A 72,089-nucleotide genomic window follows, 5' to 3' on the forward strand; every position below is an offset into this window, starting at 1 on the left:
GCCACAGGGGGTACTGATGGTGCGCCGTCTTGGACCATGGTTGGTATATGATGTTGGCTGGTAGGTAGAGAGAAAGGTGTTGCAGATGGGTTTAATTTAGGTAAGGGTCTGTCGTCTGAAGGTCTCTGAGCATTTGAAGTCAAAGAGAGCTGTATCAAAGGGGGTATAGAGTTCATTCTGTAGTCTTCTGCTGTGCCCTTGTAATCTCTATGCACATAGGGTTGTGGTGGCACATGAGCTGCGTAGGTTGATTCACTTGATTTTGTGACGTGCGGTAGTTGTGGAGGGTCTCTGTTAGTAGGTGCGTCTAGTTGACCAGCTTGCTTTGGTGACACATTGCCTTCTGATCCACTTCCTGGATGATTATGAGAAGAATCTCCAACTGTAGGTGGGACTGTATTGTCGTGGTTCTGAGTTAGGACAAACTGTAGGGTCCTTTCAACAGGGTCTTGACAAGCAGCTAAGCTGGTACAAGCTGCTCCTTCTTCTTCCAATAGGGCTTGTTCCAAGACAGATAACTCTGCTAAAGCTACTTCCTTTTCTCTGTTCTTCTGAAGAATTTCTAGCTGAGCCTCTGTTTCTGCTTGTATTCGTTTAGCTTCTGCCTTGAAGGCTGCTTCTTTTTCAGAGCAGGCGGCTTGAACCTGGGCTACTGCAACCTTTTGGCGAGCTTTGAGTATTTGGTCGCTCAGTATTGACCTTATAGAGCAGGACCGCAATGACTTGGAAGAAGATTTATGATATGAGCGGGCAGACCTAGAAGATTTTCCTGAGTGTCTGGAAGAAGCAGAGTTACAGGATGTAGTCTCATGTAGCTGTGCCAATCTACCTTCTATCTGTGCCTTTACTTCAAGATATGTGCTATGCCTCTGCTGGTCATTAGAAGTAAAGTCCTTTAATTCCAATGCAGCTTCCTCTATGTTGGAATGTGACAATAGAGAATAGTACTTCTCAGAAAGTCTTTTATAATTCTCAAATGCCTTCTTAACCCTTGAGAGAGCAGTGTTCAATTGCTCAGAATTGTTGCTAGTTTCATTAGTGGCTGTTATACAACTTAAAGTCTTTTCCCATAATGCAGTCAGGTTACTAGATGTTTCTTCCTTACTTGCTTCATAAACCTCCCTTGCCTTCAAGGATGGGTGAGGGGCTCTGACAGGACGAGCAGAATGAAGTAAGGAGTCTGCTTTATCTTGACTAAATGCAGGTAACTCTGTGAGATCTCTGTCAGACATAATAAGTACTGTATTTCTGGTGTCTTGTTAGAAATCTGCCAGAGCTCAACTCTAAGTAGTGACTTCTGTTATTAAGCAGGCTGGGCTGAGGTATTTGTTGTTACAATAGTGGCTAGTGCTGGAACTAGTTCAAACTGGATCACCTCAGAAGGCTGTAACAGTAATGAAGCATTCAGTAGGTGGCTGGTTTCATATGCAGAGTAATGCTTCTGGTGACTCACAGACAAGTTTGGTACTCACAGTTCTGAAGCTGTATATTACCATGGACATTTACTTCAAGTACTTTTTGGAACTGTACTCTCTGAAGCTGTGTATTCCTGGAAATTTACTGTTCTGTCTCAGCATCGATTGTACCTGTGACCCTCTTGTAGACCTCCAGTCTGTAAGTGTGTGCAGCAGGTTGAATGATGGCTTTAACAGATAGTTTACTCAATGAATAAAGACTCCAGAGGTGTTCTCCAATGCTTCTTTATGCTTCGAGTTAGCAAAGACATAAACATAGAGGCTTTTCCATAGATAAATTTACAATGAAGTTACACAGCTTCCACACTCTGCAATCTCCTCATAACAACTAAACAAAATGGCAGTTACAGCAGGAAAATGGAGGATGGGAGAAACCATCTAGCCAGAAACAGCAGGGGTGCAAGGAAGATACCAATAACATAGCATAACATAACATGTAATAACAACTGCTAGACAGTTAAAGCTGCGTGTCAGCACAGGTACCTCAATAAATATCTGCAGGTAGAAAAAAGGCCAATATAAATTGTTACTAAAAACAACCATTTATTTAAAGCAAAACTCCAGACAGGTATACAGGACAAAAAAGTAATTAGCAAATCGAGCGATTAGCAATATGTTTTATTAATTAATAATTGATTAGTAAATTAGAAATTCATTTTATTAATTAATAATTAATTAATTAGTAAATTAGCAATTTATTTTATTAAATGCAATTAGTGTACTCAGTATCTGTCTATTGCAATCCCCTACGCAGCATCACTCGACACACCAGTGCAAGGAGGAGCAGGACTGGGAGACAATCAGGTTGCTGCATGCCAATGTGTTGGCAATGAATATACTGATAGGTGAGAGAAGAGTGAGCAGATTAATTATCTACCGTATTTTCCGGTGTATAAGACGACTGGGCGCATAAGACGACCCCCCTAATTTTCAAGTTAAAACATAGGTTTTGGGCTATACTCGCAGTATAAGACTACCCCCCTTCCGAAGCAAGGCAACACCATTGAAAAACATCAGATTTCTCATAGATCTCCAAGGTACCCCAAGTACTGTAATACATGTAATCTCTCATAATATCTCCAAGGTACCCTAAGTATAAGTATTACCAGTAGATGTAATCTCAAGACGCTGTGTGTGCGGGAATCCTGTACCGGTATACCATATGTACCGTAGCTTCGGCTACATACAGTATATCGTGCTGAGCCAATCACAGTGAGCGATGTATTCTATTATTAAATGCAAAGCCTGCTCGGATTGGCAGAGTCAGAGAGGCGGGCTGATGTTACTCCGCCAATCCGAGCAGGCTTTGCATTCAATAATAGAATACATCGCTCTCCGTGATTGGCTCAGCGCGGTATACTGTATGTAGCCGAAGCTACGGTACATACGGTATACCGGTACAGGATTTCCACACAGCCAGAGTCTTGAGAGATTGCATCTACCAGTAATACTTATACTTAGGGTACCTTGGAGATATTATACTCGGCGTTTAAGACGACCCCCCATTTTTGGGGGATTTTTTTGAGGTTCAAAAGTAGTCTTATACGCCAGAAAATACAGTATTTTCCTTTTTCTAGCCAGGTTTATGACAGAGAGAGGACACTACAGTATTTGTTACCTGTATGTGGGGTCACCTGGCAAGCTTTGGTAATCTCAGGGCTGGGGTGGGGTAAAATGTCTACCTTATATATATATATATATATATATATATATATTTAAGCTATGTATATAGCTGCTTGCCTGGAGTTCAGGTTTAAAAGCAAGCACGTTAGGTAAGTGGCTTGGCTCATAGAACACCTAACTGGTGGAAGGAGCATAGTCTCTACAGAAGGGCCCAGTAAGGTGAGGTAGGCATTGTGCACTCACTGTGAAAGTCAATATGCCATGTTGAAGGTAACAAAGGACATCTTTCACTCCGCTGTTGACTGGTTTTTGACATACTCCAAGCAGGTCATCATGTATATTATCCACGTCCCAAACCTCCACCTTCAAGCTAGACAATGGACTGAGTTCCTGAACTCCTAGGTCAAACCGTGAGCCCCAGTTTGGATTATCATTGTTCAATATGGTGTGTGTCTGAGCAGAAGCCAATCCAGCCTTTATTTTTACAAAGGCATCAGCCTCAGAGACATAGTCACCCCAAAGGTTTGAGGCACGTTGGACAGTGACCACCACTTCTGCAAATCCCCGTTTGGAAGGGCAACAGTTTATATTTTTGATCAAGCTAGCGAGACAAAAGCAGTTGCACTCTCTACCAGGAATCAGCTGTGAACCTTCTGGGCAAGAGCAGTTCTTACTCAATGCATTCTCCATGATGTAATCACTGATGGCTTTCCGTAGGCTCTCTCTCTGGGGCTCTCTGAATGGAACCAGGTTGTGTATGGGCTCCAGAGAGTAGGTTACGATATCAGGGTCAGTCTTCAGGCTTTCCATCCAGGTCTCGAAAGATGCTGCACCGTCTCCGTTCTTTATGTCAAAGGAGAGCTGCTCAAATGTGTTAATTCCTCCTCTTACCTAAAATACATGAAGACATGTTATTCTGCCTATTGTCAGAGATAAAACTTTAATCCTACCACTTTATAAAACTCTCGTCTGACCACATCTGGAGTACTCTGTCCAGTTCTGGTCACCAATCCTCAGAAAGCATGTGCTGGAACTTGAAAGAGTCCAAAGAAGGGCAACTAAGCTAATTTGGGCATTGGAGGACCTAAATTATGAGGAGCGTTTACAAGCACAGGAATTATTCTCCCTAGAGAAGAGACGCCAGAGAGGGGATATGATAGTGATTTACAAATACCTCAACGGTGATCTCAGCATAGAAAAAAAATATTCAGTCGCAAGGAGTGTAAGGGCACTTGTGCATACTTGATACTTGAATCACACATCAGACACACTGAACAGGGTTTTTTCGCGAGGGTTTTTTTACAGTAAAGGAAATAAGATTGTGGAACTCTCTTCCACAAATGGTGGTAACTGCGGGGAGTATGGCTACTTTTAAAAGACTCTTGGACATACATCTCCAAGAACAAAACATTCAGGGGTATGGGAAATGAATACGTCCACATACACCACACAGGTTGAACTGGATGGACTGTTGTCTTTTTTTAACCTCAACTACTATGAAACTATGTAACACATTCTCATGTATAACAAAGAGTTCCAGTCCCCCCCTTAGTGTGCAGCCTCATCTCTAATACTTACCCGAGCCTGATCCTAATTCAGCAATGTGCATGAGAGTAGCAGCTCTCCCGGGTCTCCCCCTCCTCATTGGCTGAGACACTGAGACCATTGGCTCCCGCTGCTGTTATTCACATTCAGTGAGGAGGGAGTAGGGGGCCGGGCTGAGCACCACTATGAGTGTCTTATGAACACACAGAGGTGGCTCAGTATCAAGTATGCACAAGTGCCCTTAGAACAAGCAGTTTACTTTGGGGGTACTCAGTAGGGGGGAGTGGCCAGGAGTGCAGGTAGGAGACCAGAGGAGAGGACGATAAGGGTTGCTCAGAGCAAAGGCATTGCACAGAGCAGGGAAGTATGACATGTTTGTCATTTTCTTTTTTTTAAAAGCTGAACCTTTAGTATCACTTTAAGGTAGCAGCACTCTATTCTACTAAAGAAGTACCTCAATAAATATCTGCAGGTATCCCAATATAGAGAGTCCCACCAAACAAGTGGTTTCCAGAAGTCACCAAAAGTTGCAGCATCCAATCAGACAACTGCAACCTCTGCGACAGTCTCTCAAGGAATGATTTTCCTTTAGAGATTCTTCTCTATCAGTACAGCAGAACAGCGCCACCTACTCAATGGAGGGCAAACTGCCCCTGCCTATAAGCTAGAGAGGTCAGTGGTAGGTAGTTTCAATGCTTGTTAGAAGATGTAGATATGTATTATTGTCCAGCCACAGTTATACTTCAACTGATCTGATTTACTTGCTTGTGTGTGTAAATTTCAACTTGAGCCACTGAACTTGGTAAAAATAAGTTTTTATTTTTTAGCAAAGGAGATGAGGATAAAGAAAAACAATATATGAAAGTCAAATTAGAACTGATCTGAATCTGATGTCTCATATATATCTGACCAGTTGCGGCTTGTCAATAGGGGGTGCAGGGGCGCTGCCCCCCCCCCCCAAAGGCTAGTCATCCGTACACCAAAAAAAAAAAAAAGTGTTCCTTTAAGTGTGCGCGGGGCGCCGGACACACTACTGTCTATGGAGAGGGGTGGGGGTTTTGGCATCATGTACTTTTTTATGGGAAGCTGATTGGCGTCCTTTAGAGTGTCCTCGGGGCGCAGAGTGATGCGCCCCGAACACTCCCACTGTATCATCGCCGTCCTGTGATTGGTCGGATGTCAAAAGATGGTGCTTGGGCGTCCTGTCTTCTTCCTTTGTCTCCCCACCCAAAGACACCCTGCCACATGTGTCCTTGGCTTTTATAGCATCACCCAGGATGCACCACTCGTCTGTGCCAACCCACTGAGACAGCCACAAAAGCCTGTGTGTCACTGGCTGGGTTTCCTCCACTATCTAACAGTCCTCCCTATTGGACACAGTGGGGACACTCCCTCAGTCCAGATGAATCACACATCAGACACACTGAACAGGCCTAACTAGGGATCATACTCCCCTGATAAGCAGAGTGCCGCTATATTTTGGATGCTGCTCTCCTCATAGGCAGGCAGAGCCCAAACTACTCTCCCTACCTAGCACCTATCCAGGAGGGTGCTACATATATAGATGACTACTTACCATTTAATTAAAGCAACATTCCAGACAGGTATAAATGACACAAAAGTAAATAGCAAATTCATTAAAAAAACTGTAAATTTGTATATGTATACAGTATCTACCAACAATACTTATTCCTGTTGTACAACTCACCTCCCAACTCTTCTCGTTGAACGTCTGATGGAAACTCTCCCCCTTGTTGAATTTTTGGCTTTGTTCCTTGCAGGCGCTAGCTTTGGCACTTGTTTCAGCTTTCCCGGTGACTGCAACTGAGGCCTCAAGTCTAAGGCAATCTTTCAGCTCTTCCATGGACATGCCATCCATGGAAACTTGGCAGGTCTTGATGGCGTTGATCTCCACCACTTGGCCTCCTACATCTGCTTGGCTGATATAATGAGTGCCGTAGATGTTAATTAGATTTCTGTAGTGAGCTTGAGTACTGTCATCATAAGTCGGTGGCAGAGACTTCAAGGCCTGGCTTAGGTCTTTGCTCAGTAGAGGGAGGTTTGAAAGTTGGAAGCTGGTAAAGGGACAAATTTAGAAAGAATTTCAAGAAAAAAAAAGCATGAGCTCATTTTTTCAACCATTTTAACACTCGTATCAGGAGCATCCTGTTGTAAAATTTGGGGAACATTTTGGAAGATGCCCACACCCATTTTTTATTTATTCAATACATACTAGGACAGTTAGTGCATTGCTGTACTGAGCGAAATGGCAGTTTTATTGGAAGAAAAATAATTTTGCAGCTGATGGACAGGTGAATGGTGAATGAAAGAAGTCCTAACTTTCACTAGTTTTATAATGATAATATATATTATTTCTGAAGACATACCTGTAATAGACACAACTCAGATGGTGCTTGATGAAGGTGTAACGGTCTATGCTGGTCTTATTTCTACCAAACTGTGCTGCTTGGGACTGAGAACCAGCCATCACTAGCTTGCCATCTGTCCCCTTGTACTGGAGCTCTAGACCAGTTCCCCAATCATTCTTCACCTCAAATGCAGCTTCCTCAGCCAGCGCTGTAGAAGATAGTAAGATTTCACTGTTGATCTTCCTAAAACGGTATTTCTGGGGCCTCCAGTCCAAAATTGCAAGGGGCAGCTTTTGCAAAGTCTTGTTCATATATGGGTTGTAACAGACAATGCAAGTGTTGTCCTTTGTGGAAAACGTCTGGATATCTAGCAGGTGAACCCTGGTCTGCGTCATAGTCACAATATCAAAACCTTGACCAAGAAGATTGTGACCGGGGACAAAATCGACTTTATTGCATTCTGGTTCCTTTGCAGTTCTGCAGGCGTAGTTGAATTCGAGGTGAGTTTGGCAGTGGGTAGAGGTGGCAAAGCTTAGAAGAACCAAGATGAGCCACATATTCAGACAATTGCATGGGTAATATACCCTGAAGAAAACAGGAACAAAAAGACCAAAATTTGAATCCTGATTGATATGCTGTGTATGATTTACTATATATTATATATAATTATATTACAGTTTTATATTTCCATACTGTATATTCCATATATTCTTTTCAAAAATCTACTAGAGTCTGAAAACAGGGGCTCTGGTCCCCTTAACTGTTTCTCCAAAGTAATACATTGAGAATCAACTTTGAAGGTAAAAATAAATACATGACAGCTTCCCACTGTCAATGGTTGTTAAGGACACCAGCAGGTGCAACCAGATTCCGAGCTCCCAAACTGCAGATCCCCACAACCACTTGGCAAGTATTGCCAGAAATAGGCTTGTTTCCTCATCAGCAATTCAGCATGGGTCTCCCTGACCAGTCAGGCTGTATTGGGGACTAATATAACATTTTAGGGGGGCCTCGTTAATTTTTTTTTTTGCATGAAGTCACCATTAAAATCAATACCAGACCCCAAGGGTCGGATATGGATTTCTTGGGGGAATCATCCATATCAGATTTAAAGGGGTTGATGTACTAAAACTGGCTCAATCAGAATCTGGTGCAGCTGTGCATGGTAGCCAATAAGCTTCTAACTTCAGCTTGTTTAACCATTCTTTAACAAAAAAAACCTGGAAGCTGATTGGTTTCTCTGCAGAGCTGCACTAGATTGTGCACTGTCCAGTTTTAATAAATCAGCCCCAAAGGGTCTGGTATGTATATATATATATATATATATATATTTTTTTTTTTTTTGGGGGGGGCTTGTATTATTTTTCATCCTTGCTATAGGATGTGCTGCAGCTAAAATTATATTTGCAACGTAACAGTTTAAATTTCCAGCAAATCACATTCCTTGCCAGCTTTTTCTTCTTAAAAAAACAAAATGCACATAGACCCCGCCAATTATTCCCCAAAATACAAAGCAGAATCTTGACGAGGAGGATCTGTGTGCTGTTTTTTTTTCTTTTTAAATTGCTTGAAAATTACTTAGTTAACCTTTTTCCCTTGTAAACATCAGTGCGGAAAATCCACAGGAGGAACACCAACGCTCCTAATGTTTTCTATATATATATATATATATATGTATGTGTATATATATATATATATATATATATATATATATATATATATATATATATATATATATAGTATATGCATATATAGGGCATTTTTTCAGCGGGAACGCGGGGGAACGGAGTTCCGGCACCTCCAGCACTAGATGTATGCAATGGCAAGAAGTGCTGGGGTGTGATGGAGGGTCTACTGATGCTGGCTGCTGGGGGATCTATTGTTGCTTGAGAGGATCTATTTTTGTGTGGTGGCCTATTGTTTCTAGGGAGGTCTATTGTTGCTGGTGGGGGATCTATATTTTCTGGGGAGAGGGCTTATGTTGCTAGGGGGGTCAATTGTTTCTGGAAGGGAATTACTGTTGGGGAAGGAGTCAATCGTTCCTCTCTGTTGAGCGTCTATTGATGCTGGCTTCTGAGAGATCTGTTCTTGCTGCCAGGGGGTCAGTTATTACTGGGGTGATAGTTTGTTGCAGGGGTCCCATGTTGCTGGGGGGGGGGGTGTCTAATGTTGCTGGGCTATATTTCTACTGGCTGTGGGGAATCTATTTTACTACTTTTTATTGTTATTACTACCAAATTCCATACAAATTACTTAGCATGATATAATGACACTTGGCTCTGTATACTCTAAATGAGGCGGTTCTGGGAGGTGGGTAGGGGGTGAAACCAAGGGTCGGTGCTTGGAGGTGAGTGGTGGGGGAGTTCCTGCACCTATTCTCTGAGAAAAAAAGTCCTGTATACAGTATATAAGGAGAACTGACTCAAAAAGAGAAAACAGATAGTTCATGGCAGTACTTTCACTTTTTAGTGAAGGTTCGGTTTAAGTAATGACAACATATTGAGAAATAAACAGGTCCATAGCAGAAATGTAAAAATTGCTCCGCTCCATTGGATGTGTATGGGTGTGAGAGTAGAAACTCCATGGACATTAAAACCCAAGATGTACAAGGTCTTACAGTTTGTTTTCTTTATAAGGAAGCCTCAGCCTGAATAGAAAAGCCTGCTTCCTGACGGCATGCTACAAAGAAGGACCTTTTGTGTGAAAGCAGTGGTCTTTCTGCAAAGGTCCAACACCTCCATGCTCTCTGCTGATTGGAAGAACTTTATCCCTGGCTCGGAAGGGGGTAAATGTGTGGCCATATTTATGCAATAATGTAAGGCTCCATTCCCAACTCATCATGCCAGTGAATGGGCCAGATGAGGTCAGTGATTGGAACGGATGCAGCAGGTGCAAGTAGCTGCTGCTTCCCTAACAACCATTGACAGCTGCGATAGTCGTGAGCTCATTGCCATGTGTGGCCATGTGTAACCTGCTCCATTCCCCGCTCATTTACTTACATGGCTGGAAATTCACAGCCATTTAAGTGAATGGACCGGGTGCCATCAGTGGTTGGTAAGGACATAGCGGTCACAACTTTTTTAGCAACCGCTGACAGCCTGAAGTTGTCACGTTCATCCATGCAGAACGGGCTAAATGTTCGGCAAAATCTTAACACTAAGCTCATCCCTAATCACAATTCTAATTTCTCAGAATGTTGTCCTCCCTCAATGTCTGTTGCCCAGATTGGTACCATGGTCATGTTTGGCGAGTTGGGTCTTAGTTCTTTCAAAAGAACCATTTATATTTACTTCTAAATTCATTGGTGTTAAACTCAACCTCAACTTATCCTTTGGATATAAATATCTGGAAACTGCTGGTTAGCAAGGTTGTACCCTTGTATAGGATAATGTGCGAGGCATGACTGTCCCACTGGTTTGATGAAACGTGAAGAGAATGGGTTAACTGTATTGGCTCATGTGAGTGTGAATGATACTTTTGGCACTTTTCCACTGCAAGTACCGGCTCAGCTCCACTCGGCACTGCTTGGCCCAGTTCGGCTCAGTTTGCTTTTCCACTGCGTGGTACGAGTCGGCACCTTTCAGCACTGTATAGGCTCTACTCGGCTCGGTTTGCTTTTCCACTGTTGTAGTACTTAGTAGTAAGTGGGTGGGATTACAACGATTCTCTGACCAATCAGTGGCTAGTAGTGACAAACAATCAATGCTGCATGCAAAGGATTGTGGGATATGGTATCGGTACGGCCCGCTTGGAACCCCAACCGAGGTGGTACTGTTTAAGCGAGCTGTACCGAACCGTACCATGTAGTGGAAAAGCGCCGCCGTACCAGACCGTACCGAACCGTTCTAACACGTACCATGCGGTACCATGCAGTGGAAAAGCGCACAAGCGAGCCGAACCGTTCGGTTACATGCAGAATAAAAAGCGCCATTACACTCTTAAAACCTCCTTGGCAATAGTACCTGATCAAATAATTGTACCTTTTATCCCATACTTGAAGCACCACACAGACTATAACATGAGATTTGGTTGAAAGAACGTTGGTTTCCTCTTTGATTTAAATGAATTACATTAAATTCACTAGTTAAATATACTTAACCACTTACCGCCCACCCACCGTCAAATGATGGCGGAGCAGTGTGGCTCTCGTTCTGGGATGACATGATATGACGGCGCCCAAGAACTGTCGCTGACACGCACCGCAGGGGCGCACAGTGCAGCTTTTGTGGCAGCGCCATGTTCCTAGGACACGGCGCGACCCCAAACTTGGTAAAGAGTCAATGACTTGGCTCTTTACCCATGTGATCGGCTGTGTCCAATCACAGCCAGTCACATGCACTTTTTAAATGAGGAAGTGCCGTTTACCGACTGTCCTCGCCTCACACTGTCAGAGTATGTGCCACCTCTCCATGTTGCCTATCAGTGACCATCAGTGCCATCTATCAGTGCTCATCAGTGCCGCCTCATCAGTGCTACCTATCAGTGTCCATCAGTGCTGACTCATCAGTGCCACCTATCAGTAACCATCATTGCTGCCTCATCAGTGCCCATCAGTGCAGCCTATAAGTGCCCATCAGTGCCACCTCATCAGTGCCTATCAGTGAAGGAGAAAAATTACCTGTTTGCAAAATTTTATAACAAAATATGAAAAACATTTTTGATTAAATACCAACAAAAGAAAGTTCTATTTGTGTGGAAAAAATGATAGAAATTCCATATGGGTACAGTGTGGTATTGTCGCGCAATTGTCATTCAAAGTGTGAGAGCGCTGAAAGCTGAAATTTGGGCTGGTCAGGAAGAGGGTATTAGTGTCCAGTAAGCAAGTGGTTAATATAAGGCCATTTACCTGTCCAGGGATCCTGCGATGTCCTCAACCGAGCCGATTCTTCAATTGGCTCAATTTCCACTGCACATGCGTGAGTCGCGCTGCGCTTTGCGAATTATCGCGCAGTTTTCTGAGGCCTGTGATGTGGGTGAAGGAGGAGGAGCTGAGCATCCCCACAACAATCTGACCAGAAGCTGGAACAGTCAGAACCAGGTATATGCTCCTCCCTCCCCCCAAAAAAGTGGCAAATGTGGCAGTGGGGGGGGGGGGGGATGTAAACAAGTGGAGCTTCCCCTTTTGGGGGAAGTTCTGCTTTAATATAATATAGAAGGTAAAATATTTTTCTGATATTTAAGAACAAAACATACAACAAACCTTATGAAGAAAAGCAAATGGATTATTATTATACAGGATTTATAGAGCACCAACTGTTTACGCAATGCTTTACAACTTGAGGTCAGTACAAATCCAATACACTTTAAAACAGTAGGAATCAGAGGGTCCTGCTCCTTAGAGCTTACAATCAAATATGAATTAATATTATTCCTTCTACATGGACATCATTTTATTTGTGTATTTGCTTTATTTTCTTAGTCTATAGTATTTCTGTACAATGTTGTATCCAACTTTGTAATACTATAAAAAAAAACATTGCAGTATGGCAATCAAATTATAGCCTTTCTCAATCTTTTTTTTACCCGCTCGGCTCATCTTCATGATAAAGTTCAATAACATGCAGTTAAGGCTCTAAAACTAAAATAAAGGCATATAACCACTGTAATATAAGTTGTAGAACCCATTATAACAAAGGAATAACATTTTAGCACATAAAACTAAAGTTTGTATATGGAGAATTTTGTCATAGAGTCCTACCTTCAGAAAAAACTCCTGTGCAATGAGGGGATGAAACCAAAAATCAGAGCATAGAGGTAAGTTGGTGAAGTCCATTATAGCATTTCCATCTGGCAAAACATTCTTAGATTTCGTTTAAAAAAAAAAAAAAAGGTTTATTCGGTGTGTGCAGAAGAAATTATAACCTGTTGTGAAGATATTAACGGAGATGTTAACACTGAAAGTGTATATTATTTTCGTTGAATGGCTTGGCACGGTTCCAAAGCTTTGCAATGACCGTATCATTTGACTCACTGCAGGCTAGAAATGTTTGGTGAATATTCATATGTGCACACCTTCCCACCAACTTCCAGAGAGAGAGATAACGTTTTTTCCCCCTGTACAAATCATTAGTAAGACCTCATCTGGAATATGCAGTTCAGTTTTCAGCACCAGTTCTCAAAAAGGATATCAGGGAACTGGAGAAAGTTCAGAGAAGGGCAACCAAACTGATAAGAGGAATGGAGGAGCTCAGCTATGAGAAAAGATTAGAGGAACTGGATTTATTCTCTCTTGAGAAGAGGAGATTAAGGGGGATATGATCACCATGCATAAATACATAAAGGGTCCAAATAGTGAACTTGGTGTTGAGTTGTTCACTTTAAGGTCAACACAGAGGACAAGGGGGCACTCTTTACTTCTAGAGGAAAACAGATTTTGTCTCCAAATACGGAAAGGTTTCTTCACCGTAAGAGCTGTGAAAATGTGGAATAGACTCCCTCCAGAGGTGGTTCTGGCCAGCTCACTAGAGTGCTTTAAAAAAGGCCTGGATTCTTTCCTAGGTGGATATATATACAAGACTCACCCAAGCTTTACCGCCATATAAATAATGTGAAGACAGGGTGCCGGTGCTCAGGCCAATCAGTCCACTGTAGATAAATCCAACACAAAGCTGGCAACTCGTTCCTTTTTTTTAAAAGATCCTTTAAAAAAAAGGAACGAGCAAATACAATGTCTCATAGCATGCTATAAGGAAGGCTGAGGCCGAAACACGTTAGCATCTATGGACATTGTATTTGCTGTTGTGCATCAATAAAGGATCTTTTAAGAAAAAGTACAGAGTTGCCAGCTTTTTGTTTGATTATTCTTTCCTGGGTGTACATAATATAACTTGGTACTAATATTTATAGGTAAAGTTGATCCAGGGAATATCTGATTGCCTCTTGGGGGATCAGGAAGAAATTCTTTTCCCCTGCTGTAGCAAATTGGATCATGCTTTGCTGATGTTTTTTCACCTTCCTCTGGATCAACTGCGGATATAGGATTGTGTATATGGGATTGTATGGTTGGGTTTTCTTTACTGTTTTTTGTTTTTTTATTGGTTGAGCCAGATGGACTTGTGTCTTTTTTCAACCTGACTAACTATGTAACTTTCTAAGATGATAAGGATGGACATCTTTTAGGACAAAGTATGTAGTCAAAGGACGCACCCCAAGATACACAGCTCATCAACAATTTTAGATGCCATTAGGACTTTTTATTTCACCACTATCTTTTGTACAGGATGCCAGGGATGGGTTCTGGGTAAGAGGTATCTCCATTATTTAAGTTGTGGTCCCTTTAAAGGGTACACAAGAAGAAATATAGATTACTCAGGGATCTCACCCATGCAGGATGAGTCTTCGTGGTGATCCGGCAAAGAGAGAAAACTGATTTGCAGTTTTCCCAATCCTGAATATGGGTCCTGGATTTTGGATGCTTGAAGAGATTTTGGCTTGTGTTCTGGACATTTTATAGACTCCTATCCTCATATTGATTAGTGGTTCCATATTAATAATCTTCAAACCATGGAAGGTGGCAAGGGGCATGGGGACACAGTATTGAAGTGGTTGAACATGTGTGCAAAAAAAAAAAAGAAGCACAAATGGCTCTGGTAGCAAAAGGGTTAAAGAAGTATGACTATACATACTCAGTACTTGGTAATCATGTCCTGTCATTTACAATGAAACAAAGATGGAGTATTTTATAGTGTGGTGGACATATGATAAGAGTTTCAGGTCCACTCCTAAGTTCCTTAACCACCTGCCAACCAGCCGCCGCGTATATACTGCGGCAATGTGTCGCTATTGCACGAAACAATGTACCTGTATGTCGTTTCATTAAATAGCCACTAGATTGGGTGATCGCAGCGCTAGAGGCGTGATTGCGCCGTGATTGGCTAGCGATGTCCGCCGGCCAGAATGCCGTTCTCCCTATGTAAACAAGGCAAATCACCATTCTGCAAGGGGACACGATGGGGAACTTGTGTACCTGCTAAGCAGGAATCCGGATCTCTGTCTTCCCCCAGTCAGACCATCCCCTACACAGTTAGAAAGCAATCCCTAGGGACACACTTAAACCTTTGGTCTCCCCTGATGTTAACCCCTTCCCTGCCAGTGTCAATAGTACAGTAACAGTGCATTTTATTTTTTTAACAATGATCACTATTGGTGTCACTGGTCCCTAAAAAGCGCCAGTTAGGGGTCCAATCTGTTAAATGTCGCAGTCTGGCTAAACATGGCTGATTGCCGACATTACTAGTAAAATAAATATTCATGGGGGGGGGGGGGGGAGTACCACGCTTCTGGGGTGATTATTGTAATAAAGTGTCTAATCTTGTAAATAAATATCAAAAAAGTGTAATATCCTCAATCAATATATCTGAAATAAACGAATTAATTTAAAAAATTGTAAAAATATATCTGTGCCATATAGATATTCATTTGTGTAATAACTTCCAGAATAAATAAATAAATACATATGTTAATAAATTCTTACTCCCCCCCCATGAATTTTCATTTAACTGTGTGGTCACCAGTAATAGTACAAGTAGCATCAAGGGTAGAATCACACAAGAATCTCCCAAGACAGCGCAAGAATCACACCCATACAAATAGTAAAATAAATAAATAAAAATTCCATAAAAATATTGCATCTTTTGTAGACGCGATACCTTTCGCGCAAACAAATCAATATACACTGATAGGGATTTTTTTTCACCAAAAATATGTAGCAGAATACATATTGGCCTAATTTAATGAGAAAATAATTTTTTTTTAAATGTTCTTTTGGCTGTGTTTTGTAGTAGAAAGTAAAAAAATAATGTTTTTTTTTTTTTATTTCAAAATTGTCGCTCTTTTTTTTTTCTTCTCGTTTATAGCACAATAAATAAATAAATAAATAATGCAGGAGTGATCAAATACCACCAAAAGAAAGCTCTATTTGTGGGGAAACGAAGGACATTAATTTTATTAGGGTACAGCGTCGCAATTGTCAGTTAACCACTTGCCGACTGCCTAACGCCGATCTACGTCGGCAGTCAGCCCCTCACAGGCAAAGTGACGTAGGGCTACGTCACTAGCTTGTGAGGGTCTAGGGAGCGAGCGCGCGCCCCCGGAGGCGCGCTCCCGCGTGGTCACGGACCCCCCCGCGCGTGTGACCAGCGGACCTTATGTCCGCCGGTCACTCGGCGATCGGCGGGGGAAAGGGAGAATGTCAGGCAGCTTGTGTAAACAAGCTGCCTGTCATTCTCCTCGCTGTAAAGACACTGATAAAACGGATCTAGTATGTAGATCCATTGATCAGTGTCCTTACAGCTCAAGCCACAGCCAATCACAGTAGAAAGCACGCCCCTAGGGACACACACAGCCCCTCCCTTCCAAATAAAGTTAACCCCTTCACAACCAGTGTATTTTTACAGTAACAGTGCATATGTATAGCACTGATTACTGTAGAAATGTCACTGGTAACCCCAAAAGTGTCACAAATGTCAGTCAAGGGTCCGATCTGTCCGCCCCAATGTCACAGTACCGCAAAAAAAATCGCAGATCGCCGCCATTACGCGTTAAAAAAAAAACAACAAAAATGACAAAAATCTTTCCCTTTGTTAGTAAACGCGATAACTTTTGCGCCAACCAATCAAAATACGCTTTTTGCGATTTTTTTTACCAAACATATGTAGCATAAAACAAATTGGCTGAAAATTTTAAAAAATTTTGATTTTTACTTTTTTTTGGGGGGGAATTTCATATAAAAAAAATGTGAAAAATATTGTTATTTTTGCAAAATTGACGCTCTTTTTTTGTTTATAGCGCGTGATCAAAAAATCGCACAGGTGATCAAATACCACCAAAAGAAAGCTCTGTTTGTGGGAAAAAAAGGACGTCAAATTCGTTTAGGCACAGCGTCGCACGACCGCGCAATTGTCCGTTAAAGTCACGCAGTGCCGAATCGCAAAATACCCCCTGGTCAGGAAGGGGGTAAAATCTTCCAGGGCTTAAGTGGTTAAAATAACGCAGTGCTGTATTGCAATCAATGACCTGCTCATGAAGAGAGGTAAACCTTCCGGGGCTGAAGGGGTTAAATACCGATACTTAGATACATGTGTTAGTAGCTACCTTCCATTGTTTGAAGATTGCGGTCACAAACAAAAAAGACACGTTGACCTACATAAGATAACTTAACACCTTGTACTCCGCCGTTTATACTTCACCTTTGCAAGTAGGTCATTTATTTATTTTTTAAACAGTTGACATTTTATTGAGAGCATAAACAAATAAGATAACAAAAGCGATGTAGTCTTTCTAAAGAAAGACAAATACAGGGTTAAAATGTAACAGAAAGTGGTACATAGGAAGTACAATTTTTGTGTGAATTATAACATATTGTGAAAACAGATAGTAATAATAATCATCATTATTTCTTTTCTTTTCTTTCTTTAATTTTGTTTTTTTTTTCTTTTGTGAAAAAATAGACTTTAAACAAATTTTGAACATGATACAAAAATAGAGTAAATTGATACAGTTGCAAACACACAATAGTTATCTTTATATATGATTGTTGTATTGTATTTTTTTTTTTTTAAACGTTTATTGAAAAAGTTTTTAAATACAACAATAGTGAAGTAGTAGTTAGCATTAGAATTTTACAATGCATTAAACACATGTATATCCATCACAACAGAAAAATATTTGACCAAAATAGGGTTTACCTATGGAACGTGTGTTTTTTTTTTTAACCACTTGCCGTCTGAGTACCGTAGTACTACTGCGGCAAAGTGGCTCGTTATCGTCTGACGACGTAGTACTACGTCGTCAGACACTCCCCCTTCCCGGCGGCGCGCGTGCGCCGCCGGAGGCTCGCTCCCACTGTATTCAGTCACAGCGGGAGTCGGGCCAGGGGAGGAGCAGCGGCGATCGCCGCCGCTCTTCCCCGATCGTCGGGGATCTAGTGTGGAGATCCGCCCGCTTCTGTAAACACAAGCGGGTGGATCTCCCAAGTGACAGGCAGGGTCAGATTGCTATGCTGAACCCTGGATCTGTCCTTGTGTCACTCAGTCACCTCCCCCCACACACGTCAGTAAGCACCAGGCATACATTAACCCCTCTCTCTCCAATAAATTTAACCCCTTCCCTGCCAGTGTCATTTTTACAGTAACAGTGCATATATATAGCACTGATTACTGCAGTAATGTCACTGGTACCCCCAAAAGTGTCAAAAATGTCAGTCAAGGGTCCGATCTGTCCGCCGCAATGTCGCAGTCCCACAAAAAAAAATCGCAGATCGCCGCCATTACGCGTTAAAAAAGAAACACCAAAAATGACAGAAATCTTTCCCTTTGTTAGTAAACGCAATAACTTTTGCGCAAACCAATCAAAATACGCTTATTGTGATTTTTTTTACGAAACATAGGTAGCAGAAAACAAATTGGCCAAAAATTTTAAAAAAAATTTGATTTTTACATTTTTTTGGGAATTTCATATAAAAAAATGTGAAAAATATTGTTGTTTTTTCAAAATTTACGCTCTTTTTTTGTTTATAGCGCAAAAAGTAAAAATCGCACAGGTGATAAAATACCACCAAAAGAAAGCTCTGTTTGTGGGGAAAAAAAGAACGTAAATTTCGTTTGGGTATGGCGTCGCACGACCGCGCAATTGTCAGTTAAAGTCGCACAGCGCCAAATCGCAAAAAGTGGCCCAGACGTAAGACAGCAAAATGCTCCGGTGGTAAAGTGGTTAAATAGAAAAAATAAATGTATCAGAAAAATATAAAATTATCAAAAGAATATTACAGATGGTACAAATCTCAAAGAACATCGAAGCCATTAACAGACCAAAGTAAGTCAATTGGTTTGCGCAGCCAAGCCAGCCTGCTGCAGTATATCTTGACACGGCAGGCGGTCGGCAACTGGTTAAAAAAAAAAAAAAACATTTAGAAGACTCATCTCAAAAAATACAAAATCTATTATTGATTGTTGTATTTTTTTGAGATGAGTCTTCTAAATGTTTTTTTTTTTTTTTTTAACCAGTTGCCGACCGCCCACCGTGTCAAGATATACTGCGGCAGGCTGGCTCGGCTGCGCAAACCGATTCACAGGGCCGGCGGGCGCGATCGCTCCCCATGCAGAGAGAACATCGGTTTGCTGTTGTAAACACAGCAGACCGTTGTTCTCTCTGCAATCAGCACAGAGCTCCTGTGATCCTCCTTTTTAGAAACAGAGGTCTCTGTGTTGATTCCACACGCCCATCCCCCTCACAGTTAGAAAGCACCCCCTAAGGACACACTTAACCCTTTGATCGCCCCTGAGTTAACCCCTTCCCTGCCAGTGTCATTATTATAGTAACAGTGCATATTTTTAGCACTGATTACTGTAGTAATGTCACTGGTCCCCCCAAAAGTGTCAAAAATGTCAGTTAGGGGTCCGATCTGTCCGCCTGCAATGTCGCAGTTCCGTTAAAAATCACAGATCGCCGCCATTACTAGTAAAAAAAAATAAATAAACAAAAATGACAAATCTTCGCCCTAGTTTGTAGATGCAAACCAAGTTTTGCACAAACCAATCAATCCTGTAGCAGGAGTAGCCAGTGTCTGTCACCTTGCACGGTCCGCACTGCAGGCGGCCGTGTTATTTTTACCCATTTCGCTTGAATTTTTTGAATTGATGTAAGTGCACTTATTTTAATAAACTTTTTGTTTAAATGGTAATGCACTCTTCCTTTCCCTGCATGTTTTTTCTGCTCATTGAGCTGACCAGGTGGTGCAGGAATCATCTCAGCTGTGAGTATCGTGAGAAGGATCCATCCAAAACTGAGCTTATAATTTTACTCAGGGGTGAACCTGCTCTCATCTGTGAAAAGCACAGGGCCAGTGATGGACCTGCCAATTCTGGCGTTCAATGGCAAATGCCAATCAAGCTCCACAATGCCAGGCAGTGAGCACAGGGCCCACTGGAGGGCATCTGGCCCACAGGCCACCCTCATGAGGTCTGTTTCTGAGGTTAGAGACATTCACATCAATGGCCTACTGGAGGTAATTTTGTAGGGCTCTGGCAGAGCTCATCATGTTCCTCCTTGCACAAAGGAGCAGATACCGGTCCTGCTGATGGGTGAAGGACCTTCTACAGCCCTGTACAGCTCTCCTAGAGTAACTGCCTGTCTCCTGGAATCTCCTCCATGCTCTTCAGACTGTGCTTGGAGACAGCAAACCTTCTGGCAATGGCCCGTATTGATGTGCCATCCTGGAGGAGTTGGCCTGCCTGTGCAATCTCTATAGGGTCCAGGTATCTCCTCATGCTACCAGTAGTGACACTGACCCTAGCCAAATGCAAAACTAGTGAAAAAAACTAGCCCCAGATAGCAGTAAACCTGACAATAGTTCTAAACAAAATTAAGCTTATTTTTTGGCTGTACGTCTCCTGTGGATCATGGGAGTGCAGTTCATTCTGCCCTCCTGCTGTGACCCATTTTCAAAAGACAGTGGGCTGAAGCCCAATGTCGGCTAATGTCACAGAGTCAGTCCAGGCTCGGGCAAAATCACCACAACGAAGTCAGGATTCGCCAACATGCCTGGACCGACACCCAGTCCAGCCTTTCAGAGAGCCTTTGCTGCCCATTCCCGCACACCCGCCAGCCTAGTTCTCCAGTGAGCGTGGAGGACAAAGTAGAGAGCTGTGAAAAATGAGCAATCAGCGGTGTTTGATCGCTCAGTTCTCAGTGTTAGAGGTGTCGGGGACAGATGCAGCATCGGACCAATGCTGCATCCACCTAGGTAAGTATGATTCTTTAAAAAACCAAAACCCCATACATCTCATTTAAGTGGTCACAGATATTTGGCAGCACAGTACCTCTCCTCTCTACGTGTTTCTATATAAAGACATCTGTAAGGGACAGTTAGTAATTGATATGATACAATTACATCAGACACACAGAAGGAATACGCCTTACATTGCACATGCAGTTTTATTTTTGGTTTACATGTTAAGTTATTTTTTTTTTCCTTTTTTAACTGCTTGCCGACCGCCGCAAGTAGATTTACTGCGGCGGTCAGCCCCTACCAGGCAGAGTGACGTTAATCAACGTCACTAGCCTGGGAGGGTCTGGGGAGCGAGCGCGCGCCCGCTCCCGCGCGCTCCCGCGCGGTCACGCACCCCCCCGCGCGTGTGACCAGCGGACCCGATGTCCGCCGGTCACTTGGCGATCGTCGGGGGAAGAGGGAGAATGTCAGGCAGCTTGTGTAAACAAGCTGCCTGTCATTCTCCTCGCTGTAAAGACACTGATTACACGGATCTAGTATGTAGATCCGTTGATCAGTGTCCTTACAGCTAGAGCCACAGCCAATCACAGTAAGAATCACGCCCCTAGGGACACACACAGCCCCTCCCTCCCAAATAAAGTTAACCCCTTCACTGCCAGTGTATTTTTACAGTAACAGTGCATATTTATAGCACTGATTACTGTAGAAATGTCACTGGTAACCCCAAAAGTGTCAAAAATGTCAGTCAAGGGTCCGATCTGTCCGCCGCAATGTCGCAGTATCGCAAAAAAAATCGCAGATCGCCGCCATTACGCGTTAAAAAAAAAAACAACAAAAATGACAAAAATCTTTCCCTTTGTTAGTAAACGCGATAACTTTTGCGCAAACCAATCAAAATACGCTTTTTGCGATTTTTTTTACCAAACATAGGTAGGATAAAACAAATTGGCCAAAAATGTTAAAAAATTTTGTTTTTTACATTTTTTTTTTGGGGAATTTCATATAAAAAAATGTGAAAAATATTGCAATTTTTGCAAAATTGTCGCTATTTTTTTGTTTATAGCGCGTGATCAAAAAATCGCACAGGTGATCAAATACCACCAAAAGAAAGCTCTGTTTGTGGGAAAAAAAGGACGTCAAATTCGTTTAGGTACAGCGTCGCACGACCGCGCAATTGTCCGTTAAAGTCGCGCAGTGCCGAATCGCAAAATACCCCCTGGTCTTTTAGCAGGAAAATCCTCCGGGGCTTAAGTGGTTAATAATTTTCATTGGCAAAACAAGAAAGAGACCATTCAAAACATTTTTTTTTCAAACAAATGTCATGTATTTCCAAATGTGATACAGGTACATGTGTATGGTGTTCACATACATTGATAACATCAGATTCAATTGGGAATTCTCATTATATAATTTTCATGTCATCATATAAAATCCTTGTTTTACAAATACATATTTAATGCAGGGTGATGATACAGAGTACTAAAGAGAGAACACAGCAGCTGTTTACCTTCAGACTCTCTCTCTTACTAAAACTTTATAAAGCCTATTTCTACAGAGCAGGAGAGAAGGGCAGAAGGAATAAAGTGTACACATGGTCAAGCTATGAATACAAATATTTACATGTTCTTAACAAGCCCTTAATAAGCTTTTAACCACCTCAATACCTCCTTATAATAAACAAACAGTAGAGAGGTAGACACTATTTTCTGGAGTGCTGTTTAACCACTTGCCGACTGCCTAACGCCGATCTACGTTGGCGGTCAGCCCATCACAGGCAAAGTGACGTAGGTCTACGTCACTAGCTTGTGAGGGTCTAGGGAGCGAGCGCGCGCCCCCGGAGGCGCGCTCCCGCTCCCGCGTGGTCACGGACCCCCCCGCGCATGTGACCGGCGGACCCGATGTCCGCCGGTCACTCAGCGATCGGCGGGGGAGAGGGAGAATGTCAGGCAGCTTGTGTAAACAAGCCACCTGTCATTCTCCTTGCTGTTAAGACACTGATCACTCGGATCTAGTATGTAGATCCGTTGATCAGTGTCCTTACAGCTGAAGCCCCAGCCAATCACAGTAGAAAGCACGCCCCTAGGGATACACACAGCCCCTCCCTCCCAAATAAAGTTAACCCCTTCACTACCAGTGTATTTTTACAGTAACAGTGCATATATATAGCACTGATTACTGTAGAAATGTCACTGGTAACCCCAAAAGTGTCAAAAATGTCAGTCAAGGGTCCGATCTGTCCGCCCCAATGTCGCAGTACCGCAAAAAAATCGCAGATCGCCGCCATTACACGTTAAAAAAAAAAACAACAAAAATTACAAAAATCTTTCCCTTTGTTAGTAAACGCGATAACTTTTGCGCAAACCAATCAAAATACGCTTTTTGCGATTTTTTTTACCAAATATAGGTAGCATAAAACAAATTGGCCGAAAAAGTTAAAAAATTTTGATTTTTACATTTTTTTTTTGGGGAATTTCATATAAAAAAATGTGAAAAATATAGCTATTTTTGCAAAATTGACGCTCTTTTTTTGTTTATAGCGCGTGATCAAAAAATCGCACAGGTGATCAAATACCACCAAAAGAAAGCTCTGTTTGTGGGAAAAAAAGGACGCCAAATTCGTTTAGGTGCAGCGCCGCACGACCACGCAATTGTCCGTTAAAGTCACGCAGTGCCGAATCGCAAAATACCCCCTGGTCGGAATGGGGGTAAAATCTTCCGGGGCTTAAGTGGTTAACACACATGGGCAGCAAAGACTCATTAATGGTTCCGAGCAAGCTGTCATTGGATAGCTCAGGTCACAATCCTAATGTACAGAGCCAAACAGAGTGGCTCTGCACATTGTGTTCACTTTGAACCAATCACGATAATCACAAGTGCAACAACTGCCAGCATTCAGCCAATGCACAATGGAGTAATGTGGGCTACATACAGGGAGGTTTTTTTTGTTCAACCCAACGGACTGAGCAGAAAAAAAACTGAGAGGATGCCGTACTAACTAAGCGATATTAGTGCGGCAATCTCCTCCACTAAAATATTGTGTTCTCACCGGGGGTTCACCCCCCCCCCCCGCCAGAACACACTGATCAGCGCTCACAACCATTGGCTAAAAGTGCAAAGTGCTGACCGGATGCTGGTTTTCCAGCATGCCTGTTTGATAAATGTTGGTCATTAGATCTGCTTCTGTTGGAAAGGCTGTTGTACACCCTACGGTCCATGTGTACCAGCCTTAACCACTTGCTGACCAGCCACCGTGTATTTACTGCAGCAAAGTAGCGCTATTGGATGAAATGACATACCTCTATGTCGTTTTTTTCAATAACCACTAGATGTCGCCATTGCGTCGCTGAAGGCACCTTCGCGCCATGATTGGCTAGCGGGGATGTCAATAAGTGGGTGCATTGGAGCTGATGTTCGCTGGCCTCCCGCGATCATCCCAAACAAGGTAAATCACAGTTCTGCAAGGGGACAAGATGGAGATCTTGTGTTCCTGCTAATCAACCGCTGCCGGGCACCCACAATCGCTCCCCGTGAACAGAGTTGTAAACACAGCAGACTGTTGTTCTCTCTACTATCAACAAAGAGCCCCTCTGTTCCTCCTATTTAGGAACACAGGTCTCTGTGTTGATAATACAAGCCCCACCACAGTTAGTAGGTACCCCCTAGGGACACATTTAACCCTTTAATACTCCGATGTTAACCCTTTCCCTGTCAATGTCATTAGTACAGAAAAAAGTGCATTTTTTTTTTTTTTAGCACTGATCAATGTAATAATGTCACTGGTCCCCAAAAAGTGTCAAAAGTGTCAGTTAGTGTCTGATGTGTCCGTCGCAATGTTGCAGTCCCACTAAAAATCGCTGATCGCCGCCATTACTAGTAAAAAAAAATTAAATAAATAAAAATTCCTTAAAAATATTGCATCATTTGTAGATGCTATAATTTTTGCGCAAACCAATCGATATACACTTATACACAAGGCCGCACGACCGCGCAATCGTCCGTTAAATTAACGCAGTGCGGAATCACAAAAAATGGACTGGTCATTAAGGCGGCAAATCCTTCCGGTCCAGAAGTGGGTAAAGTGCCACCAACCAACAATGATTATGGAATTGTTTTTTCTAGAGGTAAATGTAACCGATCCCAATTTTAAATATTTGTTTTCTTTCACACAGTAAACAATGGGTGTTAACCCTTTCGTGCCTAAGGGTAAAACAAATTTTCATGCCTAAGCCCAATTTTGCATCTTGACATAAACGTACATATCATCACAACTACTTTGTGCATCCAGGTGGATTATACCTTGTTTTTTTCAGGACACATTGGGCTTTTATTTGGTGGAAAATGGTAATGGATACCTTGTGATTTTTTTTTATTATCTAAGGAAAACTGGCCAAAAATAGTAAAGAAAGAAAAAAAAAATAGTTTTTCATTTTAACTGTATATTTGCTATTACCATAACCTACCACCAAAGAACAACCCAAAATAATTTCTCCTATTTCTGACAATCACAGCAATACCACATATGTGTATATTAATTGTTGTTTATACCCGTAGTACAGCCCAGAAATAAGAGCCGGTTCACACTACTCTGACTTGTCAGGCGACTTGGTCGCCTGACAAGTAGCTCCCAATGCTGTGCAATGGAACCGTTCTATTCAGAGCGACTCAAGTTGCTCCGACTTAGAAAATGGTTCCTGCACTACTTCGGGGCGACATCGGACCGGCTTGTATTTTTATATTACCTAAAACACAATGACACTTACTGACACTGATACTAATAAAAACAAATATATAAAATCTGTCCACAGAAAAGACAGACCCTGACCTTGACCTTTGACCCTGACATTGACCTTTGATGCTGACCCTGACCCAAACACTAACCCCGGGGCTGACCTAGAGTAGATCAAACATTGATCTAGGTAATTTTTTTTTTTTTTTTAATTATTATTATTATTATTTTTTTCTAAACACCTTTTGTTTTCTATCTTTGTAAGGACAGAGAAAGATACAATGTATCTATCTCATCCAGTCACAGAGACAGAATACATGGGGCGGGCTTCACAGTAACTGATCACTGTGATAGCCAATCAGATGCTATTGCATTGATCAGGTGACCCAGAATAGGACAATCTGGGTCCTGATTGTTAGTATGAGACCCCAGTCTGGGGTGGCATGCTCCCAGCACCTAGGGAGATACACAAATATGCAGCCCCACGTAAAAAAAAGCCCAGTCCAGTGAGGCCGTATATTTGCCTATGGTTGGTTTAATGGAGTTAAAGGCTAAAGTCCCGTACACACGCGTCGTGGCAGGGAATTTTTGGCCAACGTCCAAGTTTCGGCTTGTTAGTATGATGCTTCCAACAACCAACTCCGACTTTTCGGCCGAAAAAAATCTGGTGTGCAGGCTATAAAATTTTTGTTGGCCGTCAACACAACGGCCGATTTTCGTGCAGTCAGTACAGATTTCGACAGGGAAAAATCTGATGAGCAAGTCTGGGCATGCTCAGTGAAGAAAGAACACAAAGAAAGCAAACCAACACATGACATCACTTCTGAAGTAGAATTTTGTTGGCCGAGAAAATTTGTGTGCAGTCTAGGCACATTCCAACCAACAAAACACAACTTGGACAAAAGTCGGACGATCGGTCGGCCGATAATCGTTGCATGTGTACGGGGCTTAAGTTTGCTTTTCAGTCAGAATTTCACCTTTCAAAATAAATAGACTACACACAAAAGAAAAAACTAGCATGTGCGCTGATCAACAGTTTAGTAAAGCCCTCCAGATGGCTATTGGTGATAAATAGACAAGCCGCAGGGTGCTGCTGCTCTCTATGGATCCTCTGGGTGTCAGGAACACATCTAGACAAAAACACAAAAGAAGAGAGCGCAAAGCCGTCCTAGTAGGGTTGTCACCCCATCCCTTTAATCCAGGACACATATTAGTTAAGCAGGTTCTGAGGCTGACATAATGCACATAAGACACCAAGTGAGGTTAATTACCACCTTAATCAGCCTTTAGAACCTGTGTAATTAATGTGTGTGCTTAAAGGGATGAGGTGGCAACTCTATGCCCTAGTGTAATTCAGCTTTAATATGGTAAAGTTAAAAACACTACAATGGTCAAACTCACATTGTGTGAACATAGATACAGATCCCACTGTGGCCACACTCCTAAAACCACCTCAATATACCGACAGGGGAGGGGGGAGCCGTGGACGTTCAACCTAGCTGCCTGGATCCTGGCAGAACATCCGAGGTTATCCACCACCCCGTAGGTCTTGAGGAAGGAGAACATGCCTCTGAAACATGTTGTCATGGCAACTGTGTGACTTCCACACTCTCTTCCCCCCTGTATTCTGCTTGTGTGGGTTTGTGAATCCTGCTTTACCGGGCGCATATGCATTAGGATCTGCATGTCGAGCGTGGTGGTGGATAGCCCTGGATGTGTTGCCCGGATCTTGGCAGTTAGGTTGAGTGACTTTGGTTACAATCTCATCAGGAACTGGAAAACCCCTCTGTGGTGCAGGAACGTCCTCTCAACCATGGAACGGTAGACTTACTAAATAAATCCTCATCAAATGGAGCCAAAAAATCTGTATCCTCAGTCTCAGGAGCTGGAACTTTTCTTTTACTTGAGCACTGAAGTCATTTAGTGTGCCAATTGGACCCATGCATTCCCTGTTATCCTGGATCAGCGCTTTTATCTCCTGGTCATGTGTTGGCGTCTTCCCTGGATGTCCACCAGGAGATCGTCAAGTATGACCTGGAGATAAAAGCGCTGATCCAGGATATCAGGGAATGCATGGGACCAAGTGGCACACTAAATGACTTCAATGCTCAAGTAAAAGAAAAGTTACAGCTCCTGAAACAGAGGATACAACACAGTCCTGACACCAAACTGATAGAACACCTTTGAGATTAATTAGAACAGAGACTGCGAGTCAGGCCTTCTCACCAACATCAGTGCCTGACCTCACCAATGCGCTTCTGGAAGAATGGTTAAACATTCCCTTAGACAAACTCCTCCTAAACCTTGTGGACAGCCTTCCCAGAAGAGTTGAAGCTGTTATAGCTGCAAAGGGTGGGCCAACTCAATATTGAACCCTACGGAGTAAGACTGGGATGCCATTAAAGTTCATGTGCATGTAAGGGCAGGCGTCCCAATACTTTTGGTAATATAGTGTATATCCGCACTCTTTTTACAAATAAGAACGCTGACAACTGCTGACCAGAGGAAGGCGGGGATACTAAAAAAATAATTTTAAAGCCAGTATACTTGCTATCTGTCCATTGCAATCCCCTGCGCAGACTAGCAAGGGGAAGATCAGGATTGGGAGCCAATCAGGTTGCTACATGCAAATGTGTTGACAATGAACATACTGATAGGAGAGAGCAGAATGATGATCAAATCAGTAGTAGTGTCAACTGGCTGTCTGTACTAGGTGACACAGCTGTGTTAATCTCAAGGCTGGATGGACAAAAATAAAAAAAACCTTTGGTGGGTAAAACCTCTACTTTATATGCATTTCATCTCTGCATATACAGTAGCTGTCTGCCTGGAGTTCAGCTTTAAAAACAAGCAAACTATACAATGTCAAGGCTAATATATATATATATATATATATATATAAATCCCAAATAAATCTATAGCCAGATGAATAAAAAGTACACCCAGTAAGTTTTAGGGCCCAGCTGTTGGTGCAAAAATTCATTTCAGTGATCTAACAATTTAGATGCTCAGTAAATCATTTTATTGCCGAAAATTGTAACTGGTTCCCTCTTATCCTTTTTAATAAGTTAAGTAAGCGGTTGGAGAAAACACATCTAGCTTGTAGAAGGAGCATAGTCTCTACAGAGGGGCCCAGCCAGGTGAGGGAGGCATTGTGCACTCACTGTGAAAGTCACACTGCCGTGGTCAAGGTAACAAATCTCTTCCTTCTCTCCACTGTTGACCGGTTTTTCACATTTTCCAAGCAGGTCGTCATCATATTTATTATCTTCATCCCAAACCTCCACCTTCAAGCTAGACACCGAACCGAGTTCCCGAACTCCAAGGTCAAACCTTGTGTTCCAGTTTGGATTATCATTGTTCCATATGGTCGTTGTCTGAGCAATAGCTAATCCACTTATTTTTACAAAGGCATCAGTCCTCGAGCCGTAGTCACCCCAAAGGTTTGAAGCACCTTTTACAGTGACCACCACTTTGGCAAATCCCCTTTTTGAGGGGCAACAGTTTATATTCATTTCTTGACCACCATGACAAATGCAGTTGCATTCTCTACCAGGACTCAGCTGTGAACCCGATGGGCAAGAGCAGTTCTTAGGCAGTGCCTTCTCAATTATATAATCACTGATGGCTTTCCGTAGGCTCTCTCTCAGGGGTCCTCTGAATGGAACCAGATTGTGGATGGGCTCCAGAGAGTAGGTTACGATATCAGGGTCAGTCTTTAGGCTTTCCATCCACGTTTCGAAAGATGCTGCACCGTCTCCATTCTTTATGTCAAAGGAGAGCTGCTCAAATGTGATCTTTCCTCCTCTTACCTTAAAATTCATGAAAAAATATTATTTTGCCTATTGTCTGTAACACATTTTACATTCTCATGTTTAAAAAAATGTACAGCCCCCCTCCTTCAGTCTGCAGCTCCGCTCTCCCAACCGCCCCTAATATTTACCCAAGAAACATAATTTTGCTTTTTGTTAGTAACACATTTTTATGAATAACAAAGAGTTCCAGGCTGCTGAACCCCCCCCCCACCCCAACCCTTCCGGAGCAGCAATTGTGTTGAGTCCTCCTTGTTGCCTCATTGGTGGAGAATTCTACTATATACTTACAATTCCCCCACTCTGGCTCTGCATATCTAGAACTGAACTTCTAGTAAAATAATTTATAAATTTGTCCTACTCCTCTAGATGTTTTTTCTGCTGAACCCCGCCACCCCAACCCTTCCCGAGCAGCCATTGTGTTGAGTCCTCCTTGTTGCCTCATTGGTGGAGAATTCTACTATATACTTACAGTTCCCCCACTCTGGCTCTGCATATCTAGAACTGAACTTCTAGGAAAATAAGTTATAATTTGTCCTACTCCTCTAGATGTTTTTTCTGCTGAACCCCACCACCCCAACCCTTCCCGAGCAGCAATTGTGTTGAGTCCTCCTTGTTGCTTCATTGGTGTAAAATTCTACTATATACTCACAATTCCCCCACTGTGGCTCTGCATATCTAGAACTGAACTTCTAGGAAATTAAGTTATAATTTGTCCTACTCCTCTAGATGTTTTTTTTCTGCTGAACCCCGCCACCCCAACCCTTCCGGAGCAGCAATTGTGTTGAGTCCTCCTTGTTGCCTCATTGGTGGAGAATTCTACTATATACTTACAATTCCCCCACTTTGGCTCTGCATATCTAGAACTGAACTTCTAGGAAAATAAGTTATAATTTGTCCTACTCCTCTAGATGTTTTTTTCTAGATGCACTAAAATAGAGTTGGCACACAGGTTTGTTGGCACATCTCATCTTGCTAGTGTGATACTAAGCCTAGCCAGTTGAGGAGGAGCAAGGGGATGTCATAACTTAGGAATTGACTTATGGGGCAAGAACTATAAATCCAGCCCTAATAATATGTATTATAGACACACAAGAAAACGTCATATAGGTTAGGACAGTGAGAGTCCCTGCCACAACATAAATGAGTTTAAAAAGGTCAGGGAACTCTCAAAGAGTCATTTTGAGGAGCGCTAGCAGAGGTTTTGTGAGCAAAGAAAACTATGTCTTAAGTGTAGCACTATTTCAAGGCATTGGGCCTGATGAGGGTCTGCCATGGTCACCGGTAACACCTTCAGTACATTTAAGATGATTACCCAAGTGTGAGATCTGAGTCAGAGAACAGGCCGGCATCTTTGGTTTGTTTTGTTTTATTTTATAAGGGGATGGAAGAAGGGAATGAGTGGGATACTCCTTTGGCTCAACTAGGTACAAATTTGGGACACTTGAGAAAAATGCCTTTCAAAGCTGTCTAGACACCGGCTGAATGCCGACCAATGCTTGCTGGCCCTTGAAGAAACACTGTCTTGCTGTACTGTACTGGAGACTGACTTCTGACAATCTGGTTAGCTCAAAAGTCCTGAACACTGCTCCAGGTAGGCTTTGTAAACTGCTTCTGCTGCAACTCTCAACACTGTACACTGTACACTGCACACTTCCTCTGTACACTGAACACTTCAGGGCCCAAACACTGGTACCCCCTTTACCCCCGTTACACTTCAGGGTCCAACCGCTGGAACCCCCTTTACACTTTAGGGTCAACACTGGCACCTCCTTTACACTTGCTCCTGCACCGGCTAGCTCTCGGATCCCTCTGACCTTCACCGGAGTGGTCCCCTCTCTCTAGGCAGACCCCCAGGGGGCAGTTTGCAATATTCACGACTGGGAATGCTTTCCTGAAACTCGACCCCTCTCAGCTCACCGGATCCTCTCTGCAGCTCAGCTCAGCCCTCTGTCCCCTCAGGCAAGCCGCCTGGGACACCCGATTCCTCTTGACAGGAGGAGAGACAGCCGTACTCTCCCTCCTGGGACTCTGCTTCCCGCCAAAGACGCTAGCATCACATGCTCCCCTCAAACCTATACCCACTCCCAGAATGCTGTGCGGTAGAATCTGCCCTTCTGGGGTAGATACAAGCCTGAGTGTACCATTGGCCGGGTTTCCTTCACTGCACAATGAGAACCCTCTCATTGAGCACCGTGGGGAGACCCGCCAGTCTCAACAGCCACACCTGGGAACCATGACAGCCAACTGAAAATCATGGCCCTGCTGTTAAGCAGACAAGGCCCACTATAATTTAACTAGCACCTACCTTGTAGGGTGCAACATCAGTTTTCTCTGGATTTGGTAATTCCAGATAGGGGCTTGAAAGTTCCAAAGCGTTTTGGGTGGGACAGCGCCTTTAGTCCCGTGTCCAGGCTTTTCTAGTTGCCTACAGCCTGTGTAAATGCACAGGTGGTCAGGATTTCTATAAGCCAGATCTGAGCATAGCTCGGGACAGTTGCTGCCATTTGGAGACAGACACCTGACACCCAGTTGTCAGAGAAGGTCAGGACAGCTATGTGTGCCTGGGAGACCAAGAAAGGGTCTTGGAGGCTGGGAAAGCTAAGGTGGCTAGTGAGTACAGGGAGGCTGGATGAAGTCCAGAAGTATCAGAGAGAGTGAGCAAACCTTGGGGGGGGGGGGGGGGCTGGAGAATCATATTGTGATGCCAGGAGTGGGCCTTTGCAACAAGTTACTGCAATTGAGACTGAGTGAGCCTAACAGCCTGGTGGCTCTGTATTTTTTATCAGGTGTGTTTGCTGAAGAAGAACCCCTGCATATGAGACCTGCTGTTGTAAGAACTTTCTTTTTGTTTCCTTTTAATAAAAATAGGTTGCCAAGCCCCTAAAACCAAAGTGCCAATTGCCGTAAACTCACTGTAAAATCGCATTCACCACTGAGCTAAACACCCCCAGTTCACAAGGTACAATATATATGCCAACTATACTTATTACCATTGTACAACTCACCTCCCAACTCTTCTCGTTGAACGTCTGATGGAAACTCTCCCCCTTGTTGGATTTTTGGCTTTGTTCCTTGCAAGCACTAGCTTTGGCACTTGCTTCAGCTTTTCCAGCGACTGCAACAGAGGCCTCAAGGCTAAGACAATCCTTCAGCTCGTCCATGGAAATGCCATCCATGGAGATTTGGCAGGTCTTGATGGCGTTGACCTCTTGCACTTGGCCTCCCACATCTGCCTGGTTGATATAATGAGTGCCGTAGATGCTAATTAGACGTCTGTAGTGTTCCTGAGTATTGGCATCATACGTCGGTGGCAGAGACTTCAAGGCCCGTCTCAGATCTTTGCTCAGTAGAGGGAGGTGTGAAAGTCGGAAGCTGGTACAGGGACAACATTTAGAAAGAGTGTCAAGAAACAAAACATGAACTTATTTTTTTCATACCATTATAACACTTGCATTGGGAGCATTTTGTTGCTTTGTATGGAGATGCCCACACTGTTTATTCAACAATGCCACACCTGCCTCAATAGGTACTTGGGCAGTTAAGCGGCCATGTAGATAATGCATTGCTGTACTGAACAAATTGGCAAAATCTGTTTTTTTGGAAGCAAAATAATTTTGCAGCTGGTAAACAAGTCTTTCAAAGAAGTAAATGCAGGAACTTTTTGAAGTCATGACTTTTACTGGTTAAATGATAATATATGTTATTTTTGAAGATATACTGTACCTGTAATAGACACAACTCAGATGGTGCTTAATGAAGCTGTAACGGTCTGTGCTGGTCTTAGTCTTACCAAACTGTGCCACTTGGGACTGAGAACCAGCCATTACTAGCTTGGCATCTATACCCTTGTGGTGGAGCTCTAGCCCAGCTTCCCAGTCATTCTTCACCTCAGATGCAGCTTCCTCAGCCAGCGATGTAGAAGATCGGGAGACCTCACTGCTGATCTTCCTAGAACAGGATGACTGGGGCCTCCAGTCCACCATTGCAATGGGAAGCTTTTGCCAAGCCTTGTTCATGTATGGGTTGTGACAGACAGTGCAGGTGTTGTCCTCTGTAGAAAACGTCTGGAGATCCAGCAGGTGGGCCCTGGTCTGCTTCATGGTCACAATATCAAAACCTTGACCAATAAGATTGTGACCAGGGACAAAATGGACTTTATCGCATTCTGGCTTCTTGGCAGTTCGGCAGGTGTAGGTGAGTGGAGGGTGAGTTTGGCAGAAAGTAGAAGTGGCAAAACTTAGAAGAACCAAGGCGAGCCACATATTCAGACAGTTGAGTGGAGTATAAACCCTACAGAAAAAAAACAAGACCAAAGTTAAGATTCCCTACTGATATGCTATAGATGATTTACTATGCACTATATACAATTATAGTTACCGTATATACTCGATTATAAGCCGACCCGAATATAAGCCGAGACCCCTACTTTTGCCACAAAAAAGTGGGAAAACGTATTGACTCGAGTATAAGCCTAGGGTGGGAAATGCTGCAGCTACTGGACCCAACTGGACCACCACGAGACACAAAATAGGGGCTGCGGGCATGGTACAGGAGATGGCGCAGGTCATAGTACAGGCATTGCACAGGTCATGGTAAGGGCATGGCACAGGTCAGGGCACAGGTGATGGTACAGGCATGGCACAGGTGAAGGTATAGGCATGGCACAGGTCATGGTACATGCATGTTACAGGTCACGGTACAGGCATGGCACAGGTCACAGTACAGGCATGGCACAGGTCATGGTACAGGCATGGCACAGGTGATGGTATAGGCATAGTACAGGTGATGGTATAGGCATGGCACAGTAAGTACAGGCATGGCACAGTATGTACAGGCATGGCACAGTATGTATAGGCATGGCACAGTAGGTATAGGCATGGCACAGTAATTACAGGCATGGCACAGTAATTACAGGCATGGCGCAGTATGTATAGGCATGGCACAGTAGGTATAGGCATGGCACAGTAGGTATAGGCATGGCACAGTAATTACAGGCATGGCACAGGAGATGCAGTGCTGCGGGCATGGTACAGGAGAATGTCCTGTACCATGCCCGCAGCACTGCATGAGGAAATACAGGGGCTGCGGAGGCATCTCACTTACCTGTCGGTGAGGCGCCGTCTTCGATTTAAAAATCGCGCCACCCGGCGCCGCCATACGTCACCGCAAATGCGCCACCGATGCTCGGGAAAAGCCGAACACGTTCGGCTATTTCCGGGCATGCGGCACATGCGCAGTGACACGTCGGCGCCGAGCGGCGCCATTTTTAAAAAGACACTCCAGTCAGTGACTCGAGTATAAGCCGAGGGGTGCATTTTCAGCATGAAAAAACATGCTGAAAAACTCGGCTTATACTCGAGTATATACGGTAGTTTAGTTTAGTTATAGTCCTGTTTTATTGAATAAAATACCTTATTGCTGATTTATATCGTGGTATGTCCCTTTGCTTCTTTATATATGCTGGGGAGATTGAGGCACTCTGTCAATGTGGTATCAGGACAATATTCCCTGGACAATATCCCCCGGGAAAACATCCCCCTGGATAATATCCCCCCGGACAATATCCCCCCGGGACAAGATCCCCCCGGAAAACATCCCCCTGGACATAGGGTTAGAGGGTTAGGGTTAGAGGGAGGATATTGTCCAGAGAGGATATTGTCCGGGGGAGGATATTGTCCGGGGGAGGATATTGTCCGGGGGGCATGTTGTCCAGGGGGATATTGTCCGGGGGGATAATGTCCGGGGGATATTGTCCGGGGGGATGTTGTCCAGGTGGGATTATGTCCAGGGGGGATTATGTCCAGGGGGGATTATGTCCAGGGGGATGTTTCCCGGGGGATATTGTCCGGGGGGATATTGCCCTAGAATCATCACTGTATGCCTTGAGTCTATCCTATAGGAACTGCTGAACTTAGGAGCGATCCGGGTAAGGACTAATTACACTCTTATATGAAGCACAGTTTAACCACTTCCGAACCACCCGCCGCAGGTGGCCCTCCTGCGCAAAACGTTGTAGCGCTACATCGGTCGCGCGCCTGCAGCTAGGGGGTAAGCGTGCTCCCGCCCCCACTCGGCAGCGGGGACTTCGATGCACGCATAGTTGCCAACATTTGAAAAAAAATTCCAGGGGCACTTTGCAGCACAGCTATCAATTACTTACCACACCCACTTTCCTGAAGCTCCGCCCACTCCACATAATTAATCTCCACGTACTTATCATCAGATTATAGGGTCTACTCAATAAAGAGAGAATTACAGGAAATTGAAAAGGGGATTTTAAACTTGAGGCCAAAGTAGCAGAGTTGGAATAATTCTCCCATTCAGCTGCACTACTTCTGCCTAAAGTTTAAAATTCTCATCACAATTCCCTGCAATTCTAAAGTGTCAAATGTGCTCAGGTGTGACCATAGAAAAATGTAATATGTAAATATAAATAAAGTGTAAATAAGTACATCTTGCCGGGACAATGTAAATTACCCGGGACAGGCTCCCATTTGCCGGGATTGTCCCGGCAAAAACGGGACAGTTGGCAAGTACGATGCACGGGGCAGACGGCTCAGATTACCGCCTGATACCCGCGATTGCTCCCCACTGAGAGAGAAGAATGGTCGGATGTTGTAAACACAGCTGACCGTCCTCTCTGGAATGATCACAGAGCTCATGTGATCCTTCTATAAAGGATCACAGGTCTCTATGGTCATTTCACAAGCCCAACCCCCATACAGTTAGAAACACGCCCCTAGGTACACATTTAAACCTTTGATCACCCACTGTGTTAACCCCTTCCCTGCCAGTGTCGTTATTACAGTAACAGTGCATTTGTTTAGCACTGATTACTGTAGTAATGTCACTGGTCCCCCCAAAAGTGTCAAAAATGTCAGTTAGGGGTTTCCGGTCTGTCCGCCGCAATGTCGCATTCCTGCTAAAAATCGCAGATTGCCGCCATTACTAGTAAAAAAAAAAAAAAACTACAAAAATAACATAAATCTTTCCCGTAGTTAGTAGACACAATAACTTTTGCGCGAACCAATCAAAATACGCTTATTGTGATTTTTTTTGTTTTTACCAAAAATATGTAGCAGAAAGCAAATTGGCCTAAAATGTTAAAAAAAAAATAGATTTTTACATTTGGGGGGGGGGGGGGGATATTTTATAGCAAAATGTGAAAAATATTGTTTTTTTTTTTTTTTCAGAATTGTCACTATCTTTTTATTTATAGCGCAAAAAAATAAAAATCGCACAGGGGATCAAATACCACCAAAAAAAGCTCTATTTGTGGGGAAAAAAAGGACATCAATTTTATTTGGGTACAGCATTGCATGACCGCGCAATTGTCCGTTAAAATAACGCAGTGCCGAATCGCAAAATATGTCCTGGTCATAAAGGGGGAAAATCTTCCGGTCCAGAAGTGGTTATACTGTATGTGCTGGAGGTAAGAGCATATGAAAGTCAGAAAATTGTTTTTTGGTGGAAGAGTTTTGTGAGATCTTTTATCATCACCCTGCACAAATTTGAGCACTTTCACTGTGTGCACACTTTTTTTTTTTTTACACTATAGGATTTATTAACTCTTAATTAAGTGAACTTAATTAAGGCAATATTGCATTATTATTGTGTTTCTTTTTTTTTTCTTCTATATATCTTGAATCATGGATATGGGATTTATCGAGTAACAGTGGATGAAGATTGTTTAATATTTATCAAACCTTTGGAGTGGCATGTTTTTTTTTTTTTTTTTTTGATGGAATCTCACTATTCATGGACTTCTATATGAACTGGTATTTTATTCTGGATTGAATTGATTGTTTTTTCCCTCATTGCACAAGAGTTGCTATTTTGCACAAGGTTGAGATCGGATTTTTATCACTGATTGAATCTTATTGAAGAAAGAATTAATTTAGAGATCAGTTGAATTCATATATATTCATATTCACCATTTGCACATTATTGGCTAAATTTGCACAGCATAACCACATATATACCGTATATACTCGAATATAAGCCGACCCGAATATAAGCCGAGGCACCCAATTTTACCACAAAAAAATGGGGAAACTTATTGACTCGAGTATACAGTAAGCCTAGGGTGGGAAATGCAGCAGCTACTGGACCCAAATGGACCACCACAAGACCCGAAACAGGGGCTGCAGGCATGGTGCAGGGGCCGCGGACATGGTACAGGAGATGCAGGGCTGTGGGCATGGTACAAGAGATGGTACAGGCATGGCACAGGAGATAGTACAGGAGATGGTTCAGGCATGGCACAGGAGATGGTTCAGGCATGGCACAGAAGATAGTACAGGCATGGCACAGGATATAGTACAGGCATGGCACAGGAGATGGTTCAGGCATGGCACAGGAGATGGTTCAGGCATGGCACAGGAGATGGTACAGGCGTGGCACAGGATATGGTACAGGCATGGCACAGGAGATAGTACAGGCATGGCACAGGAGATAGTACAGGCATGTCACAGGAGATGGTACAGGCATGTCACAGGAGATGGTACAGGCATGGCACAGGAAATAGTACAGGCATGGCACAGGAGATAGTACAGGCATGGCACAGGACATAGTACAGGCATGGCACAGGAGATGGTACAGGCATGGCACAGGAGATGGTTCAGGCATGGCACAGGAGATGGTTCAGGCATGGCACAGGAGATGGTTCAGGCATGGCACAGGAGATGGTACAGGCATGGCAGAGGATATAGTACAGGCATGGCACAGATGGTACAGGCATGGCACAGATGGTTCAGGCATGGTACAGGAGATGCAGTGATGCGGGCATGGTACGTGCCCGCAGCACTGCATCTCCGGAAGAGATGCATGGGGCTGCATGCGGAGGAGTCTCAAATACCTTTTCGCCTTACATTTAAAAATGGTGCCGTCTGGCGCCAACACGTCACCGCGCATGCGCCGCCTGCCCGGGAATAGCTGAACATGCGCCGTCTGCCCGGGAATAGCTTTCCCAAGCGGCAGCGGCGCATGCGCACTGACCGGGAAAAAGGTAAGTGAGACTGTGACTCCAGTATAGGGGGGCTTTTTCAGCATGAAAAAACATGCTGAAAAAGTCGGCTTATACTCGAGTATAAACGGTATTTATTTATATACCATTTATACTTTGATTAGCGCACCATTTTTTATATATGTTATATAGAGGACTGCCCCTCCTGTAAAACCATCCTGCAAGTCCCCTTTGTTCCCATCTTTCCTTCATTGCTATGCACAATGCACATCCAGTCTTTTGAAGCCTAGCACAGTCGCCATTAATGCACTTTAGAAGAATAGTTCCTGTGTTCAGTAAATCAAGCTTTATCACTGCCCACAGATACATTTTAGGTGACATTGCTACTGTTATTTATGTAGATCTGGACGCCAAGTGTAATCTAACACCTAGTCCTTATTACTAAACACCCTCTATACTAAATTGTGTTATTTCCTATGTTACTTCATTTTCATGCTTGGGGGACAATATATTACGTTTGCCTCTACTAACTGGTTTGGTGCTTGTTTTCTTTGATAGACTACTACTACTCAGGGCTTTTTTTCAGCAGGAAAGCAGTTCCGATAGGGCCATCTTACCGAATGGGCACGCTGGGCAGTTGCCCGGGGGCCCCACTTGCCCAGGGGGCCCCACCTGCCCAGCGACCCAGCCAAGCATTAGTCCTGATTCCCATGTGCATCCCACTGCTGAACTTAGCAGGTGGGCAAGCGCCTATCGGCCCTGCGCTGCTGTCAGGCCACTTGGGCCGTGGAGGGGGAGCCCACAACTTCAGGAACCCGTCTGCCTCCACGGGAACAGGCACGAACAGGACAGTCAAGTCTCACTGCCATGTGTGTGTTCACTGAACCCAGCCGCCGAACATGGAAGCTGTCATTAGCCTGGCATTGCTGAACCAATGAATATCGCCATATCCATAATTTGCATTTTTATTCTACTGGGTGACTGTGTAGGCGGGGCCCCAGTGCACTGCATTGCCCGGGGGCCTATAATGCTCTTAAGATGGCACCGAGTTCCGGCACCTCCAGAACTAAATGTCTGTAATAGCAAGGGGTTCTGAGGTGTGCTGGAGGGTCCATTGATGCTGGGGAATCTATTTTTACTGGAGGGGATCAATTTTTGCTGAGGAAGGAGGTCTATTGCTGCTGGGGACAGTGCCGGGACAAGGTCATCCAGCGCCCAGGGCAAGGATGCCAAACTGCGCCCCCCCTTCCCTTAGGGTTAGGGTCAAGGCACCCCCCCCCTTCCCTGCAATAAACCATTGCGCCTAGGGCAACCGTCCCTCCTGCCCACCCCTTGTCCCAGCCCTGGCTTGGGAGGTCTTCTGTTGCTCATGGGGAATCTATTGTGGCTGTGGGGTGGGTCTTATGTTGCTGGAGAGTCAATCATTGCTGGAAGGGATCTACTGTTGAGGGAGCGGTCTTTAATGCTGACTGCTGGAGGGTCTACTGATGCTGGGAGTCCATTGTTGCTGGGGCGAACCTATTGTCACTGTTCCATTGTTGTCTATTGTCTAGTGTCCATTGTTGTCTATTGTCTAATGCCCATTGTTGTCTATTGTCTAGTTGTCCATTGTTGTCTATTGTCTAGTGTCCATTGTTGTCTATTGTCTAGTTGTCCATTGTTGTCTATTGTCTAGTTGTCCATTGTTGTCTATTGTCTAGTGTCCATTGTTGCTAGATCTATTTTACTGCCTCTCTTGTTATCGTGAACACATTCCGTACAAAATACTTAGCACCACAAAATGATACTTGGTTCTGTATTCTCTAAAAGGGGGGTACTGGGAGGTGGGTAAGTGGTGGGTGGAACAAAGGAATGGTGCTCGGAGGTGGGTATTAGGCGGAGTCAAGGGATGACTCAGAAGGGAGGAGCCCTGCTACTATTACTGGGTATCAGGTATTACTTTCAGTAAATTCCTGTGATATTCTATGTTTATTCACTCAATCTAGTTTGTCAGTGGGGCTGAGGTTCTTGAGAAGGTTGAGGCAAAAAACAGAGGACCCATCCTATCCAGCGGCTCCTTTAGGGGTAGCACTACTTCAGGAAATAGGTATGCTCCTCAGTGCCATCTAGTGACCATAATGCGGTATGGCCATTCAATGCTGCTAACTATCATAAGAAAATAAGTATCCTCCTTGGCACCAGCTAGTGGCCAAAATGTGCTATGGCCACTTGGTATTACTGACTATCACAGAATATACTGTAAGTATGCTCCCCAGCAGCATCCAGTAGCAATGAAGCGGCATGGCAGTCCAATGGTTCTGACTAAAAGTATTCTCAGTGCCATCTAGTGGTCACGGTGTACTGACTAAAAGTATTCTCAGTGCCATCTAGTGGCCATGGTGTACTGACTAAAAGTATTCTCAGTGCTATCTAGTAGCCATGGTGTTCTGACTAAAAGTATTCTCAGCGCCATCTAGTGGTCACGGTGTACTGACTAAAAGTATTCTCAGTGCCATCTAGTGGCCATAGTGTACTGACTAAAAGTATTCTCAGTGCCATTTAGTGGCCATAGTGTACTGACTAAAAGTATTCTCAGTGCCATCTAGTGGCCATAGTGTACTGACTAAAAGTAATCTCAATGCCATCTAGTGGCCATAGTGTACTGACTAAAAGTATTCTCAGTGCCATCTAGTGGCCATAGTGTACTGACTAAAAGTAATCTCAATGCCATCTAGTGGCCATAGTGTACTGACTAAAAGTAATCTCAGTGCTATCTAGTAGCCATGGTGTTCTGACTAAAAGTATTCTCAGCGCCATCTAGTGGTCACGGTGTACTGACTAAAAGTATTCTCAGTGCCATCTAGTGGCCATAGTGTACTGACTAAAAGTATTCTCAGTGCCATCTAGTGGCCATAGTGTACTGACTAAAAGTATTCTCAGTGCCATCTAGTGGCCATAGTGTACTGACTAAAAGTATTCTCAGTGCCATCTAGTGGCCATAGTGTACTGACTAAAAGTAATCTCAATGCCATCTAGTGGCCATAGTGTACTGACTAAAAGTAATCTCAGTGCCATCTAGTGGCCATAGTGTACTGACTAAAAGTATTCTCAGTGCCATCTAGTGGCCATGGTGTACTGACTAAAAGTAATCTCAGTGCCATCTAGTGGCCATGGTGTACTGACTAAAAGTATTCTCAGTGCCATCTAGTGGCCATAGTGTACTGACTAAAAGTAATCTCAGTGCCATCTAGTGGCCATGGTGTACTGACTAAAAGTATTCTCAGTGCCATCTAGTGGCCATGGTGTACTGACTAAAAGTACTCTCAGTGCCATCTAGTGGCCATAGTGTGCTGACTAAAAGTACTCTCAGTGCCATCTAGTGGCCATAGTGTACTGACTAAAAGTATTCTCAGTGCCATCTAGTGGCCATGGTGTTCTGACTAAAAGTATTCTCAGTGCCATCTAGTGGTCACGGTGTACTGACTAAAAGTATTCTCAGTGCCATCTAGTGGTCACGGTGTACTGACTAAAAGTATTCTCAGCGCCATCTAGTGGTCACGGTGTACTGACTAAAAGTATTCTCAGTGCCATCTAGTGGCCATAGTGTACTGACTAAAAGTGTTCTCAGTGCTATCTAGTGGTCATAATGTACTGACTAAAAGTATTCTCAGTGCCATCTAGTGGCCATAGTGTACTGACTAAAAGTGTTCTCAGTGCCATCTAGTGGCCATAGTGTACTGACTAAAAGTATTCTCAGTGCCATCTAGTGGCCATAGTGTACTGACTAAAAGTGTTCTCAGTGCCATCTAGTGGTCATAGTGTACTGACTAAAAGTATTCTCAGTGCCATCTAGTGGCCATAGTGTACTGACTAAAAGTATTCTCAGTGCCATCTAGTGGCCATAGTGTACTGACTAAAAGTATTCTCAGTGCCATCTAGTGGCCATGGTGTTCTGACTAAAAGTATTTACAGTGCCATCTAGTGGCCATAGTGTAGTATTTTCTGCATTCACATGTTCGAACTCCAGAGAATGTAGCCTGAGAACATTTATTTTTGCCCTATTAACCCAGAACATATTTACATGCAGTGTCAATAGAGACACAGCTATGCCATTTTCTTAGAAATACACCTGTAAGGCTTCGCACACCTTCTGTTATGATGCCCCAGGAATGTATTTAGCTGATTTAAACTGAAAATTCAGTTGTGCTTTAAAATCTCCCCAGTGGGGTACATACAGAGGGGGGGGTTTATTCCCTTCATACTCAGTCCAAAACTAAAATAATAAGATGTTTTGAACACTGGATGGCGCTTACTGTCCTGAGAAAAAAGTAGGCTCCTCTTCACCATCAGTTTTGCCTTAAAATCTCCCCAGTGGGGAACATACAACAATACAAATCAGAGAGGGGTTTTATATTCATACTCAGTCAAAAACAAGAAAATATAATGTTTTGGCCACTGGATGGCACTATCCTATGAAATAAGAATGGTCCTCAGCTCCATCTAGTGGCCATAATGCAGTATTGTCCACATTCGTACATTTGATTGCAGAGAATATAACAGTAGAAAATTAAATTTCACCTCATTACTACAAAACAAACATGCAGTGGACAAACAACTAGAGCTTTCTAGAATTACATCTCTAACTCTAAGGCTTTGTATACCTTGTGTTTTAATGTACCAGGACTGTGTTCAGCTGATTTAAACTGAAAGTTCAGTTGGGCTATAAAACCTCCCTAATAGGGTAAAGAGAGCAATAAAAAAAAAAAAAAATCAGAGAGGGTTTTTTTTTTCTTTCATACTCAGTCCAAAACTATCATTTGCATAGAACTAATTTATATGCAGGTTTGATTGGTGAACAGCTGTACATTTTTTTTTTTTTTCAAATATACTCCCTACAAAAAAACTTTTGTTTTGCATTTTATTTAGCTGATTTAAACTGATAGCTCAGTTGGACTTTAAAATCTCCTTTTATTGGGTACAGACGGCAATAACAATTTAAGGGGGATTTTGTCCCTTCCATCAGGGGTGTAACTACAGGGGTTGCAGGTTTTGTAATTGCAACCGGGCCCCATGCTCCAGGGGACCTGTGCGGCTCCCCTGTACACCTGGATAGGAGGGGCGGCGGGGGCAGCATGTAGAGAAATCACTGTCCTCCTTTTTCCTTCTGTAGCTGCAGGAGGAAAATGGAGGAGATTGGTTCCTCTGTATGCTGCCCCCTCCACTCCTCCTATCCAGTTCACTTGTGTTCTGCTGTCTCTGGGCCCCTGTGTGCTCCCCCGGCCCCGCCCCCCCCCACCCCCCACATACCCACTCACCCACTGTGCTCCCTTGCCTCTCCTGCTGGCTGCTGTAGGGGATGTGTCACAATAGAGAACCAGGAAGGGATCAGTAAATATGTAATTTACCAGCTCCTTCCTTTTCTGAATGGACAGAGTCATAGTCAGTGACATTGTAAAAAAATAAAATAAAATGATAAAAAATAATACAATTAAAATACCAAAAAATAAAAACTACTGACACCAATGGGTGAACTTCCAGGATCGCTAAGGTCACACTTGCGATCGGGCCCTGGCATTGCACCACTGTGGGGAGGCCCCAAGATGGCAGGAAGGGGGCCCACTGCAGAACTTGTAAAAGGGTCCCACAACAAGAGTAAAGGCCCCCAGGATCAGAGGGAAGAGCCCCAGGCTTGAAGGGAAGGGACCCAGCCATGGGTCCGGGGGGGGGGGCCCTTCATCATGGTTTCTTGCACCGGGGCCCTGAAGGTTCTAGCTAACCCTCTGCCTTCCATACTCAGTCCAAAACAACAACAAAAAATAAATTTTGGTTAGATTTCTTATTTAATATGATTTGGATAGCCCGAGGATCCTGCTACTGGTAATACAATACTGGTAATACAATAGCACACAGCTTAGAGAATCATAAATTGAATAATTTAGTAATTAGATGTAGTGGGTGACTATAACCAGCAGACAGGGACATATACAGTGGGTACGGAAAGTATTCAGACCCCCTTAAATTTTTCACTCTTTGTTATATTGCAGCCATTTGCTAAAATCATTTAGGTTCATTCTTCTTCCTCATGAATGTACACATAGCACCCCATACTGACAGAAAAACACAGAATTGTTGACATTGTTGCAGATTTATTAAAAAAGAAAAACTGAAATATCACATGGTCCTAAGTATTCAGACCCTTTGCTCAGTATTTAGTAGAAGCCCCCTTTTGATCTAATACAGCCAGGAGTCTTTTTGGGAAAGATGCAACAAGTCTTTCACACCTGGATTTGGGGATCCTCTGCCATTCCTCCTTGCAGATCCTCTCCAGTTCTGTCAGGTTGGATGGTAAACGTTGGTGGACAGCCATTTTTAGGTCTCTCCAGAGATGCTCAATTGGGTTTAAGTCAGGGCTCTGGCTGGGCCATTCAAGAACAGTCACGGAGTTGTTGTGAAGCCACTCCTTCGTTATTTTAGCTGTGTGCTTAGGGTCATTGTCTTGTTGGAAGGTAAACCTTCGGCCCAGTCTGAGCTCCAGAGCACTCTGGAGAAGGTTTTTGTCCAGGATATCCCTGTACTTGGCCGCATTCATCTTTCCCTCGATTGCAACCAGTCGTCCTGTCCCTGCAGCTGAAAAACACCCCCACAGCATGATGCTGCCACCACCATGCTTCACTGTTGGGACTGTATTGGACAGGTGATGAGCAGTGCCTGGTTTTCTCCACACATACCGCTTAGAATTAAGGCCAAAAAGTTCTATTTTGGTCTCATCAGACCAGAGAATCTTATTTCTCACCATTTCTGAGTCCTTCAGATGTTTTTTTAGCAAACTCCATGCGGGCTTTCATGTGTCTTACACTGAGGAGAGGCTTCCGTCGGGCCACTCTGCCATAAAGCCCCGACTGGTGGAGGGCTGCAGTGATGGTTGAGTTGCGTCTGGCCCGACGCAACTTTCTCCCATCTCCTGACTGCATCTCTGGAGCTCAGCCACAGTGATCTTTGGGTTCTTCTTTACCTCTCTCACCAAGGCTCTTCTCCCCCGATAGCTCAGTTTGGCCGGACGGCCAGCTCTAGGAAGGGTTCTGGTCGTCCCAAACGTCTTCCATTTGAGGATTATGGAGGCCACTGTGCTCTTAGGAACCTTAAGTGCAGCAGAAATATTTTTGTAACTTTGGCCAGATCTGTGCCTTGCCACAATTCTGTCTCTGAGCTCTTCAGGCAGTTCCTTTGACCTCATGATTCTCATTTGCTCTGACATGCATTGTGATCTGGAAGGTCTTATATAGACAGGTGTGTGGCTTTCCTAATCAAGTCCAATCAGTATAATCAAAACACAGCTGGACTCAAATGAAGGTGTAGAACCATCTCAAGGATTATCAGAAGAAATGGAAAGCACCTGAGTTAAATATATGAGTGTCACAGCAAAGGGTCTGAATACTTAGGACCATGTGATATTTCAGTTTTTCTTTTTTAATAAATCTGCAACAATGTCAACAATTCTGTGTTTCTCTGTCAGTATGGGGAGCTGTGTGTACATTCATGAGGAAGAAGAATGAACTTAAATGATTTTAGCAAATGGCTGCAATATAACAAAGAGTGAAAAATTTAAGGGGGTCTGAATACTTTCCGTACCCACTGTACTTTCCTATGGCCGGTGTATGAGGATGGGACAATTATACATGTAAAGCCTCACACGCAAACCACTCAAGAACAACTAAGACTGAAACTGGAACTTGGAAGTCATAATGTCTCAATTTCTGTATCCAGAATAGCGACTCCGATTCCTCTTCTTCACACACTGTGTTCTCAGACACATATTCTGTATCAGGTCTAATCAACCACAAGAGGAAGACAACAACCACAACCATACAGAATATTTGTCACTTCAACAAGACATTGCTTCCTGTTATGTTATTGTGTGTCACATGGAGGAAAATAACTTATCGTAGTTATATTTTTAAAGTAGACATTTATTTTCATGTTAACTCCATGCATATACAGTATAACATACACTGAGTGTGCAATTATTAGGCAAGTGAGTAGTTTGACCAAATCATAATTTTTTTTTTTTTTTTCAAAAAAGTTTGAGGTTTAAAACAGCATTACAAAGAAATTAATGGAAACATAGAACATTAAAGTACAGAAACTGGTCAACAATTGCAAATATTGACAACAAACCACAGCAAATTAATGCAAGCACAGGTCCTGGGCGCAGCCAGGAAAGAAGAAAGTGACAATGGTTGTCAAAAGTTAGAGTATAAAATGAGTGAGTCTAGTAACGAGTGCCGTGGAGTGAACAGCCTCGGACGTTCCTGGTTCGGGAACGTGAATGAGTTGGAATGTGGAGTGAAGGTAAGGCTTAGCGTCGGTTCACACTACGGCGATCCGACTTAGGGGGCGACCTGTGAAGTCGTGTGCAGCGCCACTTCGGCGCGACTTGCTCGGACTTCATAAAATGAATGTCTATGCAAGTCGCCCGAAGTAGTACAGGACCCTTTTTCTAAGTCGGAGTGACTTGTGTCGCTCCTATTAGAACCGGTCCTGTACTACACTATGAGACGCAACGGTGCGCGACTTGTCAAGTCGGAGTAGTGTGAATGGACACTTAGGGGAAAGTGAAAGCCAAAGCATCAAAGAGAGGCAGGGGAAGACAGGAAATGGAATGTTAGGCATCCTGAGGTGTGGCCCCGGGCTAAGCCCAAGACCCAGGGGAAAAGGTCTCATAAATGGGAGGGGAGAGTTGTCAGCAAGATGATGCAAGCATTAAAAGTAGAATAAAGTATATCAGCTGTGCAGTAGGCCCACCTCAATAGGACAGCCAAAAGGTGGGAAAAGGGCCTATAACCCAGTAGGATAGGAATGGGGAGGGGAACAAAAAAAAAAGATTTTCCTTTATTTTTGTAGCACCCTACAGGTAGGTGCTAGGTAAATGCATAGTGGGCTTTGTCTACCTAACAGCAGGGCCATGATTTCATTTTGGTCAGGGTGTCATGGCTTTCAGGTGTGTCTGCTGAGTGGGGAGTCTCCCCACTGGCTCTGTGAGAGGTTTCTCATAATGCAGTGGAGGAAACCCAATCAGGGACACATTCAGGCTTGTAACTACCCCAGAAGGCAGGATTCTGCCACAGAGGATTCTGGGAGTGGGTATAAGTTTGAGGGTAATGCCTGATTCAGCATTTTTGGTGGGAAGCAGAGTCCCAGGAGGGAGAGTACGGCTGTCTCTCCTCCTATCAGAGGAAGCAGATGTCTCTGGGTGCTGCCTGAGAATCCAGAGGGTGCTGAGTTGAGCTGAAGGGGATCCAGTGTGCCAAGAGCCTGCGGAGAGAGAGAGGGAGAGGGATCCAGTCCCAGGAAAGCCTACAAAGGTCGTGAGTACTGAGGATTGCCCCTGGGGGTCTGCCTAGTGTCAGAGGGGACCACTCCGGAGAAGGTTCTGGGATCCAAGAGTCAGCTAGCGGTAAAGGGGGTGCCCAGTCGGAGGACCCTGAAGTGTTAGAGGGGGTACCTAGGTTGAGGACCCTGAAAGTGTTAAAGGGGGCGCTTGAAGTTTGGGCCCTGAAGAGTCATTGTACAATGTGGAGTGTACAGGTTGAGAGTTGCAGCAGCACAGGAATTTACAAAAAGCTACCTCAAGCCAGCGCAGGGCTGGAGGGAGCTGTTCAGTGACTTGTGAGCAAAGCAGTGTCAGAAGTCAAGTATTCTACAGTCCTGGATCTTCTGAATAAAAGTTGAGGTTCCAGCACAGTTTTCAGTGTTGCAGTATATTCAAGCATCAGGAAGCGTTGGCTACGTCGGCTGGTGTCAAGACAGTGCTAACAGGCATTGTTCGAGAAAAGTCCCAAAATTGTACCTAGTTGAGCCAGAGGAGTATCCCACTCATTCCCTTGTCCCATCTCCTAACTACAATAAAACAAACAAACCAAAGATGCCAGACTGGTCCTTGTCTCAGTTCTCACACCTGTGTTCACAGCTCAAATGGACTGAGAGTGTTACCGGTAACAATGACAGACCCACCTTAGGCTCAAGGCCTAGAAAACCTGCTACATTGTTTTCCTTTTTCTCTTCCTCCTTCTTCTTTGTGTGGATTGGCAGAATGTAGGTATGAATGAAGCCAAAGTAAGATGTTTGAGGGGCACATGGGTGGGTGGGCGAAAAACAAACGTGAAGTACGTGGAACATGAGTGCCATTGGAAAGCTCTACTGGTGACAAAAGCGGATAAATTCCTGAGTGGTCGTGTAGTGAAGCCAGCATGCCCTTTTTTTGTGGAATTTGGAAGGGGTGTCTTTCGCGATATGTATTGGCTCTTCCATTTCAGAGATTTTGAGAATGCGTTGCAGCCAGGGCTTGATTATTGGGGCTTGTGTGGAGTTCCAGAGTAATGGTATGCATTGCCTGGCTGCGTTAACCATTTGAATCGTGAGAGATTTTACATATGATCTGTGCGAAGAGGGGCAGTGGTTGAGGAGGAATTGGGCTGGGGAGAATTCCAACTCCAAAGTCGTCACGTGTTTGATGATCCTATGGACTTCGCGCCAGTATAAGGACAATTTCGGGCAGGACCATAGGATGTGAAGAAGCGAGCCAGTATCTGAAAGGCACCTCCAGCATGTCGGAGGAATTGTCGGATAAATTCAGGATAACTGGGGTGCTGTACCACCTAGACAAGATCTTATAGTCGTTTTCTTGTGTATTAGCATTTAGGGAGCACTTATGGTTTTTGATGAATATCTGCTCCCAGTCTTCTGGTGAAAGAGAGAAAGTTCCTTCTCCCAGGCCTCACAGCGTTTTCTCTTGGGTTGGCTTTGTTTTTTCGAACAGTAAGGAGTGCGTTGTAGATATGAGGTTACGGAGAGGGCCTTTCTGCTGACAGAGTTTGTCGAATCAGGTCAAGGAAGCGGTGCATGGTTATCAGTGGTTAAGCGATTTCAAATATTGGGAGAGGAGGATATACTTCCATTGAGGTATTGGTGGCGTACCCATACGCGAGACAAGAGAATGGGCCGAGGAGAGGTTGTCTCCCTCGTAGAAGTGATGGACTCGCAGCTGCTCGTGTGGACAATATTGGTCTAGATATCTCCTGTGCATGCCAGGGGGAAAATCCAGATTCAGTTTAACGGGGGTCATGGGGCCTGGTGCAGAGGAGATACCTCTAAGTTTGCAAGCCAGTCGGAAACCACGAATTGTAGGGCCAATTAGGGGGTGTTGTTTCATGTAAAGCGGGATATGTGCGTCTGGGAGCCAGGGTATGGTCCCTAGACTAAGGGGTGAGACGCTTCCCTCAATGTTCACCCAATCCTTATGTGAGTTGTGGACGTTCCAGTCCACAACTCCCGTAAGGTGGCACTCTAGATAGTAATTGTGTATGTCGGGCAATCCAATACCCCCTTTGTGTTTAAGTAAAGATAGTTGCTCTAATTTCATATGCCTCTAATATGCCATGGATGTCTGTATTATTTCTGATGGAATCCAAGAGGGGTTCTAGTGTGAGAACAAAGAGTAAAGGGGACAGTGGGCATCCCTGTCTCGACCCTAAATCATCATTGTTATGCATATTGTCCAACTCCAAGCTACTGTATGTAAACTTGAATACTTATTGCATTTAAGCATATCAGTTGATGTATATTTATGTAATGAGAGAGAGTGTGGCCTAAGGAGATCAACGCCCTAACTCAAGGTGCAGAGGCGTAACTAGATACCTCAGGGCCCTGGTGCAAGAAACCATGAAGGGCCCCCGGATCCCAGAAGCCTGGGGCTCTTTCCACTGATCCTGGGGCCCTTTACTCTCGTTGCGGGCCCTTTATTACGGTCCTGTACCGGGATCCTTTCACAAGTTCTGCAGTGGGCCCCCTTCCTACCATTTTGGGCCCTCCGGTGGTGGAATCCCAATGCCCGGTCGCGAAGTGTGACTTTTGCGATCCTGGAAGTTCACCCACTGGTGTCAGTAGTTTTTATTTTTTGGTATTTTAATTGTATTATTTTTATAATTTTATTTTATTTATTTACAATATCACCCACTTTGACTCTGTCCATTCAGAAAAGGAAGGAGCTGGTAAATTACCAACCCCTTCCTGGTTCTCTATTGTCACACATCCACTGCAGAAGCCGGCAGGAGAGGGGGAGCCCACAGGGGCCCAGAGACAGCAGAAAACAAGTGAACTGGATAGGAGGAGTGGCGGGGGAGCATATAGAGGAACCAATCTCCTCCATTTTCCTCCTGCAGCTACAGGAGTTAAAAGGAGAACAGTGATTTCTCTACACGCTGTCCCCACCGCTCCTTCCTATCCAGGTGTACAGGAGAGCCGCACAGCCCCCTCGAGCATGGGGCCCGGTTGCAATTGAAACCCCTGCAACCCCTGTAGTTATTCCCCTGTCAAGGTGTTCATAATTATTAGGCAGCTTCTTTTTCTCAGGCAAATTAGGCCAAAAAAGAGATTTAACTGACTCTGAAAGCTCAAACATTTAAAATAATTATTTCAGAGGGATGCAGCACTCTTGAATTTGATAATATATTGGGGCGTGATCACAGAACCATCAAACGTTTTGTGGCAAATAGTCAGCAGGGTCGCAAGAAACCAGAACCTACCTAGAGTGCCCACAACTCAAGTACAAGGTGTTCAGTGCTCAGAGACATGACTAAGGTAAGGAAGGCTGAAACCCGACCACCACTGAACAAGACACATACGTTGAAAAGTTAAGACTGGGTCAAGAAATATCTGAAGACATTCTAAAGAGTTTTCAAAGGTTTTATGAACTGATGAGATAAGAAGGACCAGATGGATAGGCCTGTGGCTGGATCAGGAACGGGCACAAAGCTTCACTTTCACAGGCCAGTAAGGTGGAGGAAGAATACTGCTATGGGCTGGTTTATTACAGATGAGCTAGTTGGACCGTTTCAGGTTAAAGATGAACTCTAAATCTACTCCCAAATCTACTGCCAGTTTTTAGAAGGCACTTTCTTCAAGCAGAGAGGTACAGGAAAAAGTCTGCATCTTTCAAGAAGACCATGATATTTATGCAGGACAATGTTCCATCGCATGCATGGAAGTACTTTCCTGTGTGGCTAGCCAGTAAAGACCTTTAAGATGAAAGAATAATGACATGGTCCTCTTCCTCACCTGACCTAAACCTTATTGAGAACTTGTGAGCCCTTCCTCAATGGGAGATTTACGGTGAAGGAAAACAGTAAACCTCTCTGAACAGTGTCTGGGAGGCTGTGGTTTCTGCTGCACAAAAAATTGGTTGTCAACTGATCAAGAAACTGACAGACTCCATGAATGGAAGCTGTCCAGGCAAAAAAAGTAGTATAAGAACATGAATAGCAGGGCACTGAGGTCAGTATCAAATTAAAAGTATTTTATTAAAATAATCAGCACTCTTACACAGAAGTTAGCATGAAACAGAATGGGTAGGGAACACCTGGGACCAAGCAGCTGTGATCAGTGTGAGGCTGGAGACATCACTGAGCAAAACAGAGACTGAGGATGACATGCACACCCCCTCTCCCGACATCCACCAGGCATTTTGACAGCTGTCATCCTCGTGCGCAGCCTAGAAGGCCGCTGCCAATACCCATACTTGGAGCTGGCTGACTCCCTGTCATCCTCAGTGATGTCTAAAGCCTAACAATGATTACAGCTGCTTGGTCCCAGGTGTTCCCTATCCATGCTGTTTCATGCTAACTTCTATGTAAGTGTGCTCAGTGGCGGCCGGTGCCCCCCCCATCCATGCGTCCGGCCCCATAATCTACATGCGGGGCGCCAGATGAATGGAGTTCAATGGGCTTTTTTTTTTCTGAGTCACCTGATTAGAGCCAGAGGCTCTAATAGTCTTCAGTAAAGGGTGGACCCGGGGCGCAGAGCAGTGCCCCCCCGAGCCCACCCATTGTGTGACAATAGCGAATGAAAATTCGCTATTGTCACACGGATCCTCCTCGTGGCCAATTAGGAAGCGGGTCTGAGACCCGCTTCCTGATTGGCCGAAAGGCAAAACCATGCCATTGGCCGAGGAGGAGGACTTGAGGAGATGCGGGGGGACTGAGGAGAAGCCGCCACTGCATGTAAGTGCACTGGTCTCGGGGGGGGGGGGGAATGGCACGCTACGCTACGCTGGTCACTCTGCATTGAATGGGGGCACGATGATCTCTCTGCATTGAAAGGGGCACACTGATCTCTCTGCATTGAAAGGGGCACACTGATCTCTCTGCATTGAAAGGGGCACACTAATCTCTCTGCATTGAAAGGGGCACACTGATCTCTCTGCATTGAAAGGGGGCACACTGATCTCTCTGCATTGAATGGGGGCACACTGATCTCTCTGCATTGAATGGGGGCACACTGATCTCTCTGCATTGAAAGGGGGCACGCTGGTCATTCTGCATTGAAAGGGGGCACGCTGGTCTCTCTGCATTGAATGGGGGCACGCTGGTCTTTCTGCATTGAATGGGGGCACGATGATCTCTCTGCATTGAAAGGGGGCACGCTGGTCATTCTGCATTGAAAGGGGGCAAGCTGGTCATTCTGCATTGAAAGGGGGCATGCTGGTCATTCTGCATTGAAAGGGGGCACACTGATCTCTCTGCATTGAATGTGGGCACACTGATCTCTCTGCATTGAAAGGGGGCACACTGATCTCTCTGCATTGAATGGGGGCACACTGATCTCTCTGCATTGAAAGGGGGCACGCTGGTCATTCTGCATTGAAAGGGGGCACGCTGGTCTTTCTGCATTGAATGGGGGCACGATGATCTCTCTGCATTAAAAGGGGGCACGCTGGTCTCTCTGCATTGAAAGGGGGCACGCTGGTCATTCTGCATTGAAAGGGGGCACGCTGGTCACTCTGCATTAAAGGGGGCACACTATACCTTGATTACTGAAGACCCCTTTCACACTTTTGTGACCTCAAAGTCACTAAATTTTTACAGCGTTTTTTGCCGCAAAGCAATGTCTATTACATTTTTCTGTTTGCGCCCCCCCAAAAAATTTTAAGCACCAGCCGCCACTGAGTATTTATTTTAATAAAGTGTTTTTAGTTTGATACTGATCTCAGCACCCTGCTATTCTTTTTTTTTTTTCCACATTGCGGTGATCCTACCCAGATCATCTGTGGGAGCTGCAGAGTTTCCAGTCTTGGTCCCTTCTCCTATTCATACATTCATCCAGTTGCCTCATCCATTCATCTACCCTGTTTTTTTTTTTGTTTAATTTCTGTTTATTGAAACATTTTTCAAAAAGACAAAGAAAAACCGAACATAGACAGTACAATCCGACATTAAATATGGTAAGTAGCTATGGAACAATATCAATGAGTGCATGAACAGTTATAAAAAGTCTGAAAAAACATAATGATAACACACCATCTTGCATCATAAAACAAATGTCGGAGAGAACTTATAGGAAAACGAAAGGATAGCGAAAAGCAGAAAAGAAAGAGAAAGAAGAGGGGAGAGCAGCTGGGAGAGAAAGAGAATAAGAGGGGAGGGGGGGGGGTTAAATTAGGCCACGGGTGATTTATGTACCCAACAATAAAAACTTTAATCAGATAGGATTACATTAGAAGGTGATAAACCAAGGGGGGGTGTCCTCAGTGAGTAGGGCCACATAGGATGAAGTGTTTTTAAAAGAAGACCAAGGTTTCCAGGTAGAGTGGAAACGGTCTAGTTTGTCACGGGCTATGAAAGTAAGTTCCTCTAATTGGTATGTCATATCAACTTTCCGTAGCCAGTGACGTTACGTATCGTGGGAATGGTCGGTGAGCCCCAGAAGGTGGGTTCATCTACCCTGTTGATGGTCTACAGATACATATGAAAGTTTCAACGGAACAAGGGACTTTCCACTTCTAGGATCGCTGTATATACTGTGTACTTGTACACTCTTTGGAGAAAAAGTAATATAACCTACAAAAAAAGGCCCTATCTACATACATTAAAAACTGATACATGCCATTAAAATTGAACCCCCAAATTACCACCCCAGAAAAAAAGAAGTGAATTTTTAAGGGAAGTCTTGCAGACAAAAATATATTGCAAGCGGTTCCCCAAAAGATAATAAAACCCAAAAATATTACCCCTGACACCAAAGTCCACTTTTTTTTTAAGGGAAGCCTTCTAGCACAAAAAAAAAGCACGTTAACCCAAAATTAGTGCCCTATTACCATAAAATAAAAAAAAATATACCTGCAAATAAATTAAAAAAAAAAAAAAAAAAACGAAAAACCCATTTTTTTATGGGAAGTATTGCCGGAAATATAAAGTTCTATTGAAAAGACAATAGGTAAATATGACTGCAGATCTCAAATCAGCCACAAGATAAAATTATGAGCCGGTTCACACCGGGATCGAACAGGAACATTATGTGCGATAGATGGAAATCGCACCGGAATGCAGAGAAAGTAGTGCGTGTACTACTTAAAAAATACACCCTACACCAAATTGCATGGCACTGCAGTACCATGTGATTTGTTGCCATGCCATTGGCACCCGTAGCAGATTGCAAAGGCAGTGCATTTTGAGCGCGGCACTGGAAAAACGCAGGGAACACACCTTTCCTGCACTGCATTCTGGTGTGAACCGGCCCTTATTTATAGGAACCCCTAATTTAACCCTTCTACTGCCATTGATGTATGTCAAAAATCAGCAGCAGTTGGGGGTTTTACAATACCTGTGTGCAAATCTTACAAGCTGTAAAGACCGATAACTTCCACAGTCCCCCTAAACATACCCCCCCCCCCCCATATGCCCCTGCCATGTTTTCTGGGTTCTGTACTCTCATCTACAGGTCTACAAGTCAGGGCCCAACACAGAGAGTGCCACAGGGTAGAAGGGAAGAAGAATGTCCATTTTCTGATCTCCGATGGGTTCGGCTATCATGTTTCCTGAATGTGTTGGCCGTGAAAAAATTGGAGGATGATATGTGGTCTATTAGCTTTAATGTAGTGCAAGTGAGACATCAGGGGTCTAAAAGACCCCTGATGTCTCATTAAAAATAACCTGTTACCAGTACTGGGACAGGGTCATCTAAAGTCCAGGACAAACATGCCAAACTGCGCACCCCCCCCCCCCCAAGATGTATGAGCATTATGTGGTAGCAAAAATCCACCCAAAAAATTGAGCACAAATTTTCACCCCCCATCACTTTTTCATTAAACTGTTTAGTTACCAGTAATTGTACAAGCAGCATCAGGGGTAGAAATATATATAATATTCCCATGACAGCGCAAGAATCACTCACTTACAAACACCCCCAAACATAAAGTCCCCCTCTTCTCAGAACAAATCTACTCCTCTGCTGGTATCCCACCTTACCATCACAAATATTTGCTGCCCCATCCCCCAAATCCCCAAAGCACAAAAGCCCTCCCCCCCCCCAAATCACTAACTCCTAGCATAAATCATCTACCAAAAAATTTCCCCTCCAAGTACACATCCTCTCCACCAACTCGAAACCCCCCCTCCCAGCACAAATCTCCCCCAATCATCCCTAATAGCACAAATCCCCCAACCACAAAAAAAAATTCCCCTCCTAGAACAATTCTTTTTTTTTTTTTAACAATACATTTTTTTTGGTAATATTAGAAAATACAATAAAACAAGAATTTTTTAACATCCAATGGTTACATTGCATAACTTCTAGCATTTAACCTGAGACAAGATCATAATTGGTAGCATAGATTTAGTCAATGCAATAAGCAACATAGATAACAATAGTGGCTATGATTTGCTATTTTCCATTCAACATTTCCAAGAGCGAGTCAGGGAAGCTGTTCTTCTGATACTGAAGAGCCTGTCACCCCAAATGGGTTCAAACTGTGAGTGGACCCCTCATTTAAAGTTGAAATTAGAGAGAGCAGACTACGCCACAGCCTGCCCTCCTATCCTTTACTCCATGCTACCATACTATAACTAGTCCTCCTCTAGGCCCTTTGAAGTCTCCTAGTAGGCATTATCTTCATTGAGTTGTAGTTTATATGATTTAAGGTGTGTCTGTAGATGGATACTACTCAATACAATTTGTTTACTTAACAGGTACCATCGTCCCCGTATCATATAAGAAAAGAAAATATAGCTCTGAATAAACAAAGCTCTCGCCAAAGCGAGGAGTGGCGAGGGCTGGAGACCAAATGGTGGGACTTTATGGGTACCAGATAGAAATTTTGATCTTCACCAAAATGTATATAAAATATCAAAACTTTATTGATCATAAATAGATAAAAAACATCCACTAAAAACTAAAGTGGAGTGAAAACATAAACATATATAATACAAACAGAAAAAACAATTAGATGGATATAACATCTGAACTATCAAGACCAAGATGCGCTTAAGTAGTGGTGGCTAATCCGGTGAGTATTCCGGCTCTAGTCCACAAACTGGTGCCCAACATGTTTCGCCAAAGGATTCTTCAGGGGCATTTAGGATGTTATATATGTATGGTCATGTTTGCTAAGTTTTAGTTGTAGTTTAGTTAGGAATGGGGGGAGAAGGGGTGAAAGGGAATTGGAGATTTGGGTAAATACCACCAAGCTGTGTTTTTTTATCATTTCGTTTGGGGTCTGCTCTATCCAAGTCTTCCAACGTTTATGGAATTTAGTGGCTCTCCTTTCCTTGTAAGCTAGGATCCTTTCCATTTCACAATGTAAGTTAACTAATTTTTGATCAATGTTTGGGGGAAGTAATGATCGCCATTTTCCAGCTATGGTTATCCTAGTAGTGAAGAGAATATGAACAATCACCGTCCTTGGGATAATCCTCTATACCCAGACTCAATAGGGCTAGAGCAGGTGATAGTTTACACTCCTTCCCTAATATGTTCGAGATCAAGGAGAAGACCTCTTTCCACAATGGCTGAATTACTGAGCAGCTCCATAACACATGTATTAGATTGCCTATTTCCTGGCATCCATGCCAGCAAAGAGGGGAAGATGTACTGTCTATAGTATGGAGTTGTTTCGGTGTCATATAGTATCTATGGAGAATTTTTTGAGAGTTGTCCCAGTGGTCTACACATGCTGAGGATTTGCTGTTGCCTAGAACAATTCTTACCCCCTGCCACCAACAAATTCCCCCTTCCAATACAAATTGCCTCTCTCCCAATCTCCTCCTCTCCCCACCTCACATGATCCCGTAGTGCCCGGGGCAGCCAACCCCCCCTGCGCACCCTTTGTCCCAGCCCTGCCTGTCACAACCTGTCACTTATAATAAAAATTAAAGTGTAAGTTATATCTAAGCACTTCAACTTCCCTGCAAAAAAACTTTGAGCTCCACCACCACCACATAGACACACATAGAGATGTAAATACATGCATTGGTTGTGCATACGCATGCTATCAGGGGTCTCCAAACTTTCTGAACTAAGGGCCAGTTTACTGTCCTTCAGACGTTAAGGGGGCCAGACTGTGGCCTTTGGGATCATAAAATGTCCTGGTGTCAGTAGGAGTAAACAATGCCGCTGGTGTCAGTCAGAATAGTGCATCATCGTTGGTGTCAGTGGAATGTCAGTGGAAGGAATAGTGCTCCTCATTGGTGTCAGTAGGAGGCAAAGTGCCCCTCATTGGTGTCAGTGGGAGGAAAAAGTGCCCCTCATTGGTATCAGTGGAAGGAATAGTGCCCCTCAATGGTGTCAGTAGGAGGAATAGTGCCCCTCATTGGTGTCGGTGAGAGGAATAGTGTCCCATCATTGGTATCAGTGGAAGGGAAAGTTCCCCGTCATTGGTGTCAGTGGGAGAAATAGTGCCCCATCATTGGTATCAGTGAAAGGAATAGTGCCCCATCATTGGTATCAGTGGAAGGAATAGTGCCCCCTCATTGGTATCAGTCGAAGGAATAGTGCTACATCATTGGTATCAGTGGGAGGAATAGTGCCTCATCATTGGTGTCATGGCAGGAATAGTGCCTCATCATTGGTGTCAGTGGGAGGAATATTGCCCCATCATTGGTATTAGTGGGATGATTAGTGCCCCATCATTGGTATCAGTGGGAGGAATAGTGCCCCGTCATTGGTATCAGTGGGAGGAATAGTGCACCCTCATTGGTGTCAGTGGGAGGAATAGTGCCCCATTATTGGTATCAGTAGGAGCAATAGTGCCCCTCATTGGTGTCAGTGAGAGGAATAGTGTCCCATCATTGGTGTCAGTGAGAGGAATAGTGTCCCATCATTGGTGTCAGTGAGAGGAATAGTGCCCCTCATTGGTGTCAGTGAGAGGAATAGTGTCCCATCATTGGTGTCAGTGAGAGGAATAATGCCCCTCATTGGTGTCAGTGAGAGGAATAGTGTCCCATCATTGGTGTCAGTGGGAAGAATAGTGCCCCTCATTGATGTCAGTGAGAGGAATAGTGCCCCGTCATTGGTATCAGTGGGAGGAATAGTGCCCCGTCATTGGTATCAGTGGGAGGAATAGTGCCCGTCATTGGTATCAGTGGGAGGAATAGTGCCCCCTCATTGGTGTCAGTGGGAGGAATAGTGCCCCATTATTGGTATCAGTGGGAGCAATAGTGCCCCTCATTGGTGTCAGTGAGAGGAATAGTGTCCCATCATTGGTGTCAGTGAGAGGAATAGTGCCCCATCATTGGTGTCAGTGGGAGGAATAGTGCCCCATCATTGGTGTCAGTGAGAGGAATAGTGTCCCATCATTGGTGTCAGTGGGAAGAATAGGGCCCCTCATTGGTGTCAGTGAGAGGAATAGTGTCCCATCATTGGTGTCAGTGAGAGGAATAGTGTCCCGTCACTGTCATTGAGAGGCATAGTGCCCCATCGTTGGTATCTATGGGAGGAATAGAGCCCCAAGAGCTGGATAAAGGCAAGAAAAGGGCTACATCTGGCCCCGGGCCACAGTTTGTAGACCACTGCTATGCAGGTTACATATCGTCTAATATGTCCGAGTGCATGCAATCGATTTTAGACTCGATATCCACAGTTATTTCTAAACTGATGACCTTTACAGGCTTTTTAAAGTGTCACTATGGAAATTTAGACTAATACAGTTTGTCACCATTTCGCGGGTGCATACAACTTTATGGCTTGACGCGTTGGGTATCTATTTACTCAGTATAACCTCATCTTTTATACTTTTCCAAAAATTCAGTAATTTATTGTATTTGTGTACCCTATATATAAACAATAGCTTATTTCATACTGAAATTTTGTGTGACATAAAAATTGCAACTACCCCAAATGTATTCTCCACGGGGGCCTGCTTTCAGAAAATACATACTGTTTAGAGGTTTTCACTAATCTTCAAACCTAAAATTATTTTTTAGACATTTCTGCAAAAAAAAAATAAAAAGGAAAAATGACTTTGACAGTGAAAGGAAGAAAAACAGAAGAGATTGATTGCCCAAAGAGCTAGCAATCAAAATTAAATTATAGTTTCCTAGCTGACCCAAATCTGTCCATATGCCGTTTGTCAGCTTTGCCTATCTTTTCCCTGTAACGGCTTCCAAAACATGGACAGAAGGGTGGCTCTGTTCTCCCTTTTTTTAGTGGAGGGGGCTGGTACATAACAGAACCCCCATTATTGAAATGAATAAACCTACCAGCCATAGTTCTAAGTTCCCTTGCAGTGTATTAGGTTACAAAGAATTTCAGAAACAGAATTGCCTACTTAGAGTTACAGCATTGCTCCACCGGGTACCATGAACCTTGAAGCCATGGTAGACCCGAACCTGAACCCCCATCCCTAATGGTCAGTAATTGGTATGAATAGGAGGACAGAAGGACTTACCCAATGTGAAGGTTCTGGACCTCAGTTCTCTGATATAATCTCAGCACTGAGCACACTGACACAGGATGTGGACTAGAGGTGTCTGAATGTGCTATGTGTGTGAGGGGAGTCACTTCCTCCCACCTTCTGCAATAAAGAACAAATCATGTGACAGTCCTACCGAGAAAACCCACCACAGATCATCTACACACTTCTGTACTGCAAAACCTCCCAACCCCCAGCCACGGCTGCTAAAGATGAATTCTCAGTATCTGTTCTTGTATATATGGACTCTGCACAGTACCACTTCTCTTGTCTGTATGTAGGGCAATGGCATTGTAATGGAACCGTGACCCACACTGTGTTTGTGGGCTTCCGTCAGTATACGGCTTCCTCCAGTTTTGAACATAAATACTGTATCAGATATTCCAGCCGCCCCCATACAAAACTAGCCTGAACTTAGCTTGTATGTATCTGAAAACAACTAACTCCTTTCTTGAACAAGAAACAGACTTTTTATTATGACCCGAATATTTACTCAAAACATCACACAATGGTTAGATAACGAGGTACAGCTGACTCATGGCTAATCCCATCTAGACAAGGTTATCATTAACATGCTAATTAACTCAGCGCACTTAAACTAGACTGGAAGACCAGACTGCCGGCACCAAGACTAAAACAAAATACAAAATTACACTTTATCCTAAGTATAAACACAGAAAACCTTATTATACAGACAATAGCAAGAGACCCCAGTAGCAGTCTGTCCGTCTCCTACATTGAAGTACATGGAATACACATCTAAGCATTTCTTTGATTATTTAGGAGTCACAGACTTCATGGCAACAGGCTATATGTCTCACAGTGTAAAGTGGGATTCAATTTTCATATTTCTTTAGAGATATTGTTAATAAATATTACTGTCCCATTTGAAGTCTTCCAAACCATATTCTCAGTGTCCATGAAGTCCATCATTTCCTTGGTCACCCTGTGTCCCTAATAGACACAGGGTGACTTACACATAAGAGGGGCCTAGGGGGCTGAGACAGGGATTTCTCAACCTCTCTAAGGTAAGCTGGGTTCCTCAGGCCCCCCAACCAAAGTGACTCCCGTCACATCTCTCCCTTTTCCAAAGGAGACTAACGCAGGAGGAGACCCACAAACAGGTTGACTTCGAAGTTAGTCCATAGTTCCCATCCCCCAATGTCTGTACCCACACAGTACCCCAAACAAATTGTCTAGAACACAGCGTTACTCACCCAGCCAACCTCTGCCTCTCTCATAGAACATACCTGCAGCTGGGGAGAAGTGTGGACTGGCCCTTCTCCCTGGAGTTCTTTCAGCTGCTGGAGAGATGACAGGGTGGCGGGGCTCACTTCGTCAGGCTGTTGGAGATCTGGGCTGACTGCCCAGCATCCCTGGGGTATACAGGTGGAGACTGTAGTCCCATCCACTTTCTCAGGAAAACCATCCTTTTTAAGTTGAGGGCAGAGTCCAGTGATGTTAGGCCCTGATGCCCGCTGTTCCGCAGGAAAGTAAACTGAAAAGTCAATGGCCTTGCACGCATCTTCCTGGGTCACCAATATTTGCAGGCAGAGGTTAGCAGCGCTATGCCTGAATGCTCGCTCTTCTGCTGTAAGCTCCCTGGGTTGTTCTTCCTCAGCAGAAAAATCGATTAAATTCCAAGTCTCTGGAATTGCTGAAAGTCCAGGGCACGGGTTGGTGGCACTTGGGCCCAGTGCCAACACTTTGGCAGTTGATTTATCATCCATATCATCCTCTTATGAAAAGTCAATTAAATCTGTAATCTGTGGCTGGGGCTGGGTAGTGGGACCGACCATCTCCACCCCCAGTGCTGTTGGCTGCTGCTGGGACAAGGGACCTACAATCTCCTCTCCCGGTAACGCTGGCTGGTTCTTGGTAGTGCACCTGACCATCTCCATCCCCAGTGCGGTTGGCTGCTGCTGGGACGAGGAACCTACAATCTCCTCTCCCGGTAACGCTGGCTGGTACTGAGCAGAGTCTAGCAGCCATCTGTAGGTGATTTCCAGCTTCCATTCCTGAATGGCCAGAAACTCCATATCTTCCTGTGCCTAGAGCACTTCCGAGATGTTCAGGATCTCTTCTCTGGAATCCATAATTTTCTCTAACCGCCACTCCAAATCGCTCCCAAAAGTAGGGACCTCTGACCACTTCTTTAATGACAGTCCCAGGGTGCCATAGCTAAAGCCTTCCAATGGGCGGTCAACTGCTGTCCATGGGCACACTTGGGTTACATACCAGCAGAGAGCTCTGTAGCTCTCGTCCAATTGTATCTCCTCCTGGACAAGCCTGCTTAACTCAGCTTTCCATTCCTTGTGCGGTTTATCTCCCAAAACCAGCACCCACAATCCAAACTGCGAACAGTACCTTTCCTGGATGGAGGGGAGGATTTTTCTCTGGTGTCGCTGCTCACAAGCTAGCGTTTCCTTCCATAGTTCTAAGCAGATTAAATCATACCATCCTAGCAGGGCCTTCTCTGACACTGGTCCCCTGTGCTGTATCATCTCTCGCAACCTCCTTCCGAATTCCTCTTCCATGGCAGCTGGTATCTGTACCTCTCCTCTTCTGCTATCCGGACCCTGGATCCCAGTGGATGTTTGGATGTCCCATCCTTGCCAACCAATGTAATGGAACCGCAACCCACAACGTGTTTGTGGGCTTCCATCAGTATACGGTTTCCTACAGTCTTGAACATATATACCAGATTTTCCAGCCACCCTCCATACAAAACTACCCTGACAACTTAGCTTGTATGTATATGAAAACAACTACTCCTTTATTGAACAAGAAACAGACTTTTTATACACTTGAGAAGTATGTCAGTCACTACATGAACAATGACCCGAATATTTATCCAAAACATCACACAATGGTTAGATAACGAGGTGCAGCTGACTCATAGCTAATCCCATCTAGACAAGGTTATCATTAACATGCTAATTAACTCAGCACACTAAAAACCAGACTGGAAGACCAGACTGCCGGCACCAAGGCTAAAACAAAATACAAAATTACCCAAGATCTGGGAGTCTTAGTAGAAGATAGACTTAGCAATAGCATGCAATGTCAAGCTTCAGCTGCCAAAGCCGGCAGAATAATAGCATGCATAAGGAAGGAGATGTATTCCAGAGATAAAACTATAATCCTACCACTTTATAAAACACTGGTCCGACCACATCTGGAGTATTCTGTCCAGTTCTGATCGCCAGTCCTCAGAAGGGATGTGTTGGAGCTAGAGAGAATCCAGAGAAGGGCAACTAAACTAATTAGGGGATTGGAGGGCCTTAATTATGAAGAGTGCTTACAAGCACTTAATTTATTCTCCCTGAAGAGGAGACGCCTGAGAGGAGACATGATACAACATACCTTACAAATACTTCAACAGTGATTTCAGCATAGAAAAAAAAACTATTCAGTCACAACGAATGCATGAGGACACGAGGCCATACAATGCAATTAGAGGAGAAGCAATTTAACCTCAGGCTACGAAGGGTTTTTTTTACAGTAAGGGCTATAATATTGTGGAATTCTCTACCACAAATGGTGATAACTGCGGGGAGTATGGCTACTTTTAAAAGACTGTTGGACGTACATCTCAAGGATCAAAACATTCAGGGGTATGTGAAATGATTACGCCCACACACACCTACACAGGTTGAACTAGATGGACTATCGTCTTTATTCAACCTCAACTACTATGTAACTATGTAAAATTACCCATTATCCTAAGTATAAACACAAAACACCTTATTATACAGACAATAGCAATTATCACACTAACTGCCTTAATTTCTAGGCACAGGGTGCAGAGTTCAGGAGGGTGCAGAGTTAAGAAGAATGCAGGGTGCAGGAGGGTGCTTGGTACAGGGTGCAGAGTTCAGTTGGTGTGATAATTGTACAGGAAGGGTGTTCTAGCACCCTCCTGAACTCTGTACCCTGTACCCAGTGCCGGTACAAGGCCATCTACAGCCCAGGGCAAACATGCCAAAGTGCCCCCCCCCCCCCCAAGATGTATGAGCAAAACCTGAACTCTGCACCCTGTACCTAGCACCCTTCTGAGCACTGCACCCTGTACCGAGCACCCTCCTGAACTCTGCACCTTGTACCTACCACCATTCTGAACTCTGCACCCTGTACCCAGCACCCACCTGGTCTCTGCACCCTGTACCTAGAACCTTCCTGAGCTCTGCACCCTGTATCCAGCACCCACCTGGAATCTGCACCCTGTACCAAGCACCGTCCTGCACCTCGCACTTTCCTTAACTCTGTACCCTCCTGAACACTGCACCCTGTGCTTAGAAATTAAATGCATTTAGTGTGATAATTGTACAGGAAGGGTGTTCCTGGCACCCTCCTGAACTCTGAACCCTGTTCCTAGAACCCTCCTGAACTCTGCACCCTGTACCCAGTGCCGGGACAAGGCCATCTAGAGCCAAGGGTGAACATGCCAAAGTGCCCCCCCCCCCCAAGATGTGTGAACAAAAATCACCCCACAAAAACACTAAGCACCAATCTGCATGCTTTCCCCCTAAACATAAATTCCCCCTCCTCCGAGTATAAATCTGCCCCCCTGCTGAAATCCCCCCTTCTAACCCAAATCTTTGCCTCCACCTCAAAATAAATCACTCCTAGCACAAATCCTCTACCCCTAAAATGTCCCCTCCTAGCACAAATCTTCTTCCCCCATTGCCCCTTCTAACACAAATCCCCCTAAATCCTGTACCTAGCATAATCCTGAACTCTGCACCCTGTACCTAGCACCTTCCTAAACTGTTCACCCTGTACCTAGCATCCTCCTGAACTCTTCACCCTGTACCTAGCACCCTCCTGAACTCTTCACCCTGTACCTAGCACCCTTCAGAACCCTGCACCCTGTACCAAGGACCCTCCAGAATCCTGCACCCTATACAGTACCAAGCACCCTCCTGTACCCTATGCTCTCCCTAACTCTTCACCCTTCTGGACCCTGCACCCTGTGCTTAGCACCCCACAGGACCCTGCATGCTGCATGTAGCTCAGTCCTGGTCTTTAATGCCCCTTTAGGACCCTCCCACACCCAGGTGCTGTGGCACGCTCAACCCCCCCCCCCCCCCCCCCCGGGGAAAGGTGTGGGGCGTGGTTGAGTTCCTACACCTATTCTCTGAGAAAAATGCCCTGGGTGACACTATAAGTAGCTCAAAACCAATCTAAGTGCAGTGCAACATGCCTATTACTGAAGTAAAGTGCAAGTGCCAAATATTGGATAACAATGAAAATCACATATATATATATATATATATATATATATATATATATATATATACATAGTGTGTTGTTAAATCACCTGAAATAATATAATCTGTGCTAAGTGTCCATATAGATAAAAAAAAAAAAAACCTGAATGCAGCACAACACACCTATCAAAAAAATAAAGTGCAAGTACAAAATATCAAATAGCAATAAATATCTCATACATACATAAACTGTATTGATAAATCACTTGAGATGTTATAATTGGTACCAAGTGTCCAGTATTAGTCCAAAAATCTTCAACTACTGAGCATATATAACAAAGGAGACTGAAAAATATTTGTGCAATCCCCCACCAGTGCTTTCTGGCTCACATTATGACTCGTTTTACCAGTGAGTCATAACAAGCTGTTCCCTTTTAGGGGTATGGTCAAGTCTACATTGCGTGCTAGCCTTCCATTTACCTTTAATCCGCTCCCCCGCATCATAGACATTCTCAGGGGATGATGGTATATGAAACTAAAATATACAACATCTAGTGCTCTCCGTATGGTAAAATGTATTAACATAAAAAATTGTGATTACACTCACAAGAATGGCCAGCTGAATAAGGCTTGTATACTCGTATCAGCTTACCGCTTTGTAGCTAAGGATGGCCGCGGGATGACGTAAGCGATTCGGCTTTTCCCCCCATACGCGTTGCGTCCTGGGTGTTGACTTCCTCAGTAGGTGGTCACATATTCCCTTTAGTGATAGGAGGTTGCGCGGATTAAGATTGATTTTGGTTACACTATTAACCACTTGCTGACTGCCTGCCGCATTCTTACTGCGGCAAGTTGGCTCTATTGCGCCAAATCACGTGCCTGTACGTCGTGCAATAGCCACTGGGTGACGTGATTGGACACAGGGGGTGCCAACAAGCGGGTCCAGTGGACCCAATGTCCACCGGCCAACCACGATCTTTCCCTAGAGAGGCAGAATGGTGATCTGCCTATGAAAACAAGGAAGATCGCTGTTCTGACAGGGAAGAAGATGGAGATTTTGGGTAACTGCTAAGCAGTTAATAAAATTGATGTCCTTTTTTTCCTTACAAATAGAGCTTTATTTTGGTTGCATTTGATCACCTCTGGGGTGTTTATTGTTTGCACTCTAAACAAAAAAAAAAAAAAAAAAAAAAAAAAAAAAAACAATATTTTCTACTTTCTGCTCTAAAACATTTCATATAAAAGAAAATGTAAAAAAAAAAAAAGATGATCACATTTCTTCACCAATTTAGACCAATATGTATTCTGCTACATTCGATTTTTTTCTGTAAAAAAAAAAAAAAAATCCCAATAAGTGTATATTGATTGGTTTGCGCAAAAGTTATCGCATCTACAAACTACGGGATATTTTTTTTTTTTTTTTACTAGTAATGGTGGCGATCAGCGACTTATAGCGGGGCTGTGACATTGCAGCAGTCAGACACTCATATTTTACCCAAATAAAATTGATGTCCTTTTTTTTACCACAAATAGAGCTTTCTTTTGGTGGTATTTGATCACCTCTGCAGTTTTTATTTTTTGCGCTATAAACAAAAAAGAGTGACGATTATGAAAAAAAATATATATATATTTTTTTACTTTAACCACTTCTGGCCCGGAGGATTTTGCTGCTCAATGACCAGGCCACTTTTTTCAATTTGGCACTGCATGATTTTAACTGACAATTGCGCGGTCTTGCAATGCTGTACCCAAACTACATGTACTACCTTTTTTCCCCATAAATATAACTTTCTTTTGGTGGTATTTGATCACCTCTGCGCTTTTTATTTTTTGCGATATTAATAAAAAAAAAGAGCGATAATTTTGAGAAAAAATTACATTTTCTACTTTGTCTTTTAAAAAATATGCAATATACTTTATTTTTGTCATATATTTATGTATTTAGCTACATGTCTTTGACAAATAAAATCTCAATAAACATATTTTTATTGGTTTGCGCAAATGTTATGGCGTCTACAAACTATGGTGTAAATACTGGAATTTACGCAGCTTTTACTTTCTGATTGCCTAGCTCATTTCATGAAGTGCTAAAATGGCAGTACAACCCCCCCCCCCCCCCCCCAAATTACAATTTTTTGTAAAGTAGACATCCTAAGGAATGTCCTGAGAGGCAAGTTGAGCTCATTGAATATTTAATTTTGTTGTCACAGGTGTGACAAATATATTCTGCTGCTTCTCCTGAGTGAAGGGATACCACATGTGTGAGACTTTTTGGGAGCCTAGCTGTGTACGGGACCACGAAAACCAATCACCACCTTCAGAATTTCAAAGGGCGTAAATTTCTCATTGCACTTTCTCACTACCTATCACGGTTTAGGAGGCCCTGAAATGTCAAGATAGCACAAACCTCCACCAAATGACTCCATTTTGAAAAGTAGACACCCCAAGCTGTTTGCTGAGAGGCATGGTGAGTCCATGGAATATTTTATATTTTGCCACAAGTTTTGGGAAAATTAATTTTTTTTTTTTAACACAAAGTTGTCACTAAAAGATACCCATGTCATGTGTGAGAAATGTATAAGTGGAATGACTACCCAAAATGCATTCTACTGCTTCTCCTGAGTACAGGGATACCACACGTGTGAGACTTTTGGGAGCCTAGCTGTTTACGGGAACCCGAAAACCAACCTTCAGGTTTTCTAATAGCGTAAATTGCTTATATTACTTCCTCACAACCTCTCACAGTTTCGGAGGCTCTGAAATTTCAAGATAGCACAACCCCTCCCCCCCCCCCAAATGACCCCATTTTGCAAAGTAGACACTCCAAGCTTTTTTCTGAGAGGCATGGTGAGTCCATGGAATATTTTATATACTGCCACAAGTTCCGTGACAATTATTATTATTTTTTTTGTTTGTTTTTTTGCACAAAGTTGTCACTAAATGATATATTGCTCACACATGCCATGGGTATATGTGAAATGACACCCCAAAATACATTCTGCTGCTTCTCCTGAGTGCAGGGATACCACATGTGTGAGACTTTTTGGCAGTCTAGCCATGTACAGGACCCCAAAAACCAATCATCACCTTCAGGCTTTCCAAGGGCATAAATTGTTGATTTCACTCCTCACTACCTATCACAGTTTCGGAGACCATGAAATGCCAAGACAGCACAACCCCCCCACAAATGACCCCTTTTCGGAAAGTAGACACCCTAAGCTATTTGCAGAGAGGCATGTTGAGTGTTTTGCAGATCTCACTTTTTTTCACAAAGTTTTGAAAATTGAAAAAAGAGGAAAAAAATGCATTTTCCTTTTTTTTTTCTTAATTTTCCAAAATAAATGAGAGCTGCAAAATACTCACCATGCATCTTAGCAAATAGCCTCCAGAATTCTGCCCCCTGTACCTAGCACCCTCCTGAACTCTGCACCTTGAGTGCCCTGGGTGACACTATCAAGTAGCTTAAAACCAATCTAGAGACTTCCGGTTCCGGCGCCTGCATGGAGAGGAGCTAGGTGTTCTCAGCTCCCGCCGCGCTCCGCAATTAACCCGCTCCAACCTCTGCCATCCTCAGGGATCCCCTCCCATCCTCACTTCCCCAGCCTGGGACAACACAATGGATCGATTCCTGGACCGCTCCGCTGCTCGGGCGGCCCCCCTCGGAGGGGACACAGCTCATGCTGCAGCCAACATGACTCCGGCTGCTAATCCGGCGCTCACACAGGCGAAACTCCCACCTGCTCTGCCTGATGCTCCTACTACTTCCCCTCAGGATCCTGCCTCACCAGCCACCATAGCCCAGGAAGTAGTAGTCCTCCTCACCCCCATGGTGGCCCAGGTGGTGGAACAGGCGGTTCTTAAAGGGCTAGAGCACCTTAACAGAGAACTCCAACTACAATACCTGCGGATCACAGAAACTGAGGAACGGATCTCCTCTACGGAAGATGAAGCAGCAGCCACCTCTGCCTCCATAGCCAGGCTCTCAGTGATCCAAAAAGAACTCCAAGAAAAAGTCGATGACTTAGAAAATTGATTGAGGCGCAACAACTTGCGCATTATTGGGCTTCCCGAGTCTTATTCTGCTTCTGCTCTCCTAGATATCTGCTCTTCCACTATCCCGGAGCAGCTGGGTCTCTTCTTTCCATGCATGGTGGAAAGGGCACACCGCATTGGACAACCATCCGAAACGCGCACCAGACTCCGACCAGTCATTGTCAGGTATCTTATTTACGCGGACAAGCATGCTATTCCGCAAACATTCCGCCTGCACCGCAACTTGTCCGTGGATGATCACCCCTTTCTCCTCTTCGCTGACTACTCTATCAAAGTAATGCGCAAACGCAAAGCTTTCTCGGCGGTGTGCTCCTCTCTGCACAGAGATCAGATCAAGTTCTCCCTGGCGTACCCGGCTACCCTTAATGTCCAGTTGGCATCTGGCGAACGCCTCTCCTTTACTTCTCCCGCGGAGGCTAAACAGTACTTTAACACGGCGCAACCCTCTGATATGGAACACGACTCTGCAACCACTTCACTAGAGCCTGTTTCCCCCAGGAGGTCCTCGATAGAAACAGCACAGTCCGCAAAAACTGCCTACTAAAAGAGTGCGCTTTGGCCCTCTTGAAAACGGCAACCATAGGCGCTGACTTTCTACTTTGTTTGCATTTGTTGTTTATTTTTCCAATTGCAGGGACACTCCTCCACCGTTTAATATGCAGCCATTGCTACCTACCTTCCTCTTATCTGACCGCCCATGATCATTGCTGGTAATCTGTATTCATTGTGTTCCCCAGGCCCTCTCCCCTCCATGTTTTTTTCTTTCCCTTCACTTTTCCCTCTTGCTTATCCCACCCTTCCCCTCCTCTTTTTTTTCCCCACTCTTGCATGCCCCCTCCCCCTCTTCCCCCTCTCGTCCGCCCCCTCTGCTTTCCCCCGGAGGCGCACCGTTAGTACTCCTGTGTCAGGAGCGTCATTTGGCAGGAGTGCTGTTGGTGGTGACTCCATGGGGAATAAAGTGAAGTCCCTAGAGTGTTTCTGGGGAATCTTCCCCTCACCTTTTTTTATAGATGATTGCTTTCTCTTTCTGTTTATGCAACTTTTAGACTCTCACAAGACATGAGTGACTCTGGATCCGTAGGGGCGATGCTTGTAGTACTCCCACCCCTGCTCGGGATATCTTACATCTTTCAAGTGCTTCGGACATGGCTCCTACAGATTCCGGACAACACTTAAAGGTAATTTCATGGAATGTTAGGGGTTTGCGCTCTCCCCATAAACGTATGCAAATTCTGAGACACCTCAAACGTCTGCGGGCAGATGTCGCACTCCTCCAGGAGACGCATCTGGCTGCAGCCGACTTACCTCGACTAGAGAAATTATGGGTGGGTAGTGCACACGGCTCGCCAGCCCAGGGTTGTAAAGCTGGGGTTGCTATCTTACTTCACAAAAATCTCCAACACTCGGTACGTTCCGTCGACACGGACTCAGAGGGTCGGAGAATCACCCTCTACCTATCCATTGCCTCCCGGGATATAACCATTTCCAACGTATATGCCCCAAATTCACCAGGGCTGCCCTTCGCTCGTGACTTTACGTCATGGGTCCTCCAAGTTCCTGAGCATCTTCACCTGATTGGGGGAGACTTCAATGCAGTAATGCATGCCATAGAGGATCGTAGCTCAGGAACCCCTCTCCCGTCACCCGCAAGCTCGCACCCCTCGCCACTGGCCCAAACGATATTGTCGCTCCGTCTGACTGATGTCTGGCGTATTGCCCATCCCACGGATAGAGATTTCACCTTTTTTTCATCTCCACATTCCTCACACTTTCGCATCGACTATTTCTTTTGCTCAACGGGTCTCCTCCCACTACTGTCCCACACCTCTATTGAGGATATAGTGATATCAGATCACTCCCCGATCACACTGCAGCTAACAGATTTCCTCACACCGCTAGTGAGGAGTTTGTGGCGCTTCCCGTCGTACTTGTCAGACAACAATGACTTTAAACACACTCTCTCGCTGGTCTGAAGAGAATTCATGGAGACCAATGGCTCCCATCTGTATTCTCCCTATCTCTTTTGGGGGAAAGCCTACCTCCGTGGGTGCATTATATCATATACTGCTCAATTTAAAAACCTGAAACCGCATTACACTTAAGCCAGTGACTCTTCACAGGGCTCACCAGGCCTTACTAGCTAACCACACACCGGCTACGGTCAAAGCTTGGCACAAAGCCAAACATGGAACTGACCAAACAATCTTACTCGACCCTCTATTTCCACAAATATGGAAATAAAGCTGGGAAACTTCTTGCACACCTGTGCTTCGGGCGTCACAAACCCTCCCATATTGGAGCTCTTTGTACACCCACAGGGGAAATCACTCACTCGCCCCCGGAGACAGGTGCTCTTCTCACCAGCTATTACTCAGCTATTACTCTGAGTTGTACTCGGACAATCCAATTGACAAGGCTGCAGCCTTAAAAATACTGGAAGACTTGAGATTGCCGACCCTCACTCCAGGCCAGCTAGAGAGTAGAGACACTTAACGCTCCTATCTCCCTGGAGGAGATACACTCCTCCATCAAATCCCTTTCTCCCGGCAAGGCACCCGGCCCAGACGGCTTCTAGGTTGAGTTTTTTAAATTGACCTCTGATTTCATTCCCCCCACCCTGGCTCGGGTCTACCAACATATGTGGTCAGACGGTGACTATCTGCAGTCAGGTTCGCAGGCCCACATTAAACTTATCAGTAAAAAAGGCAAAGACCCCCCGATCCCCAGGCTCCTACAGGCCTATCTCATTAATAAACGTGGATGCCAAAATTCTATCAAAAATTGTTGCCTCCCGCCTGGCCACCCTCCTCCCTTCGCTCTTGTATCCAGCCCAATTGGGATTCATTCAGGGACGTTCAGCCACC

The 72,089-nt window shown here is 44.2% G+C and overlaps 2 protein-coding genes across 2 annotated transcripts; both read right to left on the reverse strand.

The window, feature by feature from the left end:
- Positions 1-3,272: 3,272 nt before the first annotated feature.
- Positions 3,273-7,569, reverse strand: LOC309557921 (perforin-1-like; the record flags this gene model as incomplete). The annotated part of the gene is made up of 3 exons (XM_082260790.1): positions 3,273-3,989; positions 6,352-6,718; positions 7,031-7,569. The coding sequence occupies 3 exons, from the start codon at positions 7,567-7,569 to the stop codon at positions 3,273-3,275; spliced, it is 1,623 nt and encodes a 540-aa protein (XP_082116916.1).
- Positions 7,570-28,516: 20,947 nt separating this feature from the next.
- On the reverse strand, positions 28,517-60,020 carry LOC309558279 (perforin-1-like). The gene is made up of 4 exons (XM_082261334.1): positions 59,936-60,020; positions 33,003-33,569; positions 32,285-32,651; positions 28,517-29,276 (listed from the first exon to the last, which is right to left on the reverse strand). Exons 2-4 carry the CDS (start codon positions 33,539-33,541, stop codon positions 28,560-28,562), a joined length of 1,623 nt encoding a protein of 540 aa, XP_082117460.1. The 5' UTR covers positions 33,542-33,569; positions 59,936-60,020; the 3' UTR covers positions 28,517-28,559.
- Positions 60,021-72,089: the final 12,069 nt, after the last annotated feature.

The sequence above is a fragment of the Pelophylax lessonae genome (assembly GCF_965119305.1).
Source record: "Pelophylax lessonae genome assembly, chromosome: 6".
Taxonomy (NCBI): Eukaryota; Metazoa; Chordata; class Amphibia; order Anura; family Ranidae; genus Pelophylax; species Pelophylax lessonae.

Coding starts and splice junctions, on each gene's coding strand:
- LOC309558279 (XM_082261334.1), bottom strand. CDS start 33,541: ATGTGGCTCGCCTTGGTTCTTCTAAGTTTTGCCACTTCTACTTTCTGC. Junction 32,652..33,002: donor CTGAGTTGTGTCTATTACAG/GTACAGTATATC, acceptor TCCCTGTACCAG/CTTCCGACTTTCACACCTCC. Junction 29,277..32,284: donor TCAACGAGAAGAGTTGGGAG/GTGAGTTGTACA, acceptor ATGAATTTTAAG/GTAAGAGGAGGAAAGATCAC.